Source organism: Doryrhamphus excisus, chromosome 13 (genome assembly GCF_030265055.1).
Source record: "Doryrhamphus excisus isolate RoL2022-K1 chromosome 13, RoL_Dexc_1.0, whole genome shotgun sequence".
In the NCBI taxonomy this organism is placed as follows: Eukaryota; Metazoa; Chordata; class Actinopteri; order Syngnathiformes; family Syngnathidae; genus Doryrhamphus; species Doryrhamphus excisus.
Genome location: NC_080478.1, coordinates 20,318,163 through 20,387,947, shown reverse-complemented (window position 1 = coordinate 20,387,947; position 69,785 = coordinate 20,318,163). Strand labels below are relative to the sequence as shown.

The window sequence follows — 69,785 nt, the reverse complement described above, 5'->3', positions numbered from 1 at the left end:
AGCCTCCCAGGAATCTCACCTTCGCTGCGACGCTGCAGGGTTTGAACATGTAAAGCGGTGCAGCGTGCTAATAACGCTAGCTCCATGCAGACAGATGGTTCCTCAAAGGTGGAGGTCATCAGTCTTGTTGCTGCTGGAACGTTCCAGCTGGGTCCACGACCCCCGGCTGATCCGGCCGACTGTTTGGACTCAGACGTCAGGCGGGTTGATGTATGGAGATCCATGTTTGGTCGCCATGGATCACAGCCGTCCGCCATCTTCTTCTTCTCTGTCAGCAGCTCATTGGTCAGCTCGTTAGTGGGCCGTCCATCATGGCGGCAGCAAGGATTTTGAAGACGGGGTGTGGGGGGGGGCTGAGCTGCCTTGAGTGTTTTTTATGGCCCCGACATGGACTCCATCAATAAATGGATAATATGAAGAACATTCATCAGGACTTGCTATCTGGCTCCTTCTTTTCCGTCCACGTCTGTCCTCTCCTGGCGCTCCGGGATATTATCAGCAACAAACCCAGCCTAGAATAATAGGAAACAGACGTCAGCTGGTGAGGAGCCATGAGGCCGCCCCAGGAGGACAAGAACCTGGCCCACGTCACGAACAAAGATGGCTGCCCCAACTGCAATATATCATTAGTATGACGATATTAGCCAATGATATCGGTCGGCCAATATTATCGGACATCCATAATAAATATATGTAAATATATATGTCAATAATATATGTAAATAATCATGTTCTATCATAATAATAAATACATAACAAGCAAAATACTAACATATAAAGAATAATTAAATGGCAATATACAATAAGAAATAACTAATTATAACTAAGTCAAATATGGCTGCACGCAGGCCTCACAGCTAGGAGACCCGAGTTCAATTCCAACCTGCATGGATTTTCTCCGGGTACTCCATTTTCCTCCCACATCCCAAAAACATGCTAGGTTAATTAGCCACTCCAAATTGTCCATAGGTATGAATGTGAGTGTGAATGGTTGTTTGTCTATATGTGCCCTGGGATTGGCTGGCCACCAGTCCAGGGTGGACCCCGCCTCTTGCCCAAATAGAAGACAGCTGGGATAGGCTCCAGCATACCCGAAACCTTAGTGAGGATAAGCGGTAGAAAATGAATGGAATGTTTACAACCGGGCTGAGTGATTAGCGTGCAGGCCTCACAGCTAGAACACCCGAGTTCAATTCCACTCTCTGTGTGGAGTTTGCATGTTCTCCCCGTGCATGCGTGGGTTTTCTCCGGGTACTCCGGTTTCCTCCCACATTCCAAAAACATGCTAGGTTAATTAGCCACTCCAAATTGTCCATAGGTATGAATGTGAGTGTGAATGGTTGTTTGTCTATATGTGCCCTGTGATTGGCTGGCCACCAGTCCAGGGTGTACCCCGCCTCTCGCCCTAAAAAGACAGCTGGTGACGACCCTCGTGAGGATAAGCGGTAGAAAATGAATGAACATTATTCCAACAGTAAAATATGGTGGTGGTAGTGTGATGGTCTGGGACTGTTTTGCTGCATCAGGACCTGGAAGACTCACTGTGATAAATGGAACCATGAATTATTGTTAAACTGTTCACAAATATGGGCTGCACGGTGGACGAGTGTTGTCCCCGTGCATGCGTGAGTTTTTTCTCCGGGTATTCCAATTTCCTCCCACATTCCAAAAACATGCTAGGTTAATTAGCCACTCCAAATTGTCCATAGGTATGAATGTGAGTGTGAATGGTTGTTTGTCTATATGTGCCCTGTGATTGGCTGGCCACCGGTCCAGGGTGTACCCTGCCTCTCGCTCCAAAAAGACAGCTGGGATAGGCTCCAGCACGATCGATCGATAATTATGGGACATCCTTAATAATACATAATAAGAGTAATAAACAATAATAATCATAAGTGTAAACAGGAAGTCATCATCTTTACCAATGATAAGACATTAGCATGTTACATAAATATACAGACTTTTATTACAACAGTCGTCATCAAGACATTCTGTGTGTGTGTGTGTGTGTGTGTGTGCATGTGTGTGTGCGTGTGTGCGCAGCACTAAACAGGCTTTGATTGACAGCGCTCTGACAAAAGGTGCACAGGAGAGATTTTTCCCGCCGCCGCTCCGTGCTGTCAGCGTCCGCATCTAAAGCGTCGCTAATGCATCGCCCCTCTGCCCCCGTACGCCCCCCCCTCCCCCCCCCAGCAGAGAGAGTGATGTGATGAATAGTCGCAGCATGACAATGCGACGCCACGACGAAGAAGAAGAAGAAGAAGTAGAAGAAATGCTCGCTAATGGCGGCGGCAAATAGCCAAACATGTTTAGCGTGACAAAAGGGCCGCCGCCTGCCAGCGCGCTCAATCTTCTCAGGTGTCACCAGGCGCCAGACTGACACACGTCCTCGTCCTCGTCCCTCAAGTGCATCCTAAGTAGACGAGGATGATGATGATGATGATGATGATGATAGCGGCGCAAGAAGCCATCTTGCTGCCACACAAACACTTTGTGTAGCTCACTAAACAACGTACTTAATGTCACTTTCATCGGGTCGCCTGTCAGAGGTCAGAGGTCACAGTGTCCTCTGTTTCCTTTCCCGGTTGTGTGAGTGTGTTTGGTGTGTGCTGCATCAGTATCTTCCCAGCAGTAACCATGGCAACCTCCCCCAAGTCTACCTGAGCAATAACACACACACACACACACACCATGTTGTAGGATGTGGGTGTCATTGACATCATACATTGTGAAGCCCCTCCCCCTACCCCCCACCTCCCCAGCATCATGTGACTATTGCATGTTTGTCACACTTTTACCAGCATCATTCATTCATTCATTCATTCATTCATTCTAAACCGAGATTCATTGTCAGTATAGAAAGCCATTCTTAAACCATTGGGACTCCAGCAAAACACAGTGAGAGCAATTATCCACAAATAGACTTTCCCAGGAGTGGCCAGCCAACCAAAATGATCCCAACCAAGCCAACCAACTCATCCAAGAGGTCACAAAAGACCCCACAACAGCATCCAAAGAACTGCAGGCCTCACTTGCCTCAGACAAAAACCACTACTGAACTTAAAGAACATGATGGCCGTCTCAATTTAGCAAGAAAACATGTTGATAAAATGTTGAATGTTTATCTGGCGTACACGTAACACCGTATTTCAGAAAAACAACATGATTCCAACAGTAAAATATGGTGGTGGTAGTGTGATGGTCTGGGACCGTTTTGCTGCCCCAGGACCTGGAAGACTTCCTGTGATAAATGGAAGCATTCATTTTGTGGTTTGTGGTTTCAAATACAAATATTTAGGGAATAAAGACTAATATTATGGTAATTACGTTAAACGATTTTAGGAATAAAGTCAAAATATGATGGTAACAAAGTCAAAATATTATGGTAATAAAGTTAAAATAATATGGTAATAAAGTCAAAATATTATGGGAATAAAGAAAAATAATATGGTAATAAAGTCAAAATATTATGGAAATAAAGTTTAAATATTATGATAATAAAGTAAAAAATATTATGTAATAAAGTTAAAATATTATGTTAATAAAGTAAAAATATTATGATAATAAAGTAAAAATATTTAGGGAATAAAAACTAATATTATGGTAATTAAGTAAAAATATTATGGTAATAAAGTCAAAATATGATGGTAATAGATTTAAAATATGATGGTAACAAAGTCAAAATATTATGGTAATAAAGTTAAAATAATATGGTAATAAAGTCAAAATATTATGGAAATAAAGTTTAAATATTATGATAATAAAGTAAAAATATTGTGTAATAAAGTCAAAATATTATGGTAATAAAGTAAAAATATTATGGTAATAAAGTAAAAATATTATGGTAATAAAGTCAAAATATTTAGGGAATAAAAACTAATATTATGCTAATTAAGTAAAAATATTATGGTAATAAAGTGAAAATATTATGGTAATAGATTTAAAATATGATGGTAACAAAGTCAGAATATTATGGGAATAAAGACAAATAATATGGTAATAAAGTCAAAATAGGATGGTAATAAACTCAAAATATTATGGGAATAAAGTTAAAAAAAATATGGTAATAAAGTCAAAATATTATGGAAATAAAGTTAAAATATTATGATAATAAAGTCAAAATATTATGGAAATAAAGTTAAAATATTATGATAATAAAGTCAAAATATTATGGTAATAAAGTCAAAATATTTAGGGAATAAAGACTAATATTATGGTAATTAAGTTAAAAGATTTTTTGAAGTACAAATATTATGGTAAAATAATGTATTTTGGGAATAAAGTCCAGCTGTTACAGGACTAATATTTTGGAGAACTTATGAACATTTTCAAAGGTCTCCTTCAACGGTACATAATTCATGTTTCTGTCAAGTGAATATGGTTTTATGGTCATAGTTTTACTGTTTTTGGTTTTTCTTTCTTTATCACATGATATTGTTACTGTACTTCCAATCAATTAAGATATGAAATCAGCCATAATCTTGATATGGTCCTCTCTAGAATCGCCAGGGTTTGCTGGAGCCTACCCAAGCGAGAGGTAGTGGTACGCCCTGGACGGGTCACCGGCCAATCACAGGGCACGTTCTGTATAGACGGGCAATCGTTCACAGTCACTTTAATCTTCGATATTGACATGGAAATGTTCATTAATAGCCACTTTGTCTGTTTTTATGAAATGTATAAATGTACAAATTGAAAATGTAAACGAACACAGAGCGCAATCAATCATTTTTCCTCTGGGGTCATGTGACTCGTTAGTGTTCCAAGGTGTTAGGTGTGAATGGGGAGCAGGTGTGTTACATTTGGTGTGATTGCTTTTTTTCATACTGGTCACTGGAAGCTCAACGTGGTACTCTGGGGATGTGGAAAATAATAATAATTGTTGATGTATGGAAATAAATATTTTCTAGGCTATAAAAAGATTACCAACACCCTGAAACTGAGACCCTACAACGCTTTTTTTTATATGATTAGCAACATCCATCCATCCATTTTCTGTACTGGTGGCCAGCCAATCACAGGGCACATATAGACAAACAACCATTCACACTCACATTCATACCTATGGACAATTTGGAGTGGCTAATTAACCTAGCATGTTTTTGGAATGTGGGAGGAAACCGGAGTACCCGGAGAAAACCCACGCATGCACGGGGAGAACATGCAAACTCCACACAGAGATGGCCGAGTTTGGAATTGAACCCTCGTCTCCTAGCTGTGAGGTGTGTGTGCTAACCACTCGTCCACCGTGCAGCAGAACACAATATTCTATGAAATATGTATATTCATTCATTCATTTTCTACCACTTATCCTCACTAAGGTTTCGGGTATGCTGGAGCCTATCCCAGCTGTCTTCTTGGGGCGAGAGGCGGGGTCCAACCTGGACTGGTGGCCAGCCAATCACAGGGCACATATAGACAAACAACCATTCACACTCACATTCATACCTATGGATAATTTGGAGTCACTAATTAACCTAGCATGTTTTTGGAATGTGGGAGGAAACCGGAGTACCCGGAGAAAACCCATCCTTTATACACACATTCCAGACAATTCAATTTTCCATAGATCTACATCTTTGTCGCCAATATTCCCATTGGAAAAAAATGCATGGATTTTATACATTTCTCGTTTCAAAGCATAAAAACATGCAACTAATTTAGGATTTTTATAATTTACATTTTACACCACACAAAAATTCCCACTTTTCCCATAATTCCACAAACAATATTTGAGTATATCTATACAATGTGTTGATGTAAGCGGAATATGACGGAATATGATTAATAACGTACATGTATGTGCCTGGCCTTCTGCCAGAGGCCCTCATCCCCTCAGCCACGGGGCCTGGAGGCGGTTGCCGTGGAAACGATGCTGGAGGCAGTTGATTGACAGTCTCTCCTGCTGCTTAATGCTCTCAATTTACCGCTGAGATCATCGACAACACAGCGACCTCCTCCTCTTCTTCTTCTTCTCCTTCATCGATGGATGCCTGACTTCTTTGTGACTCCGTGAATCATGAATGTTTGAAGCGTCGCACACTCTCACACACACACACACACACACACACACACACACACACACACGGTGTTTTGTTGACACACAGCAGCATCGTGTGTGTTTGTCCCAAAGCATCATGGGAACATGACGAGGAGACACAACAAGAAAAGACCAGCTCGTTCTGTGTGTGTGTGTGTGTGTGTGTGTGTGTGTGTGTGTGTGTGTGTGTTGGGGGGCGTGTGAAAATTCACACAGTCACACAAACAACAGTGGCAAGATGTAATATGGCGTTGAGGGTATTGAGGGTGTGGATGTGTGATTTAGGGGGAGTGGGAAACACCGCTGCCACACACACACACACACACACACACACACACACACAGTGAGTGCGTTATTAGGAGGAGCAGGTACAGCTGGGACTTAAAAACACCTGCACCGATGTTCGTCTGACACTGATTAACACAAAGACACACAAAGACACACGTTCAAAATGGCGTACATTTGGCGCATTTTTTTTTTTACGTAACGTTCTCTCCGCTACCCTCTACTGGTCACACTTGTCGTCACGCTGAGGTGAAAGGTCATGAAAATCAACTCAAATCAAACTCAGCTCAGGTCAAAGGTCACGGGCATAATCAACAAAGACATGATGTCCCGTCCCCCGGAGGCCACGCCTACTCGGGGATTTGTCACACTCGTCTTTGTGTCTCCAAACACAACACAACACAACACAACACGAAACTAAACAAAGAATGCAAAAACCGACATTGTTTTTAAATATGCTAACATGCTAGCTGGCTAGCTTGTGGGAAGTAACACACACATAATTCCATACACAAAATTACACTGCACCTCAAGTTAGCTTAGCATTAGGCTAATGCTAGACCTGCTGATAGGTCATCCCAAATTCTTAAATACGCATAAAATATACATAAATATCATAGATTTCCAAAATAAGACATCCTGCTAGGACACATATTACTGCCATATTGTTTTCTATGTAATCGCTTGGAAGAATAACAAGCACATTTTTGGGAAGTTTTGGAAAAAAATGTCAACACATTGAAGGAACATCCAAGCCTAATGCTAAGCTAACTGGAGGTGCAGTGTCATTTTGAGTATGGAATTGTAAAATGTTGGCGTTGTTGTTGTAATTAGGTTCGAATCTCCGTGTGGAGTTTACATTTTGTCCACGTCCAAAATCCCAAAACATGCTAGGCTAATTGGCCATCGTATGAATGTGAGTGTGAATGGTTGTTTGTCTATACGTGCCCTGTGATTGGCTGGCCACCAATGTTTTGCTATGAGTTATTTCTTCAATTCAATAGTGGTTCTCGTCTTCTTAATCAAAGGGGCTGGCATTTACAACACACTTGGGCCCCATGGTGGGTTATTTTGCAGCCGTACTTGTGGTCTAACTATTAGCCTATTTCACATGTTCGTTTTGGACTGATGTTCAGAAGCAACACTGAGGACGAAGAATTCAGTGGAGTCAGTCATATGGAATGAGATCGGGAGCTCGGTGAACTCGCCGGTTTGTTATATTCATTTAGATTATTCAGCCTCCCAGGTATGATATTTATGCTATTGTGTAGCTGAATAAGTGTTAGCGTTATGTTAACATATCGGACACCCATTCAATCTGCTGCTTGTGTGCTTTTGTGTAGTTTTTTTTGTGTAAAAAAATTATTGTCATTTTATAAAAATTAAAGAATACATATTGATAATTATTTGTATTAACATTTCAGCTTTTCCACTGTTCTTTTTAGATTTTAGTGTTTATTTCTACAATAATACGCACTGTAGTTGCCTTTACACATTAAATGTCTATTCTTGGTCTTAATTTTTTTGTTTTATTTTGATACATTTTTATAAACTACAAATATAATTTTATATATATTATTAAAAAATGAAATATTTTTATTTTTTTAAGAATTTGCCGCAGCCTATGTAGAAAGTCTATGCATGAAAGCTACGCAATAGGCTACAATGACGAGCTGCACTGCTTCACACTGCTGCTGTCTTTGCTATTTTGTGTAATCATTGTGTAACGATTGCTTGCAAGCACTCCTACTCTTGTTTGCATGTTGTGTGCTTTGCTTTTGTTGCATATTTTAAATGCTTTGTCAGGGTTGTAGCCCTTTTGCAAACATCACGTGTCATTTGGACTGCGTAGAAAATGCACAGTTTGACTTGACTTCTGCATCCAAGCAATCAAGAAAAATGAAACACACAAGGAGTGTAAAAGCCGTGATGGCTTTTAAATATGCTAAGACGCTTGTGTGAAGTAGCACACACACACACACACACACACACATGCAGTATTGAAGTGTGTATTAATTAATAATAGATGATTAGTGAGTGGTTGTGATTGATCAAGGATGAATGAAAGGATGAATTAACAGCTGATATTGGACACTTGGCTCCTCAATGCTAACTTTTATGTCTGATCCATCCGTTTTGGGGGAGGTTGGGCTGGGGGCTGGGGGCGGGGTGGGGGGGCTTGGTTGTCATTTTCTGCTCCGGTGGCGAGGAGGACGAGGAGGAGGGGTGGGGAAGTGGACAAGTGGACGTCTTTTTCGGACAGAAAGCTTCCAAAAGAGAGCAGAAAGTGTTGCGACAAACAAGGTGAGGCTTTGTTAGCATGATGCTATCAGGAGGATCGCTTTACCGCCGCGAGACTCACTGTCGCCGCTGACAGACACACCGGGACCACCGCCACCACAACAGGAAGTCACTAATTACACACACAATTAACCGTATATGTGTGTGTTTGTGTGTGTCAGTGATTTTACATTAGCATGTGAGCTAATTACCCAGCAACATGAACGGTATCCATGGTAACGCTCTGCGGGTTTTAAACCATCACATAACTTCACTTGTATGTCTGTTCCTAATATTTTGACCGCCAGTACGACGCACCAAATGAAGTGTTAGCATGTTAACTCTTTGTTAACATGCTAACGGTATTGATCGTGTGGTCGGCTGACAAGAAATGGCCAGACATGTGACTCAGTCATGTGATCCAATCACAGGTCACGCCGAGTTGACCCCCCCCCCCCCCTCTCTTCCTCGTTAAGGCGGCATCAAACAATGGCTCGATGGCGGCGGGCCATCAGCTGCGGTGTGAAGCGGCTTTTGCACTTCCTGTCTGGACAGGCGGAGCCTCCTTCTGCTCGACCCAAACACGCTGACACCGGGCCGCTCGGTACACACACACACACACACACACACACACACACACACACACACACACAGCAAGGCCACAGCCAAACAGGAAGAAAGTTGACATGAAAAAGTTGACATATGCTCAAAAATGAAAGAATGTTAAAAATGAAATATGATCTCTTGTCATAGTAATTGTAGGGTCATTTGCTTGTTTAACTTTCAACTGTAAATGTGATAATACACACATTGAAATACTCAATGTGTGTATTTGGCAACTTTGCGCCATTTTGTTTTGTTTCCTAAACCAAAATGACTCAATCGAGTAAAAAGATTAAAAGCAAAAGTAGTCAGTTTTTAGCATAACATTAGCAAATACATCAATATAGCCACACAGCATTTATGCTAATATCATGTTGACACTAAGAACATTTCAGTGGGTCAATAGAAAATTCAAAATAAAAATAAAAATAGAGAAATAAGACCAAAACATAGTTTTATGGCATACAGCAATATGGATGGATTATAAGCCCTGCTAGTCATAGCTGAAATATCATACACAGAGAAATAATGAGTGAACTTACTTTTGGCCTGCAGAGGATCTCAATGATGCAACTTCATGTGGAACAAGTCACTTAGAGAATATTCCATATTTTTCCGAGGGAGTCATGGGTTAGTGTAAGCGGAATGAGTAAAAACTCAAAGACACGACAGAGAAGAAAAACATAATATTACATTTCTGATTGTATTTCACGGTAAGGTCTACTTGTAGGAATCAGGAAATACTATTTTTCCAGTATTTTTCCCCATTTATCTCTATTGCTCCATTTTTTTGTTTGTTTAATTTTATTTCTACAAAATAAAAAACTCAAAATAGCCCCCGGGCTGCACTTTGGACACCCTACTAAATCAACCGACGTCATTTTAAAAGCACATTAAAAACAGTTTGGGCAAAATTCAAACCAAGCACTTGAATGGACAAATGTCAAAAACCAGCAAACACTCCAGAATATGACAATAAACATAAATTCATAACATTTACACCCCAACGTTGCCGAGCTCGAAGCTAACATTAGCCACTCCAAATGGTATGAAGTATTATTCCACTACTGCGAAAACGCACCGGACATGAAATTACAAAAAAGTACAAAAATTAACATTTATGACGAATGAATGAATGAATCTAAACCGATGATAAAACTAGTTGGGCAGTTTCAAATTTGGAGGCGGGATCAGGTTTTAATTGGCTGTCAGCTTTGGAGTGACACATCCAGTCACTGAGATCAGACACAGCCATCCATACGACAGGTTTGTTGTTTTAAAAATGTCAATATTGAACATGCATCGTTTGTCACAAAATGTCAGATATGATTCACGGGTGTAACTTTATGACATAAAAAGTATATTTACACCAATAAATTGTGTTTTTTGCAGGGTGTGTAAAAATGTCTGTATTACTGAAAGCTGAATAATTCTAAAATTGGCATGAAGGTATTTTTAAATCAATAAATTATGAATATAAAATCCAGTTTTTACTCACAAAGTGGTAAAAAAATGAAAAATCTAAGTCCAATTTTCACATACTATACCTATTAATATCCATGCATTAAAATGATACCAAACGCAGGAGTGTACAAATGTTGTCAGGGAGGGTTGCACACTAAAAAAAATACCAAAGGATAATTTTGATATTTTTATATATATTTTACAAATTTAGTGAAATGGCTAAAATATTCTATTTTTTTCACATTTTTGCATTTTTTTTTTCCATATGTGGAAATGAAGGTCCATAAGAAGTATGCTAACAATAGTAGAGTAAACAAATATAATTAGTAAGTAAGAATAATACATAACAAGTAAATCTTACTATGTTATGGGCCATAAGGTTTCCATACATGGGAGAAAAATAACCATAATTTTTGCTTTATATGATTACCATTGTTTTGAAAGCTCATATTAATACACGTTTTCCCCAGTTGATGAACTTGCATTAGCACAGTTGAGGTCATGCTTGTAATGGCATTTGTAATACGCTCCCTGCTATGATTTATGTCTCCTACCGTCCCCTGAACACACCACGGCCTTCAAGATACCCCATGGGTATCAGAAACATCAAAAACATATTTAAAAATATACATTTACTTATGGCCACTTTGTGTGTTTGTGTGTTAGCATGCAGTGGAGGTTCAAAGTTCACTTGAACCTTTGCAACAAAGCAATGTAGCGCAGCTATCAGGCTAACTATACACATATATAGGAGTATAACAAAAATAAACAAAACTTTCATGACTATAGCAAAGGAGAAGCAGGCGCGTGCACGTCACAGCAGGCCCGTGCACGTGTTTCGGAGGCGTCCATTGATGGCGGCCACCCGAGCATGCCAACTTTTTCAAGCAGCAAAAGCAAAGAAGAGCTGGGTTTTAAGAAAATATTGTTGTGTCTCCTAATTGGCCACGAAGGGGTGGGGGGTTGGGGGGTTGGTGGTTCGGGTCAGGCAGGTGGGGGGGTTGGTGTGGGAGGGGGGGGTCAAATAGAAGCGACACCACTTTGCACTTTGTTCACTTTGTTTAACCCCAAAGGCCCTCAGAAGGACGCTTGCTTTTACTCTCATTAAAAACATTTTTCACGAGCCGTCGACTGTTTGCTGCACACACACACACACACACACACACACACACACACACGGACACACACACACACACTTTGTGATGAACATCTACTTCCTGTTTGCTGTACCACATTCTTCACAGCGTGAATATCCTCCTTACATTTCATACGTCTTTGTTTCGCTAAAACGAGTCCTTAATAGCATACTAGCATTCTTGCTAGCGTCCTTGCCGCCTGAATATATTCTCCATCTTAAAATGGATAATGAGCAATATTTCCATGTTTTGTGTTAAAATGTGTCATTACGTCACATTCAATGACATTAGATGAAATGATTTTACCTATACTACGTCGTCTCGGTCCCCAGACTCTCCTGTGATCCCGTCCATGTTTGTAACTACGAGAAGAAATCTGCTACATTAGCATGTAGCATATTCGCTCTTAACCACGCCCACAAAGGTTCAGCAAATACAAAATATGAGCGAGTGTGATATCTCACTCTGACACTTTTTGTTTTTTTATTAGAGCGTCGGCTCAAAGTAAGATTTCTTTATTCGTGATACTGCTTTTAATTATGTTTTGAGAGTAGAAAGTCCATTCATGAGCATTGGGGAACAATTATTATAAAATATTTGCCCTAATGTAGGTTTCCTTAATGACATGTACGAATGAAAATACCTAAAACACATTTGATCTTTGAGCGAGACAATTTACCCACATTGCAAACTCAAAGTCATTTCATTTTTCTTTTGAAACACAGGCATTAAAATACAGGAAATATTTGATTACAATACAGTAAATGTTATTACATTAATTAATACCGATATTAATTATCCAGAATTTAATTAAGTTGTGTTGAACAAATTGAAACATTTCAACACTTAATTTTTTAAAAAAGATTAAAGCACAATTCGCATTTTGTGTGTGAAAATAATTCAATAAGACTTCATTAATACATTTTACGCTGGAACATTTTAACTTGTTTACTTCCAAGACAAAAATAATAGCATATTTAATACTTCGGTAAACGTACAGGGTGAGAAAAGTGTTACATTAATATTATATTAATGTTTATATAATTTATATTTATCAAACACAAAATCGGAATAAACATATTTAGAAAGAAGCACCGTTTCCGATTTTTAAAAATTTAGTCTGAAAGAAATAAAATGAAAAAAGTGGAAATGGAGGGGGGGTAGTTCTTTCTTTTTTTTTAACGAGTGAGGCGTTCAAAAGACACCAGGAAGTAGTCGGAGCCGCTCCCAAACAACACGGACAAGGTTTAGTCCAACGACATTTGACCCCCAGCCCCCAACTCCATAATAATCTCATTATTAATATGGTCATAATATAATGGTCGTATTATAAATAACTGGAGTATATTTGCTTTATGTTCGATTAATTTCACATTTGACTAAATAAAACACGTAACCTCATCATGTATTCATCTGGGTTTTCTTCTATTGATTTTTTCCAAAGCTGCTTTTGTTGAAGACATTTTTGTTTTAAAATACAGAACGCAGAAGAAATGATTTACCAAATGACTTTTACGTTTTAGATAAAGATTCAGAAAATGAACATTTTAAAATGCTGACTGTTCTCCGTTCGTCCTTCAGTTCGGCTGACAGCATCCGAACATCAGAACCAAACATTGGCTTCGTCTGCTCGGCTTCTCCGATGGGACAAACAAGCCAGAAAAATCATATTGCAATATTATATTTGTGTACCGTTAAAAAAAAAAAATCTTTAAAAATTTCCAATATTGTGAAATTATTTGCCTGTTCGACATTTACATTTAATGACGAAAAGAATTGACAAAATTTGTTTTTTTTTTACATTCATTAGAATTAAAAGTAATCACGTTGAAATCTGTACTGTATTTTTTTATGTCAGTTCAAATTAAACCTTTATTAATATTATTGCACACAGTTGGCCAAACATCTTCTTAAAAATATGAGGCGTAATATTACATTATAGACTACTTTTCATTCATTTTTCATACATCATTGTAATATTGTCAAATATACAAAATGTCAAATACTTTATCGAACCTCGGAGACAAATTATAATATTAAAACATTTAATAATTACTCTTTCAAATAGTTTTGAAACTATTTCATTTCAATCTTAGACAGTTACTATTTACTACTACGTTTTATTATTATTTATATATATTTATCATGCAGAATTCAGATGAAAATGATAAGACAAGTAAAATAAAATGAATGTAATCCAACGTGAGGACAAAATGACAATCAAATACCATGCATGATAATAACTCATTAACAATTACATGTTTTATATTATATATATTAAGGTTAACAAAACGAGAAAATATTTTTTTAAAAAACGAAACAAACTAAAACTTCAATGAGCTGATTTCAATTTCAAAAAAATATATATTTTTTAAAATATGAAATTCCCCATCATTCGTCATCATTTGGACCTGTTGTCTTTTTTCCTATCTTTTCAACATCAACACACGCAGACAAACACACACACGCGTCCCGCCAAGCAGCAGCAAACCGGAAGCAGAAAGACACTAACCCACAAAAGAGCACGCGCACCGCGTTTGTTTGTTTATTTGTTGAGGGGGGGGGGGCGTGCTGGTCGGTGCGCGAATTGCAGGGAGACAGGTGAGCGCAAAGAAAGACACAAGCATGTCTTGTTGTTAACAAGGTAAGCTAACTTTATTTCTAACACTTCCAACACTTCCTGCTCTGAAAAAACACACGGAGAAGAAGAGGAGGAGGAAGAAGAGGAAGAAGAGGAGGAGGAGGAGGAGGACACGTGACGTTGTAGGATCTCAAGACGACATTGAAAGACAGAGGAACAAAGTTTACAAGCATGTTGGACATTTTGTCTTCACTAAAAAAAAAGTCCAACAGGGACATTCGTGCACGTGTCACTCAGCGTCAGACGGGACGTGCGCGTGCTCAGCGTTGGACACGAGCCAACCGAACCAGCAGGTCCAAACAAGTAGACGTAATAATAATAACAATAATAATAATAATAATATCAACAATAATGTGTAAATAACCAAAATAATACTGAAAGTTAAAACGAGCTGCTCCGTGCACGTCGCTGACATGACACGCACACGCACTATGTACACACAAGTCCAAGAAGAAGACATTATAATAATATTAATAATAACAACAATATTATTATTATTAAAAATAGCTGGAAACTTCCCGGATGTTTATTTTTTTCTTTCTTTCTAAACTTTATATTCTGTTGTCTTTTTTTTTTTTTTTTTTTTTACACTGAAAATGTTCAACTTACAGTTGGAACTCCTTCAGGTTCGCCGAGGTTCGTCGGGCCGTGTTAGTGTATGAGAGGGTTCGGGGTGGAAGCCTGGTTTTGGTGCGTGAAATAGTCAGACAGGCCGGCGGAGAGTCCGGATGAGAAGGCCGGCAGAGAGGCGCCCATCGGCGGCCTCAGCGAGTCACACGAAGCGGCCTGTGGGGAACCGGAGGCCGGAGCCCGGGACACCTGCACGGAACCGCCGCCGCCGCCTCCTCCTCCGCCGCCGCTCTGCGTGCTGACGGGGGGGTGCGGGACGTGCGGGAAGAAGTAGCTGCTCTGACCGGCCAGCAGGTTGACCGAGCACGGGTTGAGGGAGTACGTGGTACCGGAGCACGGCACCGAGAGGCCGCAGGGCACCGCCGAGGCCGCCAGGGCCGCCGCCGTCAGGTGGTGCGTGGCGTAGGGGAGGTCCCCCCCGACCAGGCGCTCCATGCTCAGGCCGTTGGGCGGCGCGAAGGACGCGTGGTTGGCGCCCACGTTGTGGCCCAGCACGGTACTGTACGACATGGGGTGGCCCGGGTAGGCCGACGAGGTTCCGTTGTAGCCCATCGCGGCGCCGGGCCGCGGGTGGTGCAGGGACAGAAAGGGGGACACGGGCCAGTACAGCGAACCGGCCCTCTCCATGAAGGTGAGGCCGGAAGTGAGCCGGGCGCCCCGTTTGAAAGCCAGCTTGGCTCGAGAGGTAGTGGAGCGCCGGCGGAGCTTCCCGGTGGTGCCCCCGATGAAGACGTCGTCGCTGCTGGGGTCCAGCATCCAGTAGTTGCCCTTGCCGGGGTCGTCGTAGTGCCTCGGAACCTTGACGAAGCACTTGTTGAGGCTCAGGTTGTGCCGGATGGAGTTCTGCCAGCCTTGCTTGTTCTCCCGGTAGTAGGGGAAGTTCTTCATGATGAACTCGTAGATGCCGTTGAGCGTCAGCCGCTTCTCGGGACTTTGGCGGATCGCCATCATGATGAGCGCGTTGTAGGAGAAGGGAGGCTTCTCGAATTTTCCGCTCTTCTTGTCGCCGTCCTTCCCGCCCGAACCGGCGTCCGCGTCTTTGCCCTCCTTCTTGTCTTCGGCCGCGTCCGCCGCCTCCGGGCCCGTCGCCTCGCTCTTGGCTTCCGCTTTGGAGTCCTGCGGCGCGGGGGGCTTCTGTTCGGCGTCCTCGCCGCCGCCGCCGCCGCCGGCCCGGTGTGGAATCTGGCTGTGCAGCGGGTGGCTGTGGTGGTTGTCGCTCTGCACGGCCTCCGGTATCAGGCTGTGGATGGTGAAGGACGACTTGGGGATCATTTTCAGCTCCTTGCGCTCGCCCATGTCCAACATCACCGAACTCATCCGAACTGAGCCTCCGAGCAGGACGGGAAGGGAGGAAGGAAGTAAGGAAGGGGGGATGGAAGGAAGGAAAGTGAAGATCAACAAACTATTTCATGTTCGCTTTGGGGAGAAAAAGGGAAACACACACACGCACGCATGCACACACGCACACACACATACATACACACGTCGATGGGAGACAGATAGCAGCAATTAATTAGCAGCCCAGCATAACCACACATTGGTTGGACCTTCTGGATCCTCAGCCAATCACCGCGAAGCCAGTAGGCGCCGAAGGCCAATCGGCGAGAGAGGGCAGATTTATCAGCATGCGCACGCATTCGCTGCAAGAAGTTCCCGCCCAGAGGGGGGTCCAAACCGGCCGTGCTCCTCATGTGATCGCTGTACTGACCCACCAGAACCAGAACAAACGTTTACGTATTATTAGTATTATTATTAAACAATAATAATAATACTTCTTTCTGTGTGCCTACGTCATCGGGCACGAAGGGGGGCGGAGTCAGTTCACCTGTCAGAGCGTAAACTGATTGATGAATAAAAGGCAGTCGTTGTTGCCATGACGACCTCAGGCTTCCGTGAGGCCTTCGAGACCAGAAGTGTATTTGTTTGGCAGCTTCATGGGGTCATGTGACATCGGAGAGGGCCTTCTGTACCACCTGACCTTTGACCTACTGTCCTCTTTTGTTCCACCTTAAAACTGAAAACACGTTTAAGGTGGACCTACTGTCCCCTTTTGTTCCACCTTAAAACTGAAAACACGTTTAAGGTGGAACAAAAGGGGACAGTAGGTCAAAGGTCAGGTGGTACAGAACGCCCTCCATGATGTCACATGACCCCATGAAGCTGCCAAAGAAATACACTTGGAATAGTCCACCAGTTGTGATCATGTGACATGAACAATTTGAATGACATCTTTCTGAACGTGACCTTTTACCTCAAGCAGAAACTTCCTGTCACCTTTGACCTCAAACAGAACCGTAGGTGTTGCTCGCATGATTGCCAAAATGTTTTAGCCTTGGGGGCTGTAAAAGATGTTTAAAAAAAAGTATTGTGTTTCTTGACAATGTTCCCTCCAGTGTTCTGTTGGTGCTTGTCAAGTTCTAGAGGATTTTCACAGACGTTGAAGACTGTGTCCTCTTTAGAGCGGTGAAAAGGCGTCACCCAGCGGTGAAAAGATGAACAGCAGCAGATCTTTACGATGTACTTGTTGATGTAAAACCTTCAGAACATTTAAGACACCAAATAAACATTCTCGTGTTTTAACAATTAACACATTTGATGATTATTTATTCAACATTCAAACACGTTTTGTTACTTGTGACGTCATGAAGCGTGAACGCTATTGACCATGTTTAGTCCTGCAGCGGCCTAATGGTGACATCTTGTGGTGAAAAAGTGAATGACAACGATAATCATCTCCTATCATTGGAAGGCCATTTGGCTGTTCACGTCTCCAAAGGCTGACAGAGACATGACGTCATGACAATGATGTAATCACGTTATTGCTGATTAGCTGATTAGCTTTCACGGTGAAATTAATGAGATGGCTAACTTGTTTGATTGGCGTGTGTGAGATGATTGACAGCTTGACTGGGATATCCTAAGCTGCTAGCCAGTGCCAACATGAAGGCAGCCATGTTGTTTCTTGTTGTGTTTACTTCTTGGCAAAGAACTTGCGGAAGACTCTCATCCTGGTTTTGCTCACATTGTCGTCCGGGACCAGTAGCGGTGCGGGGGGGTTGTGGGTGTCACGGGAAGGGGGCTCTGAAGGAGGCGGGTCGCGGCGCCGGAGAGTTGTGTCTGTAGTTGGATGGAAAACAAACATACTAGCATGCTAGCCTAGCCTGCTAAATGTGTTTGGACTTGGCACCTTTACTGAGGGCCTCCCCACCCTCTGGATAGCGATGCTCGCTGTAGAACGTGTGGGGGGGTTTGGGTGGAGGCTGCCTCTCCGTGGATGATTGTATCTCGTGTTCAGCACGCCCCGAATCATCCGAGTCAGCGCCGCCGGGACCAGCGAGAGCCTGCAGTGCCTTCAACCAAAGCTGCTGAAGATCACGTGTGGACGCCGCAAACAAATACTGAGCGCCATCATCCAGTCTGATGTTCGCACAAACACACACACGTCATTATTGTGAGTTGTGTCGCGTGGAGGCTGTGGTGGACTCACATGACTTTGAAGGTGTTCTCCTTGATCCTCACGTGAGGGTCCTCCCTGCACACAGCCCCCAACAAGCTAACAGGAGGCCACCTAGAGGTTCCCTGTGGAACAACGATACACGCTCACATCTTCAGCCAGCTTCTTCTTCTTCTTCATTACCTGAGCGGCTGCCGCTTCATCCTTGAACAAGCACAGCGTGTTTCCGTCCACGACAGCAAAGATCTCCTCCCAGTGGTCCTGACCCTGCAGTGGGAGTCAGCTGCTCAGAGGCGGGGCAACCAATCATAGATGAAAGCTTCTTACCTTGCTTCCTCCCCGCTTCAGCTTGATCTCCAGCGTTCCTTCCAGTGTGCGTGTTGCCTAGGAAACGGTAGATGTCAACAAACATCACACATCTCCGTGTCTGTGTCGGCTCATCTGACCTTAGTCGTGGACTCCCTTTCTTCTTCTAGATCTTCTTCTTTTTCTTCTTCTTGGTCGTCATCTGACTGAGGAAGCTCCGCCCCTGCTGATGGAAGGTTACGTGATGCAGGATCTACCTTGGCGGCAGAACCCAGCAGGTCAGGAAGTTGGACGCTGGTTGCTTGCGTGTGGTCCAGGTGTTGGTCTGTGATTGGTGGATGGGGCTCCACCTGCTGGTTTGGAGGAGGAGACAAGGTGGGCTTTGGAGGCAAAGGAGGTTTGACTTTAGGGGAGCTGGAGCCAAGCGGTCCAGGAGGTGTCACGGAGGAGGTTTTGGCAGCCGTGTTTGCTGCTCTGCTTCTTCCTGGCGATCCAACATAACTGCAGTAGTCCTCCTCCATCTCCGTGTGAGATCTCCTGCTGCTGGAGCGTTCTGGGAGGTGTCTGGTCCAGCGTTCTTCACGGGTCTTTGGGTCACTGTATGGACTTTTAAGATCTGATGCCTTACGGAGGGATGAAACTCTGGTAGGTGGTCTTTTCTGGAGGGGCTCCTTCTCCTGCTTTCCATGGAGAGCAAGCCTCCTCTCTCTCTGAAGAACAATGGATGGAGATATGGGGAAGTCTCAAGTAGACACTGATCAGTGTCTACACTTGATGTGAAGAACTAACCTGGGTGGTCTTCTTGTTGAGGGCGTCAAAGCGTTCACTCTGGGCCTGGATCATGGCCTCCATGTCCTCCTGCCTCTTCAGGAGATCCACAACATCTGACAGTGAATCCTGGAGGAACATGGGAAGACCTTACACGGACAAGAACGAGAGGGTGGTCACCATGTTTGACGACTCACCCCGTAGTGGTGATCCGTCAGCATCTCCTCGTAGGAACTGAGCCAACGCTCAGCTTGCTGCAACTCCTTCTGCAAAAGCTCCACCTCCAGCATCTCCTCATACAGCTGACGGGTCTCCTTCCAGGTCTCCTCCACATGATGCTCCAGCTCCTCCAGCTCACGGACACGCCCTTCCACCTAGAGGAGAGAAGCCACGGGTTGCGTGAGAAGATGTGATAGCAGAAGGACAACAAAGCCGGTGCTGATGCTGACCTCTTTGGACATGAAGCTTCTGTCTTTCAGGAGACGCCAACCATCACTTTTCACCTCCTGGCACCTGATGACCAGTCTCTCCATCTGGACCTTGTACTCCTCGTGTCTTTTAATTAACTCCTCCAGGTCACTTCCCTCCCCAGCCTGTCCCTCCCCCTTCACCAGCACCAACATCTCCCGCAGCCACGTCCTGACAATGCACACCTCATCAGCTTCCACGAGGAACATTTAGTTGATGTGGAATGTTCTACCACAAAGAAGAGGACCTACATGAGCTCGGTCCAGACGGATAAGTACTTCTGGACCTCCTCCACCTGACCCAGCATAGCGTGGCGCCGGCTGGCCTTGTCCTGGATGGAGGTCCAGTAGGACTGCAGGTCATCAAGCCTGCGAGTCACGGCCACTCGGGCCTGAGGATGACGAGTGCTCAGTGTCCGGCTCTCCTCTCTGGTCCGGGTCACCTCGGCGGAAATCAGCAGCAGGTCTCTCTGAAGGACAGAGCAAGGACACCAAGTATCATTGGAACCGTCACTCCTGCTCCATCTTGATTTAGAAACAACAAACATTAGCATGCTAATGGCCTTAGACAACATTATCCATGTTAACATGTTAGCATGCTAATGGCCTTAGACAACATTATCCATGTTAACATGTTAGCATGCTAATGGCCTTAGACAACATTATCCATGTTAACATGTTAGCATGCTAATGGCCTTAGACAACATTATCCATGTTAACATGTTAGCATGCTAATGGCCTTAGACAACATTATCCATGTTAACATGTTAGCATGCTAATGGCCTTAGACAACATTATCCATGTTAACATGTTAGCATGATAATGGCCTTAGACAACATTATCCATGTTAACATGTTAACATGCTAATGGCCTTAGACAACATTATCCATGTTAACATGTTAGCATGAAGGCTGCCTTGGACAACATTATCCATGTTAACATGTTAGCATGCTAATGGCCTTAGACAACATTATCCATGTTAACATGTTAGCATGCTAATGGCCTTAGACAACATTATCCATGTTAACATGTTAGCATGCTAATGGCCTTAGACAACATTATCCATGTTAGCATGTTAGCATGAAGGCTGCCTTAGATAACATTATCCATGTTAGCATGTTAGCATGCTAATGGCCTTAGACAACATTATCCATGTTAGCATGTTAGCATGCTAATGGCCTTAGACAACATTATCCATGTTAACATGTTAGCATGCTAATGGCCTTAGACAACATTATCCATGTTAACATGTTAGCATGCGAATGGCCTTAGACCACATTATCCATGTTAACATGTTAGCATGCTAATGGCCTTAAACAACATTATCCATGTTAACATGTTAGCATGAAGGCTGCCTTGGACAACATTATCCATGTTAACATGTTAGCATGAAGGCTGCCTTGGACAACATTATCCATGTTAACATGTTAGCATGCTAATGGCCTTAGACAACATTATCCCTGTTAACATGTTAGCATGCTAATGGCCTTAGACAACATTATCCATGTTAACATGTTAGCATGCTAATGGCCTTAGACAACATTATCCATGTTGACATGTTAGCATGCTAATGGCCTTAGACAACATTATCCATGTTAACATGTTAGCATGCTAATGGCCTTAGACAACATTATCCATGTTAACATGTTAGCATGAAGGCTGCCTTAGATAACATGATCATTAGCATGATCATTAGCATGCTTTAGCATTAGCAGCTTCATTAGCATGAAGCGGGTGCTTGATAAACTACAAGGTTAGCATCTTTAGCCTCGTTTAACCTCAAGTGCCTCGTGTTGCTGCAGGCGTGTGTGGACGCCATGCAGGTCCTGGTCCTGCTCGTCCGAGTCCAGCACGGCCTCCTTCTCGGCCATCCAGCTCTTCAGCTCATCCACGTCGTGATGAAACTGGTGAATGTCTCTGGCTGACTGTAAGTTCTGTGTAAATGTGACGTCGTTCATCAGTGCTGTGCTCTGTTGTCTCCAAGAAGGTACAAGAAGGTACCTGTACCTGTTCTCTGGTTCTGATGGCATCATCAAGGTCGTCCCACAGCCGACTAAGGGCCTCAGTCCTCCTGCGGGCCTGAGTGTCCTGTTGCAGTCCTCGACCGAGCTGCTGCACCGAGGTCAGGCGACTGCGACCTAGACCACGGACTTCTGACACCAGAACCTCCAGCTTCTTCTGAAGAACCTGAAAAAAAACACGAGGCCAAATAGAAACACAGACGACCACCAACGTCTCTTTAGTTGTGATGATCCAAACGGTATGTGGACCTCCACGTCCTCCAGGTCTTGTCCACAGTCCTCTAAGTCCACCAGCGCCTTCCTGGAGGTCAGCCATGTTTGGAGTTCTTTGGCCTCTCTGTCAAACACGAAGAGACGCACCTGGTCCTCCAGAGCGCCGCGCCGGGACACACAAAGTCGTCCAATTGTGTCGAAGAGGTCAGACACAGACGACAGAGACTCGCTGACCATGTGACTGACGGGACAGGAAGTTGCGATGTTAGGACGTTATGATGTTATAACGTGAGGAGAAGACGTGTGGCCGACCTGTTGGGATGTCCAAGCTGTTGCAGGGAGTCTCCTCTGTCCTGCAGGCGGTCCAAAGTCCTCCTGTGGTTGTCCAGCTCCACGTCCACAGGGTCCAGCCTCCTGAGCAGCGCCTCTGCGGCCTCCTGGCTCCGCCCACAGTCGTTAGACTCCAGCATCTCCTGCTGCTCTTCCAGCCACAGCTGCAGCTCGCACAGCTGGACACGAGAGAGAGCGGTGATATGTCGAGGAGAACACGTCAGGAACCTTGGGTCTTTTCTCACTGGCTTTGTGGACGTCACCTCTGCAAGGAAGGCGTGGATGCTGAGCGCCCCCTGGAGGAGCCTCTCCTTCATTTCCGCCTCCATCTTCACCTCCTCGTGGACACGATTGAGCTCGTCCAGTTGCTCCTGAATGTCATGTGAGGCAAAGTGACGACCTCTGACCTGTGGGCAACGCATGAGCAAAGATGTGAAGGACACGGTCCTCATGTGGATCCATAAAACCAACAAGGTTCCTCACCAAGCTGTGCCCCGCCTCCACAACCGCTTGGATCAATGGGGTGCGGCTGGAAAGCTCTTGCATCACCACCTGGAAGACGTTGTCTGCTGTGAAGATGGACACCAATCCATGTTCGGGACCGTTGACCTTCTCACCTGGTGCTTGTGAAGGAGTTGCTGGGAGCTGCTCAGAGAGCCTCCGCAGTCTGTGGATGAGATGGAGGCCAGTCGTTGTCTGAGCCAGTCCAGTTCCTCCTCCTGGTCTCTGGTGAACTGGAACAGGACCTGCCAGGCTTCTAGGGTGTCCCTGCGACTCTGCAGGGGCTGCGACAGGCTGTTGTACCTGCATGAGGCCACACAACGTGTCCAACAAGTCCATGAAGACAAAGGAGGTTAGAGATGTGTCCCACCTGTGGATGATGTTGGACACTCGGTTCTGGAGCTCCTCTGCTCGGAAGTTCCCCTCAGAGTGGAAGTTCTCCACCATCTCCAACAAACTCTGGAGATAGAGTTGATTTATTATTTATGTCATTTATGTCGAAGTTCTACATGGTGAGTACCACAACACCTGAAGTCTATCTCGCAGTCCGTCCACCTCGTCCTCCAGACTCTGTAGAGTCTTCAAAAGTGTGTTGACTGAAGGCAGGTCATTCCCACAGTCATCACTAGCCACACCCCTTTCTACTGACTCCACCCACTCCTCCATGTCATCCAGGGAGCGCTGGAACTGCAGCGCCTGAGAAGGAGCAATTTGGTTTGTGGTCCAGAAGATCTTCATAAAATATGCTTAAGTACCTGATAGGCCTCCTGCAGACGGTTCTTCTTCTCCTCACAGCTCCTCATCAGAGCGGCCCAGCCCTCCGTCAGCTCCTTGAGACGAGGTTGCACCTTGGCCACGACGGTTCCACCATCAGATAGCAGCTTGTCAGCTTCCTGCAGGCAGACGCGTCGTCAACACACACGTCCTCTCGTTGTAACCGCGCCACAGCGTGCACACCTTGGCGAGAGCGTCCACCCGGTAGCGGTTAGCCAGGATCTCAGCTTCCAAACTTTGATGTTTCAGCACTTTGGCCTGAAGGTTGCTGGCTTCTCTCCAGCTCTCGTCCGATGCCACAGCCTGACGCTCGTTCAACCACACGCACACCTGGGAAACACACATGGTGGACATAGACCACAGTCTAGTCTTAGTCTGGATCCACAGACCTGGGATTACTTAGCAAATTATGGTAATGGTAATGGTAATGGCAATAGTAATGCTAATGCTAATGCTAATGCTAATGCTAATGCTAATGATAATGATAATGCTAATGATAATGATAATGATAATTCATTCATTCATTTTCTACCGCTTTTTCCTGCTAATGCTAATGCTAATGCTAATGCTAATGCTAATGCTAATGCTAATGCTAATGGTTTAATTTCATTTGAACATGCATCAGATTCCAATTGAGTGTATCCCATAATCAGTTCCCAGTTCCACATGTCCAAAAGAGGAGTAGGAAGAAGCAAAGCTTATTAAATCCTACCCCTCCATCAATCAGTAACTTTTACATTTGTTCACTTCCTGCTTTCCATAATACAGTCTAAGGTTTTTTTTTTGTTTGTGTTTTTTTTTTTTAATAATGTAGCTCGTACCGAAGTACGATTTTCTACCTCTTTTGGCCGGGGTGGAATTGAACTCGGGTTTCCTAGCTGTGAGGCCTGTGCGCTAACCACTCAACCACCGTGCATCCCAAATTATTAATCGTGTTCAATATTTTAAATTCATTAATTCATTCATTTTCTACCGCTTATCCTCACGAGGGTCGTGGGGGGTGGTGGAGCCTATCCCAGCTGTCTTGTTGGGGCAAGAGGCGGGGTACATAGAGACAAACAACCATTCACACTCACATTCATACCTATGGACAATTTGGAGTGGCTAATTAACCTAGCATGTTTTTGGAATGTGGGAGGAAACCGGAGTACCCAGAGAAAACCCACACATGCACAGGGAGAACATGCAAACTCCACACAGAGATGGCCGAGGGTGGAATTGAACCCGGGTCTCCTAGCTGTGAGGTCTGCGCGCTAACCACTCGGCCGCCATGGAGCCCATATTCGCATATTAACAATAATTCATGGTTCCATTTATCACAGTGAGTCTTCCAGGTCCTGATGCAGCAAAACAGTCCCAGACCATCACACTACCACCACCATATTTTACTGTTGGAATAATGTTCATTGGCTGAGGGTGGAATTGAACCCTGGTCTCCTAGCTGTGAGGCCTGCACGCTAACCACTCACATAACACACACATTACAGTATGGGCAAGTTCAATAGAGTCCATTAGAGTCCTGATGAAGACCGGTAGAGTCTGGTCAAGTCTGGTTAAGTCAAGTCTGGTCCAGTAGCATGGAGTATCCACCTGGTAGCTGTTAGACAGGAAGTGCTGCAGCTGCAGTGACCGTCGCAGATCTTCGTGACGAGAGCTGGTCTGCTGCTGCAGCTGACTCCGCCTACAAGCCAGACGGACAGGTGTGAGCGGCGCCTGACGGACAACTTGATGTCAACTTCAGTGTTACCTAGCAACGAGGGCGTCGGACTTTGCTCTGATGTTGTCAGAATCAAAGTGTTTCTGCTGGATCATCTTCTGTGCCAGTTTCTCCACTTGGTCCACCTGGTCCAGCTGGGCATCCAGGGTCTCTTCAAACTGAACATGCTTCCTCTGCAGGGTCTCCACCTCGGCCACCGAGTTCTACAAAGATATCAGACCTTTCCATAATGACCTTGAAGGCAGCAGCACGAAGGTGTGGTTAGGAGGTACCCCAAAATCCTGATTGGCCAAAACAGCTTCCTTGTTACCGATCCAACTCTCACATTGCTCCACAGAGGCGAGGAAGACCTGCAAAGACCAAGTCGGACCAAGAACTCTACTAACAGGATCTACTTGGATCCTGTTACTGATCCAGAGGACGTTTGATTTGTTGCACTTGAGTCTGACCTGCAGCGAGCGCGCCTGCTCCAGCCTTGTGCTGTGGTCCTGCCAGGCTCGGTCCAGTCCATCTTTGGCATCTCCCAACTGGTTCAGAGCCTTCTGAATCTCGGCCTTGCAGCTGTGGCCAGACTGGATCAGACTGAGTCCAAAGTCTCGGACAGATTTGACACGCTCGGTCCGAGTGTCGATCTCCGTCTGCGTAAAAAGTCCAGTAATAAATGTTGCTAACCAGAAGGACTTGGACTTTCCTTACCTTCTGGTCCTGGTGCTCCACAATGAGGCGGTCAGCCTCTGCTCTGGTCTTGGGGAGACCTTTCTCAGAAAGCTCACTGCTTTGTTTGAGGGTCCAGTCCAGCAGGAGGCGCTGGTTCGCCTTAAAGAGCTGAAGCTGATGAGCCTCCTGAAGCTTCTTCTTCCTAAAAGTAGAGCATACAGTAGACCCTGCTACGGTCCAGACCCTGGACCTCATCTCACCTGTGGTTCAACTCCTTGTTCAGCGCTGATAGAGCCTTATGAAGCTCCTCCTGTTTGTCCTCCAGCTTCTTGCTCATCACAGACCGAAGCTTCAAGTGATGGTGGACATCTTTATCCAGAACCTGGAAGGAGAAGACATTTAGATCTTCTTCTCACCATGTTAGGACGACCGTATCCATTTCATTACAGTGACATGTAGCCGCCCCAGTCACCTTTGATCGCTCCTCGATGACCTTGGTCTCTCTCTCCGTCTCTTCGTGTCGCCTGATCAGGTTCTCCACGCTCTCCACGTCCACACCACAGTCCTGGTCGAGCAGAGGCATCATCTGCAGGGATGGTGGCCAACGGTGACATGAAGAAATAATGATGATGGTACGAGGATGACTTGGTTGACCAGGTTGGCATCAGACCTTCTCGTTGGCTCGGTCTCGGACCTCCTCCAGCTCTCTGATGAGCGCATGGACCACCAGCGCCTCCTCCAGCTTCCTCTTGTATGTGTTGAGGTCCACATGGAACTTTGTCCACCTGAGGGGGAAGATGGGCGGGACATGTGGTGTTTGAGTGACAGCCGGCTGGTCCACACAGGTGAGGTGCTACCTGTCGTTCAGTTGATGTCTCCTCTGTCTGACGGTGTGAAGCTCCGTAGCGCTCTGTCTCTTCTCCAGTCGGGCCGCAAGCCGGTCGATGGCAGTGATGTGGGCATCATCTACTGTCACACCCTGGGGATCGAACATCGATCAAGCCCTCCATCATCATCAACATTATCCTGATCTTCAAGATCTTCCTTCCTCACCCCGCCTCCTTTTCCTCGGAACTCGCTGAGTTTCTTCAAAAGTTCAAGTCCATGTTCGTAGTCCTTCCCAACATCTCCCACGTTGACCATCACTTCCTGGTGGACACGGCGGGCTCATAAGGCGCTAACATCACCCCAACCCACTTCCACCCACAGAAGGTCTCCCACCTTCTGTCGGATCCAGGCCTCCACCTCTTCCACCTTTTGCAGGAACTCCAGGAAATTTCTGCTGTCTTCCAGAAGCTTCCCTCTCGTGGCCACGGCCGTCTTCAGCTCCTCCCAGTGGCGCTCCAGAGCTTGAGTGCTCCTCCTGACTTCCTTGGACCTCGGGTGGCGAAGGGAGACCAGTTTTTCGCCAGCCTGGTGGAACACCAGATGAATCAGATCTTCCCTTACCTCCATCATCTGACATGAGGTGGTCTCACCTGCCGTATCCCGCTGATGACCTCACCGTGCGCCAGGATCTCGGCTTCGAACACCTGATGCTTCTGCAGGAGCTTCATCTTGATCTGCAGTTTGCTGAGGTCGGCTTTTCCGTCGTCGGACAGTTTGAGCATGCGCTCGCTCACCCACGCCTCCGCCTGGAAGACCGGAACAAGAATGAAGAAACCACCTCCCTGGGGAGTCTCCTCGGCGTTCCCGTTACCTCAGCAACATCTCGGTTGAAGACGCAGAGCAGCCAGGACAGTTGAAGCTCCTCCCTCCGTTGGACGGAGAGCTCTTTGATCCTTTCACGTCGCTGGAGGAGAGCTTTCAGTCTGCTTTGGACACGACCACTTTTCTCTCTGCTGAGCTTCTTCAGTCGACCAGCCAGGTCCTTCAGCGACGCCAGCTGAGCGAGGTCAAAGGTTATACTTTTCACAAATGACATCACCAACACGTCGGGTCCAACCTTGTCCTCCTGCGAAGTGAGCAGCTTCTCAAAAGCTTCATGATGTTTCATCAAACCTTCTGTTTCGTCCACCGTGTCACCCAGAGTGCTATTCTTCAACAAGACCTGAGGAGGTGAAGAAAAGTTGGACCACAAAGAACCTTTGCTGGTCTTGAAAGTTCTCTCTACCTCCTGTGAGCCGCACGTCTTGTCCATGCTGCTGACATCTCTGTAGAAGATCTGCTCCAGGTGGACGTTCTCCAACCAAGCTTGTTTTTGGTTCCACTGCTCCTCCAGCTTCTCTCGTTCGGCCTGTAAGGCGTCCATCTTCTCCAGGACCTGCAGGGAGAGCCAGCAGGGACCTTCACAGTGAATCTGCATCTGCATCAAATCCTCCCTCACCTCCTTCCTGTTGCTTCTGTCCTGCTGCTGTATCTCCTCCCCCATGTCCATGGCCTGCTGGTACACCTCCTGCCGAGCTTCCATCTCTGCCCACAGCTGCTGGTGCTGAGATAGCTGGAGGTCAGCCATCACCACGTCGCTGATGCTCTCTTCAGCGGCCATGGACACGATCACCTGACTGCTCCACAGCACATAGTCCTGCGTCTGGAGGGCCAGCGGTCACACGGTTGTCATCTTCATCAACAAGTGATCCTCATCATCGTGCTCCTTCTCACCGTGTTGAGAAACAAGTATCTCTGGCATGCTAGCTTTAGCTCCACCTCCCTCTGTTCGGTGTGGAAACGTAGCTCCTCCCACTGCTCAACCACTTGGTGTTGCACTTCCTGTAAGCGCAGCTTCAGCTGCGGTGAGCAGAGGTCCAGGATGCTGTCCACAGCGTCCAGCTGCTCCTGAAGCTGGAAGCAGATCATTCATTAATTTTGAGGAGAACATGTCAAATGAAATCAAACATCTACCTGTTGCTCAGTGGTGGCTAATTCATGGAGGAGAGCCTCGTGTTTCCTGAGCTGCGACATCGCTCCTCGCCAGTCCTTCGCCATGTCATCTGGGATGCTCTTTTTCCGTTCCTACGCAAACACGCCCACAATCCAGCATCACCAGGAAGTCCTGCTTCCTGTGCGTACTGGCCCTTTAAGAAGCTCAGCAGCGTACCTGGATGAGCGTCAAAGCGTCACTCAGGTCTTGGTACAAGTGATGACATTCCTCCGCTTTCTGCAGCTGGCTCTGACGCTCCTTGGCCACGCCCCTCAGGTCCTCCCAGCATGCACTTGGATAAGGAGAGTACGTGTGTGAGAGAAGGTAAAGGACCAAAGGAGGTGAGCATACCTGAGCTCCTGCAATGCCTCCTTCACAGCGGCGCTCTGCGGGTGTTTGCTGGCGATGAGACGAGTGGCGAGGTCGCTGCACGCGTGCAGTCGCTCCTCGGCCACCTCAAGCTGTTTGAGGAACGCTTGGAATCTTCTGCAGAGCAGCTGCAAAATCATTACAGCGTCACCATGATGTCAAGGGCCAAAACGCTGTGGCAAAGATGGCGTCACCTGAACGTGCTGGTAGTCGCTGCCCACGTCCTGAGACTCCGCCGTCTGCCTCTGCTGGTGCAGCCACTCCTCCAACTCAGACGCCTCCCGTCTGAACTCGTGCAGGTGCAGAACTTCTCTTAACCTTTGACCTCTGCCGCAGGAGCGTTTGTTGGTGTCATCACGAGCGAAAAGGCGACACATCAGACGCTCGCTGGTGCTAACCTGAGCTTGGCCTGATGCTGCAGCTGCTGGTTGACACTACACAGGCGACTCAAGGGTCTGCTCAACTCCTCCAGATTCCAGTTCTGAACCGCCTGGTCAACCTGGTCTTCTAATTGGTCCACTTCTACCTGCAGAACCTCCAGCTGGGCCTGCAGAACCTGAAGATGCAGGAGCGTTATAGGTTGCTGGACGTGTGGGGGAGATGTTCCAACCTGCTGCTTGCTGATGAAACTCTGCGTGGCCAACTGGTCTTTGCCAAAGTCCTCCAAGCTGACCAGGTCCAAAGCCTCCATGAGACGGGCCTCCAGCTCAGAACAGTCCAACAGCAGCTGTGTCATATAGAGATGTTCTCATAGAGATGCCGCTCACCTGACGAGAACCTCTTCCTCACCTGCTCTCTGGTGATGGCTTTGCTCAGGTGGGCTGCTCTTCTGCTGCACGCTTCCTCAAGCTCCGCCCACTCTTCGCTCAGGCCTCTGCACCTGCGGTGACAGCAAAACATTGGAGAGGAGCTTCACTCATTCATTTCTATGCATATGATTATCAGTGGGCTGCACGGTGGACGAGTGGTTAGCGCGCAGACCTCACAGCTAGGAGACCAGGGTTCAATTCCACTCTCGGCTGTCTGCATGCGTGGGTTTTCTCCGGGTACTCCGGTTTCCATCCACATTCCAAAAACATGCTAGGTTAATTAGCCACTCCAAATTGTCCATGGGTATGAATGTGAGTGTGAATGGTTGTTTGTCTATATGTGCCCTGTGATTGGCTGGCCACCAGTCCAGGGTGGACCCCGCCTCTCGCCCCAAAAAGACAGCTGGGATAGGCTCCAGCACCCCCGCGATCCTCATGAGGATAAGCGGTAGAAAATGAAAGAATGAATGAAATAATTTGGGGCTGCACGGTGGTCGAGTGGTTAGCACACAGGCCTCACAGCTAGGAGACCGGAGTTCAATTCCACTGTGTGGAGTTTGCATGTTCTCCCCGTGCATGCATGGGTTTTCTCCGGGTACTCCGGTTTCCTCCCACATTCCAAAAACATGCTAGGTTAATTAGCCACTCCAAATTGTCCATAGGTATGAATGTGAGTGTGAATGGTTGTTTGTCTATATGTGCCCTGTGATTGGCTGGCCACCAGTCCAGGGTGTACCCCGCCTCTCGCCCCAAGAAGACAGCTGGGATAGGCTCCAGCACCTCCGCGACCCTCGTGAGGATAAGCGGTAGAAAATGAATGAATGATTATCGGCGCACCTTTTAAGGACTTCCTCAGCATGTGATTGGCTAGACTTGGCCAGGCCCCGCCCCTTCTTTAGGACATGGTTGAGGTGCTTCGAGTGGGCGTTCACCTCAGCCTGCAACTCCTACAGAAGCGAACACATCTTCAGTGACCTGGTGTGAAACATCATTAGCGACTGAAGGGGGCGGAGCCACACCTTGTGTTTGTGCATGAGGCTGACGGCGCCCGCCAAAGACTTATCGTATCCCGTAGAGCCGCCGGCGGGCACATGTTCAGAGATCCAGTTGAGCTCCAGGTCCACGTCATGATAAAACTCAAAGAGAAGTACCAAAGCCTCCAGCTGAGCCCGGCGCCGGTCCAGAGGCTTCTGAAGGGACTTGAACCTGCATCAATAACAGCGATGACCGCCTTGAGTTCTTGACATTGTAAATCATCCACTTATGATTGACACTGACAGGCTCAGGTAGGCGTCGGTCTCCTGCAGGATGCGGTATGAGTCAAAGTGGTTGGATGCCAGATGTTTGGCCCTGCCCACAATGGCGTTGATCTTCTCCGCCAGCTGCTTGGCGTCCTGCTCGAGCTGCTGATGCTCCTTCAAGCACAAACATGGCCGTTGCTGCAACACATGCACACGCCGTTTGGGCTGGGGTCACGTCACCTTGAGTAGCTGGCGGCTGGAACGGAGGTCGTGACCTTTGGCACCGTTGTTGAGCATCCACTGAATAGACTCGATCTTCACCTTGGCGTCCTGCAGGACACGTGGCAACGTCATTAAAGTGCCAGACGTTTTGATTTGTCGTCTGGCACCTTCAGAAGCTCCATCAGCTGCTCCTGTTGCCCCGCCTGCCTCAGCTTGTCGCCGCGGTCGGCCATCTTATCCTGGAGACGCTTCCAACGGCTGCTGAGTTGAGAGGACTTCCTGCTGATACTCACGTTGTTGTCGTGGTCCTCACGCCCCAGCTGCACACACACACACACACACACACACACACACACAGGTTATGGTGCCCTCTGCTGGCCGGCCTCAAACCAGCGACACCAGTGACTTCTTACCTGGACCACTCTCTCCAGCCACACCTGGTGGGCCTGCATCTCACGCTCGGCTGCCTCATGTCTCTTCAGTTTGTACAGGATGTTGGTGGGCTCGCGGTACGACTCATCTTCTGCCACCTTGAACTTCTCCTCCATCCACAACAACAACTCGTCTGCATCCCTGTGGAACTCCTGCAGGAGGAATCAAACACGTGTCACTTTGAGATCTTGGCATGAACCTACACGTCAAGAAAGGTGGTTTTGGTTTCATGACCTGATATTTCTTGGAGGCCAGCAGCAGACGTCGCCTCTCGCCGCTGCTCTCCTTCAAGTCCTTGTTGATCTTCTGGATGTTTCTGCTCCTCTGCTGGATGCTGACACACACACACACACACACACAAGACACCGTCACACAGTGCACGTGCACGTGCACACACCTCACAGAGCCTCACTGTTTAGTGGCATAATGCTGCTGGCCGACGAGCTCCTCGCTGCGCTTGGAGAAATGATCCACACGTTGGTCCAGAGCCTTCAGGAGAACCTCCAGCTCTTCCTGCCGAGCCAGCAGACTGTCCACTGCATCCACGGAATCCTGGGACCACCGCAGTCCACGATGTTAGCGCCCACTTGTACGACGACAAAACCCACCCCAGTGACATCCTCACCCCGACGTCTTTCACCCTGAGTCGGGTTTCGTGTCCAGACAGAGCGGTCTCGATCCGGTCTCCCTCCTGGTTCAGTCTCTGCAAGTCCATCTGCTGGTCCAAGCGCTGCTTCCTGTTCATGCATAGGTGCTCCAACTTGGACCAATCAGCTTTCAGCTCCTCAATGACTTGTCGGATGTTGACCCCGGTAGACGTTCTGTCTGATGACCGCTGGAGAGACTCGCCTAACGTCTCCGTCTCCTTCAGTCTGAGACAACAGGAAGGGATGGATGGATGGATGGATGGAGACTGGTCTAGATCTATTGGTCTAGATCTATTGGTCTAGATCTATTGGTCTAGATCTATAGATAGGTCTAGATCTATTGGTCTAGATCTATTGGTCTAGATCTATAGGTCTAGATCTATAGATAGATCTAGATCTATAGGTCTAGATCTATAGCTAGATCTAGATCTATAGGTCTAGATCTATAGGCCTAGATCTATAGGTCTAGATCTATAGATAGGTCTAGATCTATAGATAGGTCTAGATCTATTGGTCTAGATCTATACATCTAGTCTATAGATAGGTCTAGATCTATAGATAAGTCTAGATCTATTGGTCTAGATCTATAGGTCTAGATCTATAGATAGGTCTAGATCTATTGGTCTAGATCTATAGGTCTAGATCTATAGATAGGTCTAGATCTATTGGTCTAGATCTATAGGTCTAGATCTATAGATAGGTCTAGATCTATTGGTCTAGATCTATAGGTCTAGATCTATAGATAGGTCTAGATCTATTGGTCTAGATCTATAGGTCTAGATCTATAGATAGGTCTAGATCTATAGGTCTAGATCTATAGATAGGTCTAGATCTATAGATAGGTGTAGATCTATAGATAGGTCTAGAAGCACGCATGAACCAGATCTATAGATAGGTCTAGATCAATTGGTCTAGATCTGTAGATAGGTCTAGATCTATTGATCTAGATCTATAGGTCTAGATCTATAGATAGGTCTAGATCGCTAGATAGGTCTAGAACCACGCATGAACCAAACCTCCTCTTCTGCTCCTCCATCTCCAGCAGGAGCTCCTGGTGCTCCTCCAGCAGGGCGATGGCCGAGGCCACGTCAGTCACCACCTCCTCCTGCAGGAGGCGGTCCTGGATGGCGATGGTCCAGCGCCGCAACTCCTTGGCCTCCTGCTGGAAGCGGTGCAGCCTCAAGGCCTCCTCCAGGAGGCGCTGGCGGTTGGCAGCCTGACTCTTCAGCTGAAGACAAGACAACATCAGGAGGTTTCTCCGGGGGTCTCATGAACTCTGACTCACCTGCTTGAGGAGCGTCTCCAGACCTCGCACCTCCTCCATGATGGCCGCGCTCTCCGCTGGACTGCAGTCCTGCTTCCTGTCATACAGGAAGTGCCAATAAACGCCACATGGTTAGCCCACCATCAGGAATCCTCACATACGATCTGACTCCTACATCTTGGCCACGCCCTTCAGGTACGCAATCTTGCCCTCCAGCGTCTTGATGTCTCGGACCACATCGGCCTGGTTCTGCTGGTCGGCCCTCAGCATGAACAAGCCGCCGCCCACATGTACGTTGGCGCCATCCAGCTGCTCCAGCTGGGCCTGCAGCTGCATCCTGGCCTCCTGGCAGCTCTGGAGGAAGGAGTGCACGTCGGCTGTGCTCAGCAACTCACGTGCCTTCTCGTCCTTCCGACGCTGGATCCGATCCCACCTGAGGTCACGTGCATGCTCAATGCCTGGTTTAATCATCTAGTCTAGTCCTCCTCCGGTCTAGTTTAATCATCTGGTCTGGTCCTCCATCAATTTAGTCTAGTCCTCCTCCAGTCTAAATGAATCATCTAGTCTGGTCCTCCATCAATTTAGTCTAGTCCTCCTCTGGTCTAGTTTAATCATCTGGTCTGGTCCTCCATCAATTTAGTCTAGTCCTCCTCCAGTCTAAATGAATCATCTAGTCTAGTCCTCCTCCGGTCTAGTTTAATCATCTGGTCTGGTCCTCCATCAATTTAGTCTAGTCCTCCTCCAGTCTAGTTTAATCATCTAGTCTGGTCCTCCATCAATTTAGTCTAGTCCTTCTCCAGTCTAGATGAATCATCTAGTCTGGTCCTCCATCAATTTAGTCTAGTCCTTCTCCAGTCTCGATGAATCATCTAGTCTGGTCCTCCATCAATTTAGTCTAGTCCTCCTCCAGTCTAGTTTAATCATCTAGTCTGGTCCTCCATCAATTTAGTCTAGTTCTCCTCCAGTCTAGTTTAATCATCTAGTCTGGTCCTCCATCAATTTAGTCTAGTCCTCCTCCAGTCTAGTTTAATCATCTAGTCTGGTCCTCCTCCGGTCTGGATGAATCATCTAGTCTGGTCCTCCATCAATTTAGTCTAGTCCTCCTCCAGTCTAGTTTAATCATCTGGTCTGGTCCTCCATCAATTTAGTCTAGTCCTCCTCCAGTCTAGTTTAATCATCTAGTCTGGTCCTCCATCAATTTAGTCTAGTTCTCCTCCAGTCTAGTTTAATCATCTAGTCTGGTCCTCCATCAATTTAGTCTAGTCCCCCTCCGGTCTAGTTTAATCATCTAGTCTGGTCCTCCATCAATTTAGTCTAGTCCTCCTCCGGTCTGGATGAATCATCTAGTCTGGTCCTCCATCAATTTAGTCTAGTCCTCCTCCAGTCTAGTTTAATCATCTAGTCTGGTCCTCCATCAATTTAGTCTAGTCCTCCTCCGGTCTAGTTTAATCATGTAGTCTGGTCCTCCATCAATTTAGTCTAGTCCTCCTCCAGTCTAGATGAATCATCTAGTCTGGTCCTCCATCAATTTAGTCTAGTCCTCCTCCAGTCTAGTTTAATCATCTAGTCTGGTCCTCCATCAATTTAGTCTAGTCCTCCTCCAGTTTAGATGAATCATCTAGTCTGGTCCTCCATCAATTTAGTCTAGTCCTCCTCCAGTCTAGTTTAATCATCTAGTCTGGTCCTCCATCAATTTAGTCTAGTCCTCCTCCAGTCTAGTTTAATCATCTGGTCTGGTCCTCCATCAATTTAGTCTAGTTCTCCTCCAGTTTAGATGAATCATCTAGTCTGGTGCTCCATCAATTTAGTCTAGTCCTCCTCCAGTCTAGTTTAATCATCTAGTCTGGTCCTCCATCAATTTAGTCTAGTCCTCCTCCAGTCTAGTTTAATCATCCAGTCTGGTCCTCCATCAATTTAGTCTAGTCCTCCTCCAGTCTAGATGAATCATCTAGTCTGGTCCTCCATCAATTTAGTCTAGTCCTCCTCCAGTCTAGTTTAATCATCTAGTCTGGTCCTCCATCAATTTAGTCTAGTCCTCCTCCAGTCTAGTTCAATCATCTGGTCTGGTCCTCCATCAATTTAGTCTAGTCCTCCTCCAGTCTAGTTTAATCATCTAGTCTGGTCCTCCATCAATTTAGTCTAGTCCTCCTCCAGTCTAGTTTAATCATCTAGTCTGGTCCTCCATCAATTTAGTCTAGTCCTCCTCCAGTCTAGCACGTCTAAGCGGTACCTGCTGGAAATGCTGGCCTGGCGGACTTGGACCTCTCTGTGTTTGCTATGTCGGCTCTTGACCAACTGCTGCGACATTTTGTTGATTTCATCCAGCTGGCCACGCCCACTCATCAGCTCCGTCACAAAGTTCTGGAAAGTTCTTATGGTAACTATTGTGATGATGAAGATGTGTGCGTGCTATAAAAGTTCACGTAGAGCTCAAACGCTGACCTCGTATTTGGCCTGCAGAACGTCCATGTGGGCAGCGTGCGTGTGGAAGGTGTTGAGCACGTTCTCCTTGTCCTCCATCCAGGACTCAAACTCCTGGCAGCTGTTGTAGAAGCGATGCAGGAGCAACGCCTCCTCCAGAACCTTCAACTTGGACTGAAAGCACAAATGAGAAGTAAAAAGGATCTGCCGTGGTGCCTTGCTCACCTGGACCAGATGGCACAGAGTCTTGTAGTCCTGGTCCAGCCGGGCCTGCGTCTGCTCCACAGTGTCTTTCTGGTACTGAGGGTCCGGCAGCCATGTTGTTTGGATCTCAGATGTGCCGCGGTGCATCGAGCGGCTTCGCCTTGGACGGCTCAGATTCCTGCTCTGGTTGTCTGTGATGCCTTTGGCGGGGGCTGGCGAGGTGGGAGGAGCCTAAAGAAAGAAGGATGTGAAGTTCATGAAGTTCTGCTGAACATTCTTCTGCGTCTGATCGGACCAGTACTGGCAGCATAGTCAGGTAGGTCTTGGGGACCGGCTGCTGGTGTCCTCGAGCATCTCTGACCCAGACTCTGTCGTCATCCGGGTCGGTTCTGATGATGGTCACTGTCTCATTGCGATCCAATGGAAACTCACCTGGAAGAACAAGAACCAGAGAACACTTAGAACTGGACTAGTTCTGTGAAGATGGTGGACCGTGTGTCAGGCTGAGGTACCTCGACTGTATCTGAAGCGGACCTTGGCCTTGATTCCCTCGCTAACAGAACCACTTTTGATGACATTTGGACCATCTTCATCATCAGATGAATCGCTGTATTGGATCATGTGACCCGTCTGAGGTTCTGCCTACAAAGACATCAAAACATCTGAGAGGGTCTGCACATGTCACGGTGATAGAACTCACCGTGAACGCCGTCAGCTGTGCTGCGTTCCTCGCGTGCTCTGACAGTCGCTTCATTTCCACGCCGTAGGACGCCATTTCTTTGTCCAAGCGTAGGTGGCGCTGTAGCAACGCCGCCGAGCTGGACTCATCCTTTCCGTGGTCCTCACTGGTCAAAAGCGGCTTCTTGTCACTCAGCCAGGAGTTCGCCTCTTCCACGTCTGCGAAGTACTGAACCCACAAACGGAAGCGCTCAACATGGACGCTTCAGTCGCTGGTTCCGTGATTGGCGTCTCGACTGCTGACCTGTTTAATGGCGGCGGCCGCTTGCAGTCTCTGGTGGCGTGCGATGGTCTCGGCACTCAGGTGTGTCCAGAGTTTCTTCAAGGTTCTCACCCACTTTTGGATGGTCCGCTGGTTTGATGAATTCTGCTTGTTGGTCAGATCAGGACCTCGACTCAGAAGACCTTGATACACGGACTCCTGGGCTTGGAGATCCACCTCCAGCGCCTGCAGTGAATCAGGAAGTGTCAGCTTATTGGATCCTACATTGTGTGTGTGTGGTGGGGGGGGGGGGGGCTTAGACGTGCACCTTGTGCTTGTGTTGGGCCAACTGCACGTGGTTCAGGTCTCGGCCCAGCGACGCCGCCTGCAGCTGCAGCCAGCGCTCGTAAAGCCACGCCTCCATCTCCTCGCAGTCATGGAAGAACTCAAAGAGTCTGAGCTGAGCCTCCAGCTGGATTCTCCTGAGAGTCGGGAATCAGCGCGGGAAATAGAGCATCCCACACAGGTCAAGCATAGACAGGAAGTAGAAAAGTAGATCATCCCAAACAGGAAGTAAACAAGCCATACAGGAAGTAAGAAGACATGTAAAGTTTGTTGATATCTTGTGAATGAAAAAGCACCTGCTGCTGCTGTGTGAGATCAAAGATTTATATTGTGTGTCCAGAGCTCTCACTCTGCTCTGGATCTGCTGATCATCTCTGGACTTTCCCTGAAAGAATCAATCAGTGAGCATCTCACCGGACCCCCCCGCCAGGACCCCCCCAACGTCTCAGATTTTGAAGCGGGTACTTTGAGGGCAGCGCTGCTGATGACGGCGATCGTGTCGCCGTGTGCGGAGATTTGAGCTTGCAGGAGGTCGTGCTGCTGGAGGAGCGCCTCCACCTCGGTCAGCTGCCTACCCAGCTCGGAGGAGGTGGCCTGGGTCTGCACAAAGCATGAAGTTCATACTAAGTTCATGCTAAAAGACGTGTGTGGAGCACATACGTGTAGATCTTTCAGCTCTTGGGAGACGATGTGGATGTCTCTCAGGATGCTGAGAGTGGACACTACATTTCCCAGCAGCCCCCTCTGCTCCTGCAGCTGCTGCAGCAGCTCCTTCCATCGTCCACTGATGTTCTCCTCCCTGTCAAACAGTGTTGGTTTAACATGCATGGAAATTTGTGTCTCCAAGGGAGCGTCTGCACCTCCTGATGATGCGCTCCTTGCTGTGGTAATTTTCCCTCCTGATGGTGTCCGCCATGTTTCGTAGAGCGGAGAAACGAGGCTCTCTGGCCTGAGCATCGGTGGCGAGCGCCTCCAGACGCCTCCTGGCCGCCTGGGCCTCCTCCAACGTGCTCAGACCTCTGAAGTCCTGCCTGCGGATCAGGCGCAACGTGTCCTCCAGATAGCCTTCCCTCAGAGCGGCCTGAGGAGAAGCGGCCTACTTGAACTTGCTGGACACCAAAGCGGAGCCTTTATCGGAATTTCTTCTGTTTGATTACCTTTCTCTCGAACTTTTGGGCAAGTTGCTCCAGGTTCTCCAAGCGCAGGAGGGCCTCCTGCAGGGCTTGTTCTCGCTCATGTTCTGCTTTCTCCAAAAGACTCCAAGCTCTCTCAATGTCACTGAGGGTTTTACCTTCACAAAGCATCACGCAGTGTTAGCTTAGCTTTGTACCCCTGCTGATGTCCATATGGCACAGGGCTAGCAGCTAGCGTTAGCATTAGCATTGGCTGGTGACTTTTAATATGATATAAATATCATATCGCCATGGATAAGGAATAAAATGCAATATGAATTTATTTGGGGCTGCACGGATGCGAGTGGTTAGCACACAGGCCTCACAGCTAAGAGACCGGAGTTCGATTCCACCCTCGACCATCTCTGTGTGGAGTTAGCATGTTCTCCCCGTGCATGCGTGGGTTTTCTCCGGGTACTCCGGTTTCCTCCCACATTCCAAAAACATGCTAGGTTAATTAGCCACTCCAAATTGTCCATAGGTATGAATGTGAGTGTGAATGGTTGTTTGTCTATATGTGCCCTGGGATTGGCTGGCCACCGGTCCAGGGTGGACCCCGCCTCTCGCCCGAAGACAGCTGGGATAGGCTCCAGCACCCTCGCGACCCTCGTGAGGAAAAAGCGGTAGAAAATGAATGAATGAAATTATTTGGGGTTGCACGTTGGTCAAGTGGAGACCCGAGTTTGATTCCACCCTCGGCCATCTCTGTGTGGAGTTTGCATTCGTGGGTTTTCTCCGGGTACTCCGGTTTCCTCCCACATTCCAAAAACATGCTAGGTTAATTAGCCACTCCAAATTGTCCATAGGTATGAATGTGAGTGTGAATGGTTGTTTGTCTATATGTGCCCTGTGATTGGCTGGCCACCAGTCCAGGGTGTACCCCGCCTCTCGCCCCAAGAAGACAGCTGGGATAGGCTCCAGCACCCCCGTGACAGTACGCATCCCGTAGTCGTCTTATATTTACAATATTTTCTGGAAGTATCAATCCACAAAACACACCAACACTGCCCCCTAGTGCTCACCACGAGGTACAGCATTACGAAAACAATAAAGACAAACAGTACTTCTGCCTGAGGTTGTCAGAAGAACATGGTTACGTCAGATGGTTTTGGCGTACCTTCTGGGGGCGTGTAGGCTCTTTGGTTGTTGGCGGCCAGTTGAGTCTTCAGACTGAACAAGTGGGCTTCGATGGCCCCACGTTCCTGAGGAGCAAACAAACACTCTCAGGGGTTGTTTTTTTTCCCCCCACACATGAAGTTCATCATCTCACCTGATACTTGGGAGGTTTCTCCAGCATCCTGTAGGTCTTGAATGCTGCCATGAGCACCTGCAGCTCCCTCACTGAGTTTGGAAAGGTTCTGTTGTTTAGGCGCAGCACCTGAAGGCACCCGAAAGCTCAATGACTTTCATTGCTTACAGAGATATTGTCTTCTTACCATCATCTGGATCCACTGCAGGAGATCAGACACCATCTTCTCATAGTGGACCTTCATGGCGTCCAGCTCCATCAGCAAGCCCACCATCTAAAGAGATGTTCCATTCTTAAAGCTCAGATGTCCACAAAATGAGCACACACACACACACACACACACACACCTTGTGGAGGTTCCATGTGGAACACTCTCTTCTGTACTTCCTCTTTACCCACAATCCACTGAGGCTGCCCCCCACCGACATACCTGCCACCCCACCCCCCCAGGTCTTCACCTCACTGGTGCTGACATCACGAGCCATCCTCTGTTAACCACCTCATCAACTTCATGTCTAAGCCCCGCCCACAAGGAGATGGTTGCTATAGAAACGCGACCAAAAAGACTCACGTCCTCACTGGTTCTTCTTCTGTGTGCTGCACTTCCACCTGCCCGTGTAATCCCGCTTTAATCCACACTAACAACTGGATTACATGACGTCACAGTGATCAGACACAACGGCCACGAGAGGTCAGTATTGCAAAGAGGGTGTAGTTCTCGTCTTCGCCGCTAGACGGCAGAAAATCACAGAAAAAGCCAACCGGTCCATTAACATCCACCGGACTAAACAGTCCAGATTAATCTAATCTAAATAGACCTAATTACTAGATTAAAAGTGTGTCTTTGATGACACGTTCCGACCTTAGCGAGCCTCTTCTGGACGGTCTGCTCCTGCTTGACCTTGGAGAAGTAGTGGTAGTACAGAGACACGTAGGTCATGATGGACTTCTCGTCCGGGTGCGCCATGATGTCATCCACCTCCAGGAGCTGCATGATGCCTAGCGCTCGCTCGGCCACGCTGAAGGCGTGGTGCAGGTTACCCCGGGCATCATCGCCATGGAGACGGTTGTAATCAAACAGGTCGGGCCTGGGAGGGTGGATGGGGCAATCATGTTAGTGTGTGTGTGTGTGTGTGTGTGTGTGCGTGTGTGTGTGTGTGTGACCTGTGGGCGTGGATGAGGGCGTTGAAGGCCAGTCCGTCTTTCCAGCTGGAAGTGAAGTCCTTGACATCAACGTTAGCGTAACCTGATGTCTTCCGCTGACACCAGATCAGCAGGGCCTCCTTTGCCGAGCGTTGGATGCTGCTGGCTCCGCCCCCCACCTACGGGAAGAAAAGGAGGTGAGCCAAGGAGAGAGGAAAGGAAAGAACGCTTGTAGGTTGGTGTTTGAGGACCTCGTCCAGGTTGATGCATCCGATCTGAAACCTGAGGATGATGATCCAGAGCAGACCCAGGATCAGCGTGCGGTCCCCGTCCACCACGTTCTCGGGACCAATCAAATCCACTCGAATCTAACAAAAACATCGTAAAAAGACGCTGTAGTAATAAAAGCTACCACACGGTGGCACTACACGCTTTGTCCTCAGTGACAGCGGTCACAACAGGAAGTCACCTTAGTCTTCAGGAAGTTGATGGCGATGCTGTTGTTCTCCAGGAAGTGGACCCTCAGTTTACGGCGGCTGGGCGGCGGCAGCGTCGCCGTGGCGATGAGCTCAAGCAGCCGGATCAGAACCACACCGGTTTTGAGCTCCGTGTAAACGTCTGTCAGCTCCATATTCTCCTACGGGAGCGAGCATTGTGACCTCAAACGGGCTAGCATTTGATGCTAAGTTAGAAAATTAGCATCGCCAGGATGCTAACAATTTGACGTTTCCTTCTGGGACTAGAACAACAACACGTGGAATGTTTCCAGAGGACTCCGTCAGGAAGTTCACAGTGAAGAAATTTCACCTCCATCATCTGCGAGAGGCCTGCTGCTTCCCTCCAGCGTTACATAACTTCCTAAAAGTGCTCACTTTAAATAGTTTACTGCTTACTTCACATATTTACTCCTAAAGGAACTCAGCGCTAAAATAGAGACCAAGACCTTCAAGTGCTTCGACATTTCATGACGCAACCTCTTCCTTTGTTTGTTCCACCAAATCAGTACCGTTGGCTTGTTGGAATGCTCTCAAAATATAAATCAATATAAATATAAATATGTCTTTTTCCACCTCCAAATATGATACTACACATCAGGATGTATTGGTCCATCTCAGGGAAGTTGGTTTCATTTTTGTATAAATTTGAAGAAGACTCATGGAAAGGGGAACTGCACTCTTTTTGGAATTTGGCCCAAAATGAGTTAATATGAGCTACCTAACAACTGACGTCATGGGAAATTCCTACACTGACGCTAAAGCCCTCGCAAAATAAACAGTGTTCCATTGACATAACTGACTTGTATATTAACCAAGCTACATTGATATTATTATTATTGTAGCACAGGGGTGGGCAAACTACGGCCCGGGGGCCACATCCGGCCCGCCAAGTGTTTGAATACGGCCCGCCCAATCTTTCCAAAGTATTTAATTTAAACTCAACATACAACCTGGCATCATGGCCTGAGACAACCTTTTGATGGTTGTATCAATTTCGTTTTTTGACATGGTCTGTTGTTTACAAAGTGCTCCTGAAAAAAGGGACACAAGCATATAATAATAATAATTATTATTATTATTATTATTAGATTATTAGATTATTATAATAATTATTAGAACTATTATGATTATTATAATTATTATATTAATGCTAATTATTATATTAATTATATATAATATTATTGTTATATTTGCATATTTTACATAATATTAATATAATAATTATTATTTTAATTTTATTGTAATTATTATAATATTTTATTATTTTTAAAATATTTAAATATAAATATAAAATAATAAATAATAATAGCAGATTGCATGACCATTTTACAGATACAATAATACCAGGTGGACTGTTACGTAAAATATACAGTCTGCCCCCCCCCGTTGTAGCAGCTAGCATGAAAAATTTGTTTTATCTGGCGGACTAACGCGATGCCTCGCTAAGTGGACACCTTGCTCTCAATTTCGCTACAAAGACTCAACAAGATTTTCCGTCAGCATTTTTTTTTTACCCGATGACTGGAGCACACACGTGCTGGAAGACACAGCCAAGTGTTGTTGCTGCTGTTGTTGTTGAAGGAAATAGCATAAGTTTGTATGTCAACGCGCCTAGGAAAGAAGTTTCGGTTGTGTTTTAACTCGTGAAAATACAACAAGATACTGCAAATAGTACATGTTATCATGTAACGTTAGTCAAAATAGGCGTGTCCCAATGACTTGCATTGGTAGCTAGCTCATATTAACTTGTTTTCTCGTGTTATGATGCACAGAAAAGGGAAAGAAATATTAGTTCCTGTTTCACATAAGTAACAGGAGTGACTTTGTAGCATAGAATTAGCATAGAATTAGCATAGAATTAGCATAGAATTAGCAAATAAGTGAAATACTGATGCTAATAGCAAGTTGGCTAGTTGTCCAGGACCAGGACAACTAGAACTAGCATAACTAGGACCAGTACAATCAGCACTAGACTAAGACAACTAGGACCAGGACAACTAGAACTAGCATAACTAGGACCAGTACAATCAGCACTAGACTAAGACAACTAGGACCAGGACAACTAGAACTAGCATAACTAGGACCAGTACAATCAGCACTAGACTAAGACAACTAGGACCAGGACAAGTAGAACTAGCACAACTAGGACCAGTACAATCAGCACTAGACTAAGACAACTAGGACCAGGACAACTAGAACTAGCATAACTAGGACCAGTACAATCAGCACTAGACTAAGACAACTAGGACCAGGACAACTAGAACTAGCATAACTAGGACCAGTACAATCAGCACTAGACTAAGACAACTAGGACCAGGACAACTAGAACTAGCATAACAAGGACCAGTACAATCAGCACTAGACTAAGACAACTAGGACCAGGACAACTAGAACTAGCAAAACTAAGACCAGTACAATCAGCACTAGACTAAGACAACCAGGACCAGGACAACTAGAACTAGCATAACTAGGACCAGTACAATCAGCACTAGACTAAGACAACTAGGACCAGGACAAGTACAACTAGCATAACTAGGACCAGTACAATCAGCACTAGACTAAGACAACTAGGACCAGGACAACTAGAACTAGCATAACTAGGACCAGTACAATCAGCACTAGACTAAGACAACTAGGACCAGAACAACTAGAACTAGCATAACTAGGACCAGTACAATCAGCACTAGACTAAGACAACTAGGACCAGGACAACTAGAACTAGCATAACTAGGACCAGTACAATCAGCACTAGACTAAGACAACTAGGACCAGAACAACTAGAACTAGCATAACTAGGACCAGTACAATCAGCACTAGACTAAGACAACTAGGACCAGGACAACTAGAACTAGCATAACTAGGACCAGTACAATCAGCACTAGACTAAGACAACTAGGACCAGGACAGCTAGAACTAGCATAACTAGGACCAGTACAATCAGCACTAGACTAAGACAACTAGGACCAGGACAAGTAGAATTAGCATAACTAGGACCAGTACAATCAGCACTAGACTAAGACAACTAGGACCAGGACAGCTAGAACTAGCATAACTAGGACCAGTACAATCAGCACTAGACTAAGACAACTAGGACCAGGACAAGTAGAACTAGCATAACTAGGACCAGTACAATCAGCACTAGACTAAGACAACTAGAACTAGCATAACTAGGACCAGTACAATCAGCACTAGACTAAGACAACTAGGACCAGGACAACTAGAACTAGCATAACTAGGACCAGTACAATCAGCACTAGACTAAGACAACTAGGACCAGAACAACTAGAACTAGCATAACTAGGACCAGTACAATCAGCACTAGACTAAGACAACTAGGACCAAGGCAAGTAGAACTAGCATAACTAGGACCAGTACAATCAGCACTAGACTAAGACAACTAGGACCAGGACAACTAGAACTAGCATAACTAGGACCAGTACAATCAGCACTAGACTAAGACAACTAGGACCAGGACAACTAGAACTAGCATAACTAGGACCAGTACAATCAGCACTAGACTAAGACAACTAGGACCAGGACAACTAGAACTAGCATAACTAGGACCAGTACAATCAGCACTAGACTAAGACAACTAGGACCAGGACAAGTAAAACTAGCATAACTAGGACCAGTACAATCAGCACTAGACTAAGACAACTAGGACCAGGACAAGTAAAACTAGCATAACTAGGACCAGTACAATCAGCACTAGACTAAGACAACTAGGACCAGGACAACTAGAACTAGCATAACTAGGACCAGTACAATCAGCACTAGACTAAGACAACTAGGACCAGGACAAGTAGAACTAGCATAACTAGGACCAGTACAATCAGCACTAGACTAAGACAACTAGGACCAGGACAATCAGCACTAGACTAAGACAACTAGGACCAGGACAACTAGAACTAGCATAACTAGGACCAGGACAACTAGAACTAGCATAACTAGGACCAGGACAATCAGCACTAGACTAAGACAACTAGGACCAGGACAACTAGAACTAGCATAACTAGGACCAGTACAATCAGCACTAGACTAAGACAACTAGGACCAGAACAACTAGAACTAGCATAACTAGGACCAGTATAATTAGCACTAGGATTGTGAATGATGGGCTCCTGAACTAAAAGTAACAGGAGTGACTTTGTAGCATAAAATTAGCAAATAAGTGAAATACTGATGCTAGTAGCAAGTTGGCACTTAGCATGTTAATGATACATTTTAGGAAAACAACAGGCTTTAATGTATTTTTAATCAATATTTGAACATGTATCTATTAAATATGCAACACAATCAATATACAGGACACTTTGGGTAATAAAAATGTATTTTACGGTTCATTTTATTGTGCTTTTATGCATCCCGGAGATGCTAACAGGACATAAAATACTGAAAGAACAATGAGTCCAAACTAGCTAAGAGGGCATAAAGAAATAAAGCTTTGGCTTTATAGTTTAAAGTCCACTTTGTGAGCTAAAAGAAGACAATTGCTGACAGTAAACAAATCAAAGGAAAAAGCAAACAGCAACCAGAAACAACACATACTAGCATACTAGCTAGCTAGCTTATTTGGCAGTCACATTTGACATCTGAGCTAAAAATGCTAAAGGAACCCAAACACATCCTCACCCCGTTCTTGGAGAAGACGCTGTTCATCCATTTGGTGAAGGTTTTCTTCTGGACCGCCATCCTCTGCTCTTGAAGTTCTCGGACGCGCCCGGCGCCGTCCTCGTCTCCGTCCATCTTGGCTGACTGGGGGGGTCAGTGAGGCCCAAGGTCATTCTGGTTCACTTTTACAACCTTAACATTCAGACTTGAAATGTCTGCTGGATTTGACTAGAGTGTGTCCATAGAAGACATGAAGACATGTCATGACGTTTGATACCAGGAAGTCAGAGCATAGCTAGCAAAGTTACTTTGTGTCCTGGATCGGTTCTGGCAGAGAAGAACCTTCCATGGGTCAGCTGACCCGGACCTAGGACCAGGACAACTAAGACTAGAACAACTAGGACCAGGACAGTCAGGACTGGACTAGAACAACTAGGACCAGGATGATTAGCAATTGACTACTATAACTAGGACTACAAAAACCAGGCCAACGAGACTAGTTCATCTCAATGACTAGGACAACTAGGTCTGGGACATCTAGACTTGGACAATCAACACTAAAGTAGCACAACTAAGACCAGGACAAGTAAAACTGACACAACTAGGACCAGTACAATCAGCACTAGACTAAGACAACTAGGACCAGGACAACTAGAACTAGCATAACTAGGACCAGTACAATCAGCACTAGACTAAGACAACTAGGACCAGGACAACTACAACTAGCATAACTAGGACCAGTACAATCAGCACTAGACTAAGACAACTAGGACCAGGACAAGTGAAACTAGCATAACTAGGACCAGTACAATCAGCACTAGACTAAGACAACTAGGACCAGGACAAGTAAAACTAGCACAACTAGGACCAGTACAATCACCACTAGACTAAGACAACTAGGACCAGGACAACTAGAACTAGCACAACTAGGACCAGTACAATCAGCACTAGACTAAGACAACTAGGACCAGGACAACTAGAACTAGCACAACTAGGACCAGGACAATCAGCACTAGACTAAGACAACTAGGACCAGGACAACTAGAACTAGCACAACTAGGACCAGGACAATCAGCACTAGACTAAGACAACTAGGACCAGGACAAGTAAAACTAGCACAACTAGGACCAGTACAATCAGCACTAGACTAAGACAGCTAGGACCAGGACAATTAGAACTAGCACAACTAGGACCAGTACAATCATCACTAGACTAAGACAACCAGGACCAGGACAACTAGAACTAGCATAACTAGGACCAGTACAATCAGCACTAGACTAAGACAACTAGGACCAGGACAAGTAAAACTAGCATAAATAGGACCAGTACAATCAGCACTAGACTATAGAGAAGTAGGACTACAAAAAACAGGCCAACAAGATTAGGACACCTTTGATGACTAGGACAACTAGGACTGGGACACCTAGAACTAGCACAACTAGGACCAGGAGAATCAGCACTAGACTAAGACAACTAGGACCAGGACAACTAAAACTAGCACAGCTAGGACCAGGACAGTCAGCACTTGTCTAGGACAATTAGGACTACAAAAACCTGGCCAAAAGGACTAGGACATCTGCGATGACTAGGACAACCGGAACTAGCACAACTGGACTAGGACAACTAGGACCAGGACAAGTAGGTCTGAGAAAACTAGGACTAGCACGGCTACACTTTGGCAATCAGCACTAGAGTAGAAGAACTAGGACCAGGACAACTAAGGATATTAAAATCCTGCCAAGACCATCTACAGTGACTAGGACAACAAGGACTGGGACCGCTAGTGGGACTAGAGCACATCCCTGTGGAGAAGGTAGGTCCCTGTGGTCCACAATGTTAGCACAGCTGTGACCTGCAGACGCGTCCATTTGAAGGCTGAAGACACCTGCTGAGTCCTGGACTTGGACTCTGCTGCACTGCTGTCTAAACATCTCAGAAGAAGCGGATCCACGGAGAACGCTAATGGACTCAAAAGTGCTGAGTCATTCAGCAGTTTTATCGGACAACAAACAGCAGAACCACGACAACGGAACAATGGAACCACGGTCCAGATGCAAGAAAAAGATTGAAGAGTTATCGAACCTGGTCTTCACGCAGCGGTCCGTCCAAGTGGTGTGTGTGTGTGTGTGAGACCTTTGAGCAGGTTTTACAGCACCAGCACCTGACGCACCACCTGACCAGTTCAGGTCAGAGTTCAGGTGTAAAAGCGAACATCGATAAACCTTGAGGCAAGCGTATGTTTGATGAAGAAGAAGAAAAAGTGTTATAAACTGACTTTATTTTGAAATGATAGACAGGAACAGGAAGCAGGTCGACCTATGACCTCGACTTCTGTCACTTTTTCCCAAAGGAGGTCAAAGGTCACAGCAGATTAACCCCCGACTTCTGCTCCCAGTGTTTTGAGATGCTTTGGAGTTTCAAAATAAGGCACTTCAAACAGGAAGTTGTATGCCGGGCTCTTTCCCAATAAAAGCGCAAAGGCACGTGACGTTGCAATGCAGCCATACATAAGAACTCAACGCGACCCGAGCGGGGGTCCTAGTCCTCGCTGTGGTTGTACATGGCGTCCGCCGTGGGGTCTTTGCGGTGGGCGGGGGGCACAAGGTGGAGTGGGAGGTCGGCGGGCAGCTCGTAACCTTCAAGTTTGACCTTGATGAGGTGCTGAGCCAGCGCAAACTCCTCGTCGTCCAGCATGCCGTCGTGGTCGCAGTCGGCCAGCTTCCAGATCTTTCCCAGGACCGTGTTGGGCAGCCGCGAGTTCATCATCTCCTTCTTGGCGTTGACGCCGCTGATCTTGCCGTTGACGGGCATCAGAGTGTAGAAGATCTCGTCGTAGCGGTGCTTGTCTCGGCTCACGATCCAGTCGTCGGCGTCGGCCCCGGCGCTGACGCCCTCGCCGTAGCCCTGACCAAACGGCCCGTCTTGCGAGCCCTCGAAGGCGCCGCCGGAGACCATGGCGGGCGGCTGCTTGGACTCCTCGTCGCGGATCATGGACATCAAGACGGAGATCTTGTTGGCCAGCATCTTGTCCACCGACTCCACCAGCTTCATCTTCAGAGACGGGAACTTGCTGAAGTCGTAGTGCTGCAGCATGTCCTGAGGAGAAGATCCAGCTGTCAATCACGCTCCCTTGTCACCTCGGAGCCCGCCCACCGGCTCACCTGCATCTTGGAGACGTTGGGGAAGTCTCCCGGGCTGATGTGGTGCTCCCGCTGCAGGATGGTGTAAATCTCTGGCAGCCTCATGATCAGCTCCTCCTTCTTCTTCTCGCGCCCGAACAGCGACGGCATCTCCTTCTTCAGGTAGCTGATGATGTAAGCGTGGACCTGCGGCGGCGGAGTCGGCGGCATGGGAAGACAGCCAGAAGATTCCGCCATCATTGTTAACGTCTCACCTTGGCCAGCCGCGCCCTCTTGATGAGGTCGTTGAGTTTCCGGAGCGCCGCATTCCTCGGAAGACTCTGGATGTCTCGGAAGAGATCTCGAGACTCCGCCTCAAAGAGACGCCTGAGGCGAGAGGCAGCGATTGATGGCGATGATGGTGGCGATGATGGCGGCGATGGGGCGGGACTCCACCCTTACCTGTTCTCCGTGTTCTGCAGCGGTTTGGCCCAGAAGGACCCCAGATAGACCCGGACAACTTCAGGCGTGTTGATGACCTTCCCCAGGGACCACATGAGAGCGCCGTACACCCTCATCAGCTGCTGCGTGTCCACCTGGAGGCGGGGCGGACAAGGTGAGGGAAAGCCGAGGGACGGCGGATGGGCGGGTCGGTGGGCGGGGCTGAGCTCACCTGGTCGGCTTTGTTGAGGACCACTCGGATCTTGTCGTCTTGGCCTTTGAAGGCTTTGATGGCCTCTGAGAACTCGTCAGAGATATCCAGCTTGTGGGCATCGAACAACAGGATGATGCGGTCCACCCGCTCGCCGAACCAACGCAGGACCTCGGCGAAGTCATAACCTAGCGGGTGGGACGCCTTCTTGTCACCATGGCAACCACAAACAACCCCAAAGACAACATGACATCCCCTTGACATCATACAAAGATAGTACAGTCCATTCACACAAAGATAGTACAGTCCATTCATACAAAGATAGTACAGTCCAGTCATACAAAGATAGTACAGTCCATTCATACAAAGATAGTACAGTCCATTCATACAAAGATAGTACAGTCCATTCATACAAAGATAGTACAGTCCATTCACACAAAGATAGTACAGTCCAGTCATACAAAGATAGTACAGTCCATTCATACAAAGATAGTACAGTCCATTCACACAAAGATAGTACAGTCCAGTCATACAAAGATAGTACAGTCCATTCATACAAAGATAGTACAGTCCAGTCATACAAAGATAGTACAGTCCATTCATACAAAGATAGTACAGTCCAGTCATACAAAGATAGTACAGTCCACTCATACAAAGATAGTAGAGTCCATTCACACAAAGATAGTACAGTCCAGTCATACAAAGATAGTACAGTCCATTCATACAAAGATAGTACAGTCCATTCATACAAAGATAGTACAGTCCATTCACACAAAGATAGTACAGTCCAGTCATACAAAGATAGTACAGTCCAGTCATACAAAGATAGTAGAGTCCATTCACACAAAGATAGTACAGTCCATTCATACAAAGATAGTACAGTCCAGTCATACAAAGATAGTACAGTCCATTCACACAAAGATAGTACAGTCCAGTCATACAAAGATAGTACAGTCCAGTCATACAAAGATAGTAGAGTCCATTCATACAAAGATAGTACAGTCCATTCATACAAAGATAGTACAGTCCATTCATACAAACATAGTACAGTCCACTCATACAAAAATAGTACAGTCCAGTCATACAAAGATAGTACAGTCCAGTCATACAAAGATAGTACAGTCCAGTCATACAAAGATAGTAGAGTCCATTCACACAAAGATAGTACAGTCCAGTCATACAAAGATAGTAGAGTCCATTCATACAAAGATAGTACAGTCCAGTCATACAAAGATAGTACAGTCCATTCATACAAAGATAGTAGAGTCCATTCATACAAAGATAGTACAGTCCATTCATACAAAGATAGTACAGTCCATTCATACAAAGATAGTACAGTCCATTCATACAAAGATAGTAGAGTCCATTCATACAAAGATAGTACAGTCCAGTCATACAAAGATAGTACAGTCCAGTCATACAAAGATAGTAGAGTCCATTCATACAAAGATAGTACAGTCCATTCATACAAAGATAGTACAGTCCATTATTAAATCATAACTTGTCTTCCATAATGACTTTACTACACAGTACTGCAAATTACAAATCCATCCATTAATGATGAAGATGGTGTCAACTTCACCTGCTGCCAGTTTGTGTGTGCGTGTGTGTGTGTGTGTGTGTGTGTGTGTGTGTGTGCGTGTGTGTGTGTGTCTATTCCAAGACGCTGGGTGTCTCCTCACATGCTCTATTTCCTCTTTCAGGGTCGACGCCTACAGTCAAACAATCCTGCTTCCTCTTTCGCCACCGGGCATGAGGTTTGGGTGGAAGGCAGTCCGTGACAAATAATAAAATACCCTGGAACCTTGGTTAGCGTACACTAAGTTGTGCCTCGGTTTGCGTACTTTTTCCATTTGGCGTACGTTGTGTGTCTTGTGGTGTTATTAATATACAGCATCCTGTTAGCGTGAATGTGAGTGTGAATGGTTGTTTGTCTATATGTGCCCTGTGATTGGCTGGCCACCAGTCCAGGGTGGACCCAGCCGGTAGAAATCAACTTTTGCTTAGAAGGAGTTAAAAGGGAAATCTTGTTACCGTAATGCCTCAACTTAAGACTCATCAGCTTTGGTCAAAATGGCAAATTATGATGAAGATGCAAGAAAAGTCAGTCATGATCTTCTAGAACATCTTCCACCATTTTGTTTTGTTTTGTTTTGTAGGTTAATTGGCCACTCCAAATTGTCCATAGGTATGAATGTGAGTGTGAATGGTTGTTTGTCTATATGTGCCCTGGGATTGGCTGGCCACCAGTCCAGGGTGGACCCCGCCTCTCGCCCCAAGAAGACAGCTGGGATAGGCTCCAGCACCCCCTGCGACCCTTGTGAGGATAAGCGGTAGAAAATGAATGAAGTATGACCAAGCGGCTGCACGGTGGACAAGTGGTTTGCACAGCTGGGAGACCCGAGTTCAATCCCACTCTCGGCCATCTCTGTGTGGAGTTTGCACGTTCTCCCCGTGCATGCGTGGGTTTTCTCCGGGTACTCCGGTTTCCTCCCACATTCCAAAAACATGCTAGGTTAATTAGCCACTCCAAATTGTCCATAGGTATGAATGTGAGTGTGAATGGTTGTTTGTCTATATGTGCCCTGTGATTGGCTGGCCACCAGTCCAGGGTGTACGCTGCCTCTTGCCCCAAGAAGACAGCTGGGATAGGCTCCAGCATCCCCTGCGACCCTTGTGAGGATAAGCAGTAAAAAATGAATGAATGACTCCTGTTAGCATCCTTAGCTTGCTAAAAAAAAAATGACAACCGGAACCGTAAGCGCTATGTCGCCTGTTGATGATGTCATGAGCAGTTGACTCTTTACAATTGATATATACTTTTTATTTATATTTCTATAGTTTTACATGCATATAAATGATGAATGAAAGGGATAAATGAAGGTTTCCCAAAGACACAAAGACACCATGTGGCAGTGAGATCAACATCCACCTTCTTTCTCAAAAAGCTGCCAGTCTCTCAACTCCCTCTGGTTCCGTTATTGAGGCAAGAAACACGGTTGAATTCAAGAGATAACTCATGACAAAACAGAAGGTGTTGATCTCGCCGCCACATTGTGTCTTTGGGAATAGTCACATCATCCCTTCCATTCATCATTTAGATGTATTTATGTGTTTTTGATAGTTTTATGCAAGAAAAATTACTGTATAAAAATATGTTTTGTGTTAAGGTTGTGTTTACATTATTTCCTATAGGAAAAAAAATTTTTGGTTAGCATCCGTTTTGGTTAGAGTCTGATGATACGAACCAACAAATAGAATAAAATCAAATAATGTCACACATGTTGACTCCACCCAGTCCGGCACTAATGAAGCTCACTCGCCATCACCATGGAAACAAGCCATGTTGCCAAAGAGGGCATGGAGGCGGGGCTTGTAGCAGGAGTCAGATGTCCAACACGGTAGCAACGTTGCGAGGCGTCCTCTACCGGACAGGACAACGCTGACCTCCATGTTTACTACACAGCTGTGATGCTTGCAATTATCTGTGTGTGTGTGTGTGTGTGTGTGTGTTGAGCATCTTCAGCCCAAATTCAGCTGAGCTCCCCTAAATGTTTCCAGATGTTGGCAAAGCCCCCTGCCCCCCCCCCCTCCTCCCCTTATAATAATAATACATCCTCCCTCCCCTATGACTCCACCCGCCCTGCTGAGGCCTTAACTGATTATGTCATCACGTTGGGCAGCAAAGGACACACACACACACACACACATACACACACACACACCTCTGCTGATGCGTTGCTTCTCTCCTGACAGGATACCAGGCGTGTCGATAATGCTGATGCTCTGAAGAACCTGATTGGGCATCTGAGAGCAGATGAACCTGAACACACACAAACACACACGTTTAGCATCTTGGCATCCGGGTAGATGCCGTTAACTGCTTTCAAACAAACCGGATGACCTTAAAGTAGGGGTCTCAAACACGCGGCCCGCGGGCCAAATGTGGCCCGCCGGACACTAGTTTGAGGCCCCCCGCCTTGATATGAAAGTTTAATGTTAGTTTGATATGGATGCTGTATGGTATCATGTACCCAGAAAAAATTATTATTACGTTTGATTCATGTTCATGTTAAAGGTTAAATAACTGTTAATAGTTATCCTCCCTATCCGTGTGGAAGCGGTAAGTTTTTGGGTTTGATATGGATGCTGTATGGTATCATGTACCCAGAAAAAATTATTATTACGTTTGATTCATGTTCATGTTAAAGGTTAAATAACTGTTAATAGTTATCCTCCCTATCCGTGTGGAAGTGGTAAGTTTTTGGGTTTGATATGGATGCTGTATGGTATCATGTACCCAGAAAAAATTATTATTACGTTTGATTCATGTTCATGTTAAAGGTTAAATAACTGTTAATAGTTATCCTCCCTATCCGTGTGGAAGTGGTAAGTTTTTGGGTTTGATATGGATGCTGTATGGTATCATGTACCCAGAAAAAAATATTATTACGTTTGATTCATGTTCATGTTAAAGGTTAAATAACTGTTAATAGTTATCCTCCCTATACGTGTGGAAGTGGTAAGTTTTTGGGTTTGATATGGATGCTGTATGGTATAATGTACCCAGAAAAAAAAATTATTGCGTTTGATTCATGTTAATGTTAAAGGTTAAATAACTGTGACTAGTTATCCTCCCTATCCGTGTGGAAGTGGTAAGTTTTTGGGTTTGATATGGATGCTGTATGGTATCATGTACCCAGAAAAAATTATTATTACGTTTGATTCATGTTCATGTTAAAGGTTAAATAACTGTTAATAGTTATCCTCCATATCTGTGTGGAAGTGGTAAGTTTTTGGGTTTGATATGGATGCTGTATGGTATCATGTACCCAGAAAAAATTATTATTACGTTTGATTCATGTTCATGTTAAAGGTTAAATAACTGTTAATAGTTATCCTCCCTATCCGTGTGGAAGTGGTAAGTTTTTGGGTTTGATATGGATGCTGTATGGTATCATGTACCCAGAAAAAATTATTATTACGTTTGATTCATGTTCATGTTAAAGGTTAAATAACTGTTAATAGTTATCCTCCCTATCCGTGTGGAAGTGGTAAGTTTTTGGGTTTGATATGGATGCTGTATGGTATCATGTACCCAGAAAAAATTATTATTTGATTCATGTTCATGTTAAAGGTTAAATAACTGTTAATAGTTATCCTCCCTATCCGTGTGGAAGTGGTAAGTTTTTGGGTTTGATATGGATGCTGTATAGTATCATGTACCCAGAAAAAATTATTATTACGTTTGATTCATGTTCATGTTAAAGGTTAAATAACTGTTAATAGTTATCCTCCCTATCCGTGTGGAAGTGGTAAGTTTTTGGCGATTTAAAGTTGAAAGGAAATTACTTGAAGGCTACCGTTTAGGTGGCTAGCTCTCTAGTTTGCGAGTTAGCATGTGTCTCAAGACCCTGCAGTTGCGCAATATGTTGTAAATAAAAAGAGTATAAATGTGACTATAGTCGTGTTTTGTCATGTCTACAGGGCTCTAATAATGCTTTGGTCATTTTAATATGAAAAAAATCATTTGTCTACCCACCAACTATATGTGGTTTCTTAAGTTTTTATTATTATTATTATTATTATATTTATTTATTACTGATTGATTGATTTTCTTTATTCTTGATCTTATTTTGTGTAGAAAAATAAAAAGTAAGATATTTGAGAACAGTGGAATGTTTTATCAGAGCTTTTATTGTGAAAATCGGAACCAAAGCTATTCATTTTTCTGTTTTTAATAAATGTTTTTTTTTTTTTTTTGGAAAACCTGATGCGGCCCAGCCTCGCCCAGACCCTAGCTCCAGTGGCCCCCAAGTAAATTGAGTTTGAGACCCCTGCCTTAAAGCAACAATATGTAACATTAGCTTTAACACTGAAGCTAGCTTATCGACCAGTATGGCCTCTGAGCCACTGAGGTTAGCATGTTCATCGTTAGCATAGCGTCTCGACACGAACGCGACCTCCCGCTCACCTCACTCGGTCGTCAATGCGACCATAACTCCTGAGGTGGCGAGTGGACGGCTGGCAAAGGGAAAGAAAAACGCGTGTGACGCACAAAGACTTCCCCCTGGAAACAATAAGTCATTATGGGGTGGGGGTGTGGGTGGGGGGGTTGTCAGTGACAAGATGGCTGCAGGAACGCCCTGCATACACAAGTGGGCCTCGAGGGTCCGAGAGCTTTCCGCTTCCTTGCTGCTGACGCAGGAAACACGTTTATACGTTTCAGCTAAATTTAACACTGGAATGTCCACGCCGGGGTTAAGGTTACAGGAGCCGTGATGTCACGTGACCGTGATTGACATGTGGCGTTTACCTGTTGAGGAAGGAGTTTCCGAAGGCGTTGAGCTTCCTGAAAGGTTTCTTGGGGTCGACCACCAGGGCGTTGCCGGGGACGATGCCCTCCGTTTCGCCGTACATCACCGCGATGAAGCCGTCCGTGGTCGGTTCGGGTCCGATCCGCATCCCCGGGAACTCCTGCTCCAGCAGGTACCTGAAAGCACCACCTCCAGTCAGCTCGCATAACAGGAAGCACTTGAAGACACGCTCGCTGTTTGTGTTTGTTTGGGACGCGAGGCGCACGTGGACGTCCTTTATCATGACCTCTTGCACTGAAGCGAGGAGGAAGGAAAATAGGGGCTAAGGGTGACTTCCTGTTTGGTTGGCTGTGACATGGACATCACAAAGAACAGCGTCTGAAGTGTCGGCCATTGTGTCCGCTCATTTGCTCCACTCCTACTTGCTCATGAGGAGGATTCCAGGAACACACTGGAAACCAGTGTCAATACCGTATAGACTACTTTTGGACATGTTATTACTTTAATGTGTATTTTTCACAACATAATAATCACAACAAATCTAAATTATAGCTATTATCTATCGATAGCGACATTTTGGGGGACCAAATAATCACAATATATGCAATATGTCTATTCATATACCATCTTTCAATCTGTTCAGTTGTGGAATCGGCGTTTGTGACATGTATTTCCTCACAGGCAGGTCGTACTGTCTAATGTTTGCAGCATTTCTCGAAATGCTGACTTTCCAAATGTATTAAAGAGGAGCTTTTATGTTTTTATTCTAACCTATAAATGTTGCTACAAAGTTGTATTCTCACGTTAAATTATGCTAATGAGGCTTTGTGTGCAATGAATGTTCATAAAGCGATCGGAGGAAGTGTGACCAATCACATGCATGGAAGAGGGCCGGGGGGGTTGGGGGGGGTGGTTGGGGGTAAATGAATACATACCGTTTTGGTATGTAACGACGACAAACATCACCAGAAGGTAAATTGATGTCAATCATTTAGTTCATATGGAATTTCCTATCATGAGTCATGGCTAAGCTGCACGGTGATCGAGTGGTTAGCGAGCAGACCTTACAGCTAGGAGACTCGAGTTCAATCCCGCCCTCGGCCATCTCTGTGTGGAGTTTTCTCCGGGCACTCCGGTTTCCTCCCACATTCCAAAAACATGCTAGGTTAATTAGCCACTCCAAATTGTCCATAGGTATGAATGTGAGTGTGAATGGTTGTTTGTCTATATGTGCCCTGTGATTGGCTGGCCACCAGTCCAGGGTGTACCCCGCCTCTCGCCCCAAAAGACAGCTGGGATAGGCTCCAGCATACCCGAAACCTTAGTGAGGATCAGCGGTAGAAAATGAATAAATGAATGTTAACAACCGGGCTGAGTGATTAGCGTGCAGGCCTCACGGCTAGAACACCCAAGTTCAATTCCACCCTCTGTGTGGAGTTTGCATGTTCTCCCCGTGCATGCGTGGGTTTTCTCCGGGTACTCCGGTTTCCTCCCACATTCCAAAAAAACATGCTAGGTTAATTAGCCACTCCAAATTGTCCATAGGTATGAATGTGAGTGTGAATGGTTGTTTGTCTATATGTGCCCTGTGATTGGCTGGCCACCAGTCCAGGGTGAAAATGCGGTAGAAAATGAATGAATGAATGAATGAGTCATGGCTATGTTTTCTTTGAAATGAACGACTCAAAAAAGACGACATAGTTTCCATGATGTAGGCCTACACATGCAGTCTGCATCATTTCACATATAGGTGAAACCATGCACAGGCTGAACCCTCTTCCTGCCAGTATAGTGGCGAGATATAAGGTAAATAAACATGAACGCACATGGCAACATATGGAATTCATTTAAATTTGTGATTATTTATTTATTACGGCAAAACAGTTTTTTATTAAAAAAAAATCCCGTCTTGTTTTGATATCGCGAGATCTCTCTCTACTAAGTCGCTCACATGATATGTTCTTTTGGGTTCCCATGAATCATAGCATTCCTGGGAGAAGGGTGGGGCCACCACACACATGCAGCTCATATTTCCTGGTCGGATCTGCTGATGGTTTGCCGCCAAAGTATTTACACACAAACACACACTTACTTTGGTGAAAGCACGTGCACGTCACTTTAGTGTGGAAAGTGCACACATGACATTTGGGGGGTCACGTCAGGAAGTAGTGGAACAGACAGGAAGTGGGAGTGAGACCACAAAACGGTTACAAAGAGCAAAAAAAAAAAAAAAAATCAAAATGTCCAAAAAGGAGTCACTGGGGTCACGTGACATTGTTTCAAAAGCTGACACGTGTTATTTTTTTTTTTCAGGGGAGGGGGGAGGGGAAACTCAGCTGCGAATGCTGATGAGAGGAAGATGGACGTTGATGTCAGTGTACCAAACTCCCATTGGAAAATATCTAATTCGCTACGTTCGCTCTGCTCTTATACATTTCAAACACAGACTCGATGTAAACACGATCGTGGGAGTTCAGTGCTACGTTCGGCGTGTACGTAATAAACGTCAGGTGTCTTTGTAGACGGTATGTCCACTTGCTACATCTCCATCTTGATACAGCATTTGTTTGCGGAAGTGCATCAACCGGAGCAGAGAACGCGACGCAACAGGATCGATACTTTAACCTTCCTAACAAATCGTATCAGACTTCGGTATTGTTCGAACACACCCCAATTTGACGTTTTTGCTTTAAAACGCGGATTGTGTTGACGTTTAAACGGGTGAGACTTTGATGTGGGATCAAACTACGGTGTCTGGGAGTACGACTACTAGCCCCCGGTCCCAAGAACTCGTCGTACTAACCTGATGAAGGTGGTCTTCCCGGTGGAGTACTGTCCCACAAGAAGCACCATGGGCTTGCTCTGGAAGTCCGCGGCCTCCAAGGCAGGAGAGTGGAAGTCATGGAAAAGGTAGGTCTCCTCCAAGGGGAGCAGCTTCTTGCTGTAGAGGCTCTGCAGACCCTCCGTCACCGTCTGGTACATCTCGCCCTCCTTGTTGCGGCCGCCCTGCTCCTGCTTGACCCAACTGAACATCTCCGAGGCGCGGCAAGAGGAACCAAGAGGAGAAGAAAAAGAGGAAGACGAACTCCTCGTTTCTTCCAAGCGCGCAGGCTGCTGGAAGCCGACTGACAAACACAGACTGTGACTGCGGCACCTGAGGGCGTGCACATGTCGTGCACACGCCGCGCAGACACTGCCTCCTCTGTCACGCTCTGACCTCACCTGCGGGCCCGGCCCTCCCCGCCCTGCACGTGTGCGCGTGCGCGCGCAGTGGCAGTTTTCAATGGCGGCATTATGTCAAAATAAATGTATTTTAAAGTTTATTTCCTCGCATCCACGCCACCTTGAAGGGTCACGTAACAAATAAAAAAAAAACCATGTATGAATTATGTCACATGACAGCAGATATTGCCCAATAATCAGTCCTGATTGCAACGTTGTTGGACTTTAAAGAAGAAATCTCAGCGTCCTTTGGCGCCCTCTGGTGGACACACAGCAGAAGACAACTGACAGGCGTCGTATCAATAAAATACTCTTTTAAAATCTTATCAGATTTTAAAAGAGTACTGATAAGACTGATAAGTACTGATAAGATATATTAACGATTAATATACAGGAAAAAAAATAAATAATTATTTTTTATTTTCTTTTAACACACAATAAAGCTATAGCTTCCAATATTTCCATTGTAAAATAATTGGAATGTTCCACAAAAATTGACGTTCTTTTATCTATATTGCGATAATATACAAAATTAAATATATTATTTCACGTCTCGGTGACTCTAATAATACTAAAACTCGTATTTAGAATATTGTAAATAGGTATTCTATGCCATAACTACAAAAATACTCCATGTCTACTTTGCGGAAAGTCACTGATGACGGTCCCGTGTTTATTTTTCCGGATTTGGCAACCCCAAGTGTACTGGTAGTATAATAGTACATTGTACTACTAACACTATTATGATACTACCAGTACGGTAGTATCATAATACTAGTGTTAGTAGTACAATGTAGTACAAGTAGATATTACAAAGTCCAGATTAGCATGTTAGCTATGTTTGGTATGTTGAAGTGATCCCTGTGAGAAGCAGGAAGTTGAGGGGGGGGGGGGTCACATGATCTGTAATCTGGACCTTCTAGTGAGAACACAAACATCATTGTGATTGCAAACAGCAATGCATTGTGGGATAAAGTTCAACACGACTCTGAGTGTGTGTTTATGTTAAGTATACGTGGAAGTGTGTGTGTGTGTGTGTGTGTGTGTGTGTGTGTGTGTGTGTGTGTGTAAGGTGCAGGCTCGTCACTCACTAGTCCGCAATGAAGTCCGCTGCGGTGGTTCTTCTTCTGCTGCTGCTGCTTCTCAGCCCGTCTACGGTCTTTAGTCTGGTCCCGACCCAGGAGGACTCCATCGGGCTGCGGCTGGAGGACTCGGACGTCCCCCCGGAACTTCCGGTGATCTGGAATGAGTTAGTCGGGTTGAGGCACCTGGTCCTGAGCCTGCAGGCTGTGGCGGTGGATCAGCGTCAGGCCCTTCGGACCACCGAGAGCCGCCTGAGGGATAGCGAGGAGGAGGCGGAGCATCAGAGACGCGTTCTGGACTCGCTGCAGGTAAAGATGGAGGCTGACAGGAAGTTGCTGACTGAGCTGAACATGGCCCTGAGGAGGAGCAAGGACCAGAGTGCGGGTGAGTCCACTCAGATGGGGGCGTACTCACATGAGGCCATTAAAAACCGTTTTGGACTTGGGCATGAGTCTTGCTCGTTCTTGTCCCTGGATGGCTTGCAATTGGGGGGTGGGGGGTGTTAAGGCAATCCCAAGAACGCCCCCCAAAACCGAGATACCTTTTACTGGGCATTGAATCGATTGCAAATGGTCTTTTCAGGTCGTCTTAGAAAACACTTCACCTCTCATCCAAGCAGGCTTTATCAGTTCATGCTGAAAGACTAGGTAGGACAGCTCTAGACTGGGAACTTGGTGCAAGATCCAATGTCTAGACAAGACCACTGGCCTCTACCGTGTGTCACCCACATTTCTGTTCCAGTGTTTTGGTGCTGTTCCCTTCAAGGAGTTCAGCACCCTCATGTTCCTGTCCTCTTGGTCATGGTAGGGGGGGTACTGTTGAACCCAAAACACGGCGGTGTTTTCGTCTTAAAAATCATCCCACAAAAAATCAATGGATCAATAGATTGGATCTTCAAGTTCTCAGACTTTCTGATGTTTGTCCCACTGATGAAGCCTGCTCAGATGAGAGGTGAAACATCTTCTGGGATAACACACTTACAAGTCAGTCAGAGACCTAGTGAGGGCCCAGGTGAGTCCAGACCACATGAGACCAAGAGTGTAGCAGAGTAATTGTTGTGTTTTGGTCAGATGAGGTCCTGAAGATGAGGTCCAGATTGAACATCAGTGAAAGTTCTGTGGAGGACTTGAAGAAGAAGACGTCAGGTGAGCCAATCATCTGTTTGATTGACATCCATTGATTAACTGGTGAACAATGTCCAGCTCTGGCGGCCGACGTTCCTTTCCTGCGGGCGAGGTTGAGGGCTAGCGAGCGTCTGGTGGACGAGTTGAGGAGGAAGAGCGCAGGTGATCTTGATCGTTTCAAAGAGCCGCCAATCAGAGATGCGACTGGTCACGTGATGTTTGTTTTCAGCCGTCATGTCACGACTTTGCTTCATGGAGGACCTGAGGAGGCGGAGTTCAGGTCTGAGTTCAGGTCACGTTGTTCTTTCAGAAGAACTGTTGTCGAATGTTGTTTTTTCTCTCCAGCGGACCAGCCGGTTGTCAAAGGTCAGCTGAACCCAGACCTGCACTCAAGCGGACCACATGATGTGTGGAAGGAAACAGGAAGTGAAACAAGCCATCTTGTTGTCTTGCAGAGAAAAATGTCCGACTACAAGAGGCGGAGTCCCAAGTGGATGAGATGAACGTGGACAATACGGGTGGGACTCATCATTCCTGGTGGTACACGTTGACCTTTCATAACATCACAAAGATTGTCTTCCTTTCAGGGCGACGTGCGTCTCCGCCATCCGACGTAGCAGAAGGTCAGAGGTCGTGACGACGACATCATCGTCAACGTGGTTCCTAATTTTTGTGTTTCGTCAGATTTACCGCGGCTGCATTCCAACGTGACCGCCCTTGACGCTCGCCTTCAGCTGGTGGAGAACAACTTGACAGGTTCCTCCTCTTCTTCATCAGCAACAGCAGTGTAAGTGAGTGATCACGTTACCATGGTTACAGCGCAGACACACAGAGTCTCAGACCTGGAAGACAACGCGTTGAAAGTCGACAGCAAACTACAGGAGATCAGAGGTGACCACACCAGACTTGGTGGTTTCATGGGCAGGTTTGTCGTTAATCCGTGTGTGTGTGTGTGTGTGTGTGTGTGTGTGTGTGTGTGTGTTTTATAGCTACTGTGGTGACCACGCTGAACAGCACATGGACACAAAGTGAAGGTACAACAACTGTTGTGTGTGTTTGAGTAAAAGAAGAAAAAGCATCAGTGATGTTCTTGTCTGCAGACATGAAGGCCCGTCTGGGGGTGCTGGAGAATCTGGTGGAGGATCTGAGGACTGCCAAGTCAGGTGACATTCATGAAGGTTCCAGAACAGGGGTGGGCAAACTTTTTGATGGGCGGCCGCATTGATTTAACAAAATTGACGGGGGGGGCAGACTCGATATTTTACACGTAACAGTCCAGCTGGAATTATTGTATCTGTAAAAGTGTTATGCAATCTGCTTTATGGGCACTTTGGGATCATTTATTTGATGTAAAGTAAGTTATAAATTTATAATAATAAATGTATTATTATTTATATAATTATTATTTGTTATTATTAATTGTATTATTATTATTATATGCTTGTGTCCCTTTTTTCAGGAGCACTTTGTAAACAACAGACCACATCAAATAACGAAATTATTAAATCTGTGTCATGCAATCTGCTATATGTGCACTTTGAGATCATTTATGTGATGTAAAGTGTGTTATAAATTTATAATAATAAGAATAAATTCATTATTATGGTATATTATTATTATTTGTTATTATTATTATTATTATTATTATGTGCCTGTGTCCTTTTTTTCAGGAGCACTTAAATTTATAATAATAAATGTATTATTATTTATATTATTATTATTTGTTATTATTATTATTTGTATTATTATTATATGCTTGTGTCCCTTTTTTCAGGAGCACTTTGTAAATAACAGACCACATCAAATAACTAAATTATTGTATCTGTAAAAGTGTTATGCAATCTGCTATGTGGGCACTCAATAATAATTTATTATAATTTATTAATTATTTATATTATAATTTATTAATTATAATTTATTTGATGTAAAGTGCGTTATAAATTTATAATAATAAGAATACATTTATTATTATTTTATATTATTTATTATTATTTTATATTTTTATTATTATTATTATGTGAAGTGCATTATACATTTATAATAAGAAGAATAAATTTAGTATTATTTTATATTATTTGTTATTATTATTTTATATTATTATTATTTGTTATTATTATTATTATTATTATTATGTGCCTGTGTCCCTTTTTTCAGGAGCACTTTGTAAACAACAGACCGCATCAAATAACGAAATTATTGTATCTGTAAAAGTGTTATGCAATCTGCTATATGTGCACTTTCAGATCATTTATTTGATGTAAATAAAATGAAATAACGAAATTGATAAAAGCGCCAAACCATGAAAATGTCGTCTCAGGCCATGATGCCAGCTTGTATGTTGACTTTAAATGAAATACTTTGGAAAGAACGGGCGGGCCGTATTCAAACACTTGGCGGGCCGGATGTGGCCCCCGGGCCGTAGTTTGCCCACCCCTGTTCTAGAAGGAGCAGATATGGAAAGCTCTATCGGGCTCTTTTCATGTTTCAGTCCAATCAAGTCAGCTTTCCAGCATGGAAGTGCAGCTGGCCTCCAGCCACAACAACACTGCCGGTATGCTAACATGCTAATTAGCGAAATGTGAAATGTTAGCAATGTTGTGGAATACATTCGCCAATGTGCCACTTACAGCTCTAGAGGTCATGGTGAGGTCAGCCGAGGCTCACGTGGAGAAGCTGAATCTTATCAGCATAGGTTAGTCCACCTTCTGCTTTTCTTCTTCTTTAGCTGTGATGATGACATTTGGTCTACACACGTTTTGTCATGATGGGTTAGGGTCAGGGGGTCATGAGCTAACGGGTTTGTGTTATGTTGTGATGGGTTATGAGATGATTGGTTAGGGCAGGGGTCGGCAACCTTTACGATCAAAAGAGCCGTTTTACTTTTACTTTATTTTAGTTTTATTTAATTGAAGTTTTAACAGCAGAATACAATCAATAGAAGTGGAGTGTTCATGTGTGATGGATGCCAAGTCACCATCTTGGTTAAACCTCAATACCTGACACCTGAGTCTCCAAACATTTTTGATTGACTGTCAGATTTGGAGGGAATTTTGGGGTATCAAAGTAGTTCAGAGTAGAAAAAGCAGAATAAAGTCAGATTTTTTGCAAAAAAATCATGACAAATATGCGTATTTTCCCCATTCGGGTGTAAAAAAAAAATACTTGAGCATTGCAAAGGGAGCCACAACAAAGAGGCTGAAGAGCCACATGCGGCTCTGGAGCTGTGGGTTGCTGACCCCTGGGTTAGGGTTACGTGGTGATGGGTTTGGGTTTTGAGGTTTTATGAGGTCATGGGTTAGGACAGGGGTGGGCAAACTACGGCCCGGGGGCCACATGCGGCCCACCAAACGTTTGAATCCGGCCCGCCAGTTGCTTTTAAGGTCTGATTTTTAAAGTGCTCCTGAAAAAAGGAAACAAGAACATATAGCTGATAGTATGACAATTAAAATTAGACAAATAATTCAAGGCGTAAAATTATTAAAATTATTAAAAAATTATTTAATAATTATTTAAAAAAATATTAAAAAATATTTAAAAAAATATTTAAAATTATTAAAAATTATTTAAAAATATTAAAAAATATTAAAAATTATTTAAAAATATTAAAAATTATTAAGGTCATGGGTTAGGACAGGGGTGGGCAAACTACAGCCCGGGGGCCAGATGCGGCCCACCAAACGTTTGAATCCGGCCCGCCAGTTGCTTTTAAGTATTTCAACTTTTAACATACCAGCTGGCAACATGACTTTCAAGTCGGATGTCTTATTCAGTAAAAAATAAAATAAAATAAATCGTAGTTTGATGTGGTCTGATGTTTAAAGTGCTCCTGAAAAAAAGGAAACAAGAACATATAGCTGATAGTATGACAATTAAAATTAGACAAATAATTCAAGGCGTAAAATTATTAAAAAAATATTAAAAAATTATTAACAATTATTAAAATTATTAAAAAATTATTAAAAAATTATTAAAAAAATATTAAAATTATTAAAAATTATTAAAAATTATTAGAAAATTATTTTAAAATTTATTTTAAAAATATTTTAAAAATATTAAAAAATTATAAAAAATTAATAAAAAAATTATTAAAAATTAACAATATTAAAAATTATTAAAAAATTATTACAAAATATTAAAATATTTAAAAAAAATTAAAAATTATTTTAAAAATATTTTAAAAATATTAAAAATCATTAAAATTATTAAAATTATAAGCGTAAAATCATGTGTGTTATATACATACATATAAATATATGTTCTGGCCCCCCGCACAATTTTGTTAACTCAATGCGGCCCATGAGTCAAAAAGTTTGCCCACCCCTGGGTTAGGATTACGGGATGATAGGTTTGTGGTTATGAGGTAACGGTTTGGGTACCGGACCACCAAATTCTAGCGGTTCTCTCCATCAGGGATCGGCCTGCATTGCTGATGGAATTCTTTTTCCTTTTTTCAGCTCGGGAGAAGCAACTTTCCAACATGGCGTCCCAACTGATCGGCAACCTCAACAACACGACAGGTGCTCTCATGTCCCGACCATGACGTTCTCGTTTCACGCTCATGTATCGTATCACGTACAAAAGTAGTGAGACACATTTCCTTCTGAGAACCAAGTATTTTGATGAGTTTGGTGTGGAAGAATTCTAATAATATTTAGTGTGTAGTTCTGAAGAACCGACTGAACCTGAGTGAGAAACGTCTGGAGGAACTCCAGACAGAACACACAGGTGAGTGTGTGTGTGTGTGTGTGTGCGTACAAGTACGTTGTGACAGGCGTCCACTCTGACATCAGCGAGTGACGGTCAGCTGGCGACGGTCATGCAGACAGTCAAGGTCATAGAAGGTCAAGTGGTGGAGCTGCGGATGAAGAACACAGGTAAACATGACACGCCTACATCCTCATCATCATCATCCTCCTCACTGTGATTATTATTTGTCAGAGATGAAGTCCAGACTGGAACGTGAAGACCACATGGAGACAGGTGAGACCACGCCCCCGCCTTTACAAGCCCCTCCCTCCTCCATCACTGTGTGTGTGTTAGTGTTCCAGGACAAGTTGAACATCACTGAGACGGAGATAAACGAACTGAGGTCGACAACTGAAGGTAAACGGACGCCATGTGTGTGTTTGATGTTCGCCTTCCTGACATGATGACGATGATGATGATGATGGTGGGTTTCCTGCTACAGAGCTGATGTCGCAGTTGCGCGTTTTGGAGCAACACAGCCAGCGGTCAGGTAACAAAGTTGTGAGCTGAAGTAGCGTGTCGTTGGCATGTTGTGATGATGTCATCACCAGGCGAGACCAAAGTGGCCTTTGCCGCCGCGCTCACCGATTCGGGATCAGTTGGACCCTTCGACCAGGAAACGACGCTGATCTTCTCCAAGATCTTCACCAATGTCGGACAAGCTTACGATGTGACCTCAGGTGAACTTTTAATGACATCACCAAGTGTGTGTGTGTGATGACATCATCTTGATTCTACGCAGGTGTGTTCACGGCACCCGTCGGCGGCGTTTACGCGTTCAGCTTCACGACGGCCGACTTCCTGAAAGGTTACATGGGCGTGACCTTGTACCGCAACCAGCAGCCCGTCATCTTCAGCCTGGACCTCAACGACCACGGCGGCTACGCGTCGGTCACCAACGGCGTGCTGCTGCAGCTGGAGACGGGCGATCGCGTCCGCCTGAGTCTGCCCGCCAGCTACCGCCTCTACGACGACACGCGAAACTTCAGCATCTTCGGCGGCTTCTTGCTCTTCTCGCTTTGAGCTCATCGGCGCGGCATCGCCTCGACAATAGACAATCTCGGACTTTGTTTTCACGTCTTCAGGACGCATGTGAACGTGTCCGACAACGCTTGACGTGCTAACAGTCAAACATTTATTTAACATGTGACATCAAAGGTCGATCTGTCAGGCCACGGCGTTTCCATGGTTACACTAAAGTCTGTTCAAATTGCCATCACTGTGTATGATTCCTTCTTCATAGTCATCTCCAACAGGAAGTTGGCCGCCATCAGGAAGTGAAGTTTTCATTTCAAGTCCAGAGTTGGATCTAGGCGTCGTCCAGGGGGCGGAGCTTCCTGTGGACGGCCTGCAGCAGCAGATGGGAATACTCCTCCAGAAGCGCCGTCGTCCTTTCCTGGCCCACCACCTCCAAAAGCCGCCCGCCGCCGGCTGCCCCCAGCGGCAGGGACTGAAGCTCCGCCCTCATGTCCTGGAAGGCTTCTGATAGGACCTGGACCATGTGACCCCGCTCGGGGGTGGCGTCTTCCGAATGAGAAGAGCTCACCTGCGGGGAAGGGTGGTCATTTTGAAAGACATGAACGGAAAAAAGCGGGACAGGAAGTAGAGAGGCGTACCTTCCTGTAGAGGTGTGCGGCTCGCTTGAAGCAGCTCAGCATCTCATTGGTCAGCGCTCGGCACGCCTCCACACTCATTGGCTGGTCTGCAGCGAGAAGGACGTCAAAGAAGCAATACGCAAACGTGACGTGACAGGTGGGCGGGGCAGACAGGTAAACAGGGAGGAGTCAGCGTCTCACCGGCCGGTGATAGAGAGGAAGAGGAGGAATGATGAAGGCCGTAACGCCAGACGAAAAGATGACAGGATGAAGGGATGAGGAAAAGGAGAAGATTCCAAACCTGCGTCGTCCTTCGGCTCCACGCCGCCGCCGCCGCCGCCGCCAGCCTGAGGCGCCTCCCCCAGCAGGGGCGGAGTAAGGGGGGGGATAGAGACGGGAGGGCGGCCAGAGGGGGCGGGCTTTGCAAACGGCGAGAAGGATGTGATGGTGGGTTTGTCAGGAAGCGGCGCTCCCGGCAAACGGGTGTGGAGAAAGCGGGGGGGGGTGGCAGCCTGGTTACCACGGCAACTCAAAGAGGAAAAAGAAGAGCCGACAACGACTGGGGCGATGGCAGCTTGCGGGGGCGTGGCTGGGGGTGTGTCGGAGGCAACCAGACAGGAAAAGCCCGCCCCCGCCGAGGAATCCAGGGAGGCCTCATTGAGAGCTTCGCCCAATGAGACGGAGCGGGACATTTTGGCCATGGAGCTGGTTGTGGGGCTCATGTAGGAACGCCCCGCCCCTACGGATGGGGAGGAGGACTTCCTGGGCGTTGTCATGGCAACATTTTCCTGGTCTGAAACTCTGGGGGACGCAGGACTGGACCTCTGGGGGGGCGGGGCTGCAGCGATGGGGCGGCGGGGGCCAGATGGGAGGCTTGTGGGACGTTGAGGCGTCACTCCTCCAGTTGAAGGAGAGGTCAAAGGTGAGACGCGGCCTGAAAGATATTGCGCAATAAAACAGAGTCGGCACTTCCTGCTTGTGGACTAGTTCTGGTGGTACCTGGGTCGCTCAGCAGGTTGTGGACAGACTGGGACTTCTGCAGTCTGGACGAGGTGTCGGGCTGGAAGACCACGTTCCTCTTGCACTCCGCCTCCTTCTTCCCTGGGGAGGGATGGAGGTTCTGCACCGCATCCTCCAAAAAACTTTCTTTTTGGTCCTGGTTCTGGTCCCTCAAAGGATGAACCTCAGAGACCAGAGGGCAGGCCTTAATCTCC

At 45.9% G+C, this 69,785-nt stretch overlaps 5 protein-coding genes across 11 annotated transcripts in view; 1 reads left to right on the top strand and 4 right to left on the bottom strand.

Moving 5' to 3' along the window:
* Positions 1-14,117: 14,117 nt before the first annotated feature.
* Positions 14,118-16,574, bottom strand: LOC131140345 (forkhead box protein G1-like). Its single transcript, XM_058090671.1, has one exon. It carries the CDS (start codon positions 16,394-16,396, stop codon positions 15,101-15,103), a length of 1,296 nt encoding a protein of 431 aa, XP_057946654.1. The 5' UTR covers positions 16,397-16,574; the 3' UTR covers positions 14,118-15,100.
* A 1,108-nt stretch (positions 16,575-17,682) lies between these two features.
* On the bottom strand, positions 17,683-46,848 carry LOC131140667 (spectrin beta chain, non-erythrocytic 5-like). Of its 5 annotated transcripts, none has more exons than XM_058091300.1 (78): positions 46,735-46,848; positions 42,075-42,242; positions 41,857-41,973; positions 41,627-41,784; positions 41,325-41,550; positions 40,650-40,736; positions 40,484-40,591; positions 40,331-40,415; positions 39,199-39,332; positions 38,902-39,122; positions 38,702-38,840; positions 38,507-38,641; positions 38,338-38,426; positions 38,025-38,178; positions 37,739-37,942; positions 37,457-37,663; positions 37,269-37,398; positions 37,052-37,188; positions 36,778-36,987; positions 36,574-36,726; positions 36,362-36,492; positions 34,307-34,564; positions 34,153-34,228; positions 33,884-34,095; positions 32,846-33,092; positions 32,633-32,772; positions 32,455-32,554; positions 32,202-32,372; positions 31,956-32,108; positions 31,807-31,896; positions 31,604-31,740; positions 31,345-31,531; positions 31,163-31,272; positions 30,306-30,396; positions 30,127-30,243; positions 29,915-30,072; positions 29,711-29,843; positions 29,499-29,644; positions 29,325-29,439; positions 29,129-29,239; positions 28,889-29,068; positions 28,614-28,817; positions 28,401-28,550; positions 28,233-28,337; positions 27,987-28,172; positions 27,766-27,921; positions 27,509-27,700; positions 27,341-27,436; positions 27,145-27,266; positions 26,958-27,072; positions 26,760-26,873; positions 26,548-26,669; positions 26,327-26,489; positions 26,080-26,268; positions 25,903-25,980; positions 25,661-25,833; positions 25,504-25,594; positions 24,097-24,243; positions 23,895-24,032; positions 23,668-23,835; positions 23,510-23,598; positions 23,256-23,442; positions 23,122-23,190; positions 22,884-23,045; positions 22,621-22,817; positions 22,345-22,549; positions 22,082-22,261; positions 21,853-22,008; positions 20,327-20,544; positions 20,057-20,246; positions 19,805-19,981; positions 19,629-19,736; positions 18,980-19,549; positions 18,861-18,917; positions 18,717-18,800; positions 18,567-18,658; positions 18,267-18,496; positions 17,683-18,196 (listed from the first exon to the last, which is right to left on the bottom strand). In XM_058091300.1, exons 1-78 carry the CDS (start codon positions 46,846-46,848, stop codon positions 18,051-18,053), a joined length of 11,865 nt encoding a protein of 3,954 aa, XP_057947283.1. In that variant the 3' UTR covers positions 17,683-18,050. The 5 variants fall into 5 exon arrangements, with proteins under 5 accessions (XP_057947283.1, XP_057947284.1, XP_057947282.1 ...); XM_058091301.1 differs by having other exon boundaries at positions 22,902-23,045; XM_058091299.1 differs by having other exon boundaries at positions 22,902-23,045; positions 28,401-28,817.
* A 2,114-nt stretch (positions 46,849-48,962) lies between these two features.
* Positions 48,963-60,408, bottom strand: LOC131140777 (EH domain-containing protein 4-like). Its single transcript, XM_058091502.1, has 8 exons — positions 59,605-60,408; positions 56,801-56,977; positions 54,210-54,307; positions 50,506-50,672; positions 50,295-50,428; positions 50,108-50,219; positions 49,875-50,039; positions 48,963-49,809 (listed from the first exon to the last, which is right to left on the bottom strand). Exons 1-8 carry the CDS (start codon positions 59,832-59,834, stop codon positions 49,252-49,254), a joined length of 1,641 nt encoding a protein of 546 aa, XP_057947485.1. The 5' UTR covers positions 59,835-60,408; the 3' UTR covers positions 48,963-49,251.
* Positions 60,409-61,004: 596 nt separating this feature from the next.
* Positions 61,005-68,175, top strand: LOC131140776 (cytoskeletal protein Sojo-like). Of its 2 annotated transcripts, XM_058091500.1 has the most exons (21): positions 61,005-61,490; positions 62,177-62,251; positions 62,309-62,392; positions 62,460-62,510; positions 62,576-62,596; positions 62,686-62,748; positions 62,818-62,853; positions 62,915-62,986; positions 63,050-63,121; positions 63,220-63,264; positions 63,331-63,393; positions 64,719-64,781; positions 64,860-64,922; positions 66,685-66,747; positions 66,893-66,955; positions 67,021-67,104; positions 67,169-67,210; positions 67,271-67,333; positions 67,419-67,466; positions 67,528-67,656; positions 67,719-68,175. In XM_058091500.1, exons 1-21 carry the CDS (start codon positions 61,124-61,126, stop codon positions 67,997-67,999), a joined length of 1,848 nt encoding a protein of 615 aa, XP_057947483.1. In that variant the 5' UTR covers positions 61,005-61,123; the 3' UTR covers positions 68,000-68,175. The 2 variants fall into 2 exon arrangements, with proteins under 2 accessions (XP_057947483.1, XP_057947484.1); XM_058091501.1 differs by lacking the exons at positions 64,719-64,781; positions 64,860-64,922.
* The window catches only part of LOC131140774 (mitogen-activated protein kinase-binding protein 1-like), a 13,580-nt gene continuing 10,269 nt past the window's right edge, over positions 66,475-69,785 (bottom strand). The window contains exons 28-31 of one of the 2 annotated variants that reach the window (XM_058091497.1): positions 69,571-69,785; positions 68,873-69,505; positions 68,593-68,678; positions 66,475-68,522 (exon numbers count right to left, since the gene is read on the bottom strand). The exon at positions 69,571-69,785 is cut by the window's right edge and continues 39 nt beyond it. In XM_058091497.1, coding sequence (XP_057947480.1) covers positions 68,286-68,522; positions 68,593-68,678; positions 68,873-69,505; positions 69,571-69,785 — 1,171 coding nt within the window. In that variant the 3' untranslated portion in view covers positions 66,475-68,285. The remainder of the gene's footprint in view (positions 68,523-68,592; positions 68,679-68,872; positions 69,506-69,570) is intronic. The other variant, XM_058091496.1, reaches the window with a different exon arrangement.

Excerpts from the sequence above, each read along its gene's own strand:
- LOC131140345 (XM_058090671.1), bottom strand. The coding sequence starts at position 16,396 with ATGAGTTCGGTGATGTTGGACATGGGCGAGCGCAAGGAGCTGAAAATG.
- LOC131140667 (XM_058091299.1), bottom strand. The coding sequence starts at position 46,848 with ATGGACGGAGACGAGGACGGCGCCGGGCGCGTCCGAGAACTTCAAGAG. Across the intron at positions 37,399-37,456 it reads CACAGCTGACGGCGTTCACG|GCAGAACCTCAGACGGGTCA; the intron begins GTGAGTTCTATC and ends ATGTCTTTGTAG. Across the intron at positions 37,189-37,268 it reads CCGCTTCAGATACAGTCGAG|GTGAGTTTCCATTGGATCGC; the intron begins GTACCTCAGCCT and ends TTGTTCTTCCAG.
- LOC131140777 (XM_058091502.1), bottom strand. The coding sequence starts at position 59,834 with ATGTTCAGTTGGGTCAAGCAGGAGCAGGGCGGCCGCAACAAGGAGGGC. Across the intron at positions 50,673-54,209 it reads GAAGCAACGCATCAGCAGAG|GTTATGACTTCGCCGAGGTC; the intron begins GTGTGTGTGTGT and ends CCCACCCGCTAG. Across the intron at positions 50,429-50,505 it reads TCCTCAACAAAGCCGACCAG|GTGGACACGCAGCAGCTGAT; the intron begins GTGAGCTCAGCC and ends CCCCGCCTCCAG.
- LOC131140776 (XM_058091500.1), top strand. The coding sequence starts at position 61,124 with ATGAAGTCCGCTGCGGTGGTTCTTCTTCTGCTGCTGCTGCTTCTCAGC. Across the intron at positions 66,748-66,892 it reads CAACCTCAACAACACGACAG|TTCTGAAGAACCGACTGAAC; the intron begins GTGCTCTCATGT and ends TTTAGTGTGTAG. Across the intron at positions 66,956-67,020 it reads ACTCCAGACAGAACACACAG|CGAGTGACGGTCAGCTGGCG; the intron begins GTGAGTGTGTGT and ends CTCTGACATCAG.